The following is a 72,089-nucleotide window of genomic DNA, read 5'->3' as shown; positions in this document are numbered from 1 at the left end:
CCTATATATAATTATTCACCTCCGGACCATTCCGGAACCTCTCGTGACGTCCGGGATCTCATCCGGGACTCCGAACAACTTTTGGGTTTCCGCATACACATATCTCTACAACCCTAGCGTCACCGAACCTTAAGTGTGTAGACCCTACGAGTTCGGGAGACATGCAGACATGACCGAGACGCCTCTCCGGTCAATAACCAACAGCGGGATCTGGATACCCATGTTGGCTCCCACATGTTCCACGATGATCTCATCGGATGTACCACGGTGTCGAGGATTCAATCAATCCCGTATGCAATTCCCTTTGTCAATCGGTATGTTACTTGCCCGAGATTCGATCGTCGGTATCCCAATACCTTGTTCAATCTCGTTACCGGCAAGTCTCTTTACTCGTACCGCAATGCATGATCCCGTGACTAACGCCTTAGTCACATTGAGCTCATTATGATGATGCATAGTGGGCCCAGAGATACCTCTCCGTCACACGGAGTGACAAATCCCAGTCTCGATCCGTGCCAACTCAACAGACACTTTCGGAGATACCCGTAGTGCACCTTTATAGTCACCCAGTTACGTTGTGACGTTTGGCACACCCAAAGCACTCCTACGGTATCCGGGAGTTGCACGATCTCATGGTCTAAGTAAAAGATACTTGACATTGGAAAAGCTCTAGCAAACGAAACTACACGATCTTTTATGCTATGCTTAGGATTGGGTCTTGTCCATCACATCACTCTCCTAATGATGTGATCCCGTTTATGACATCCAATGTCCATAGTCAGGAAACCATGACTATCTGTTGATCAACGAGCTAGTCAACTAGAGGCTTACTAGGGACACGTTGTGGTCTATGCATTCACACATGTATTACGATTTCCGGACAATACAATTATAGCATGAACAATAGACGATTATCATGAACAAAGAAATATAATAATAACCATTTATTATTGCCTCTAGGGCATATTTCCAACAGTCTCCCACTTGCACTAGAGTCAATAATCTAGTTACATTGTGATGAATCGAACACCCATTGCGTCCTGGTGTTGATCATGTTTTGCTCTAGGGAGAGGTTTAGTCAATGGATCTGCTACATTCAGGTCCGTATGTACTTTACAAATATCTATGTCTCCATTTTGAACACTTTCACGAATGGAGTTGAGGCGACGCTTGATATGCCTGGTCTTCCTGTGAAACCTGGGCTCCTTCGCAAGGGCAATAGCTCCAGTGTTGTCACAGAAGAGTGTCATCGGGCCTGACGCATTGGGAATCACCCCTAGGTCGGTAATGAACTCCTTCATCCAGACTGCTTCCTGTGCTGCCTCCGAGGCGGCCATGTACTCCGCTTCACATGTAGATCCCGCCACGACGCTTTGCTTGCAACTGCACCAGCTAACTGCTCTTCCATTCAAAATATACACGTATCCGGTTTGTGAGTTCGAGTCATCCAGATCTGTGTCGAAGCTAGCGTCGACGTAACCCTTTACGACGAGCTCTTCGTCACCTCCATAAACGAGAAACATATCCTTCGTCCTTTTCAGGTACTTCAGGATATTCTTGACCGCTGTCCAGTGTTCCAAGCCGGGATTACTTTGGTATCTTCCTACCAAACTTACGGCGAGGTTTACATCAGGTCTGGTACACAGCATGGCATACATAATAGACCCTATGGCCGAGGCATAGGGGATGGCACTCATCTTTTCTATATCTTCTGCCGTGGTCGGGCATTGAGCCATGCTCAATTGCACACCTTGCAATACAGGCAAGAACCCCTTCTTGGACTGATCCATACTGAACTTCTTCAATATCTTGTCAAGGTATGTACTCTGTGAAAGACCAATGAGGCGTCTTGATCTATCTCTATAGATCTTGATGCCTAATATATAAGCAGCTTCTCCAAGGTCCTTCATTGAAAAACACTTATTCAAATAGGCCTTTATACTTTCCAAGAATTCTATATCATTTCCCATCAATAGTATGTCATCCACATATAATATGAGAAATGCTATAGAGCTCCCACTCACTTTCTTGTAAACACAGGCTTCTCCATAAGTCTGTGTAAACCCAAACGCTTTGATCATCTCATCAAAGCGAATGTTCCAACTCCGAGATGCTTGCACCAGCCCATAGATTGAGCGTTGGAGCTTGCATACTTTGTTAGCATTCTTAGGATCGACAAAACCTTCCGGCTGCATCATATACAACTCTTCCTTAAGGAAGCCGTTAAGGAATGCCGTTTTGACGTCCATCTGCCATATCTCATAATCATAGTATGCGGCAATTGCTAACATGATTCGGAACGGACTTCAGCTTCGCTACGGGTGAGAAAGTCTCATCGTAGTCAACCCCTTGAACTTGTCGATAACCCTTAGCGACAAGTCGAGCTTTGTAGATGGTCACATTACCATCTGCGTCCGTCTTCTTCTTAAAGATCCATTTGTTTTCTATGGCTCGCCGCTCATCGGGCAAGTCAGTCAAAGTCCATACTTTGTTTTCATACATGGATTCTATCTCGGATTTCATGGCTTCTAGCCATTTGTCAGAATCCGGGCCCGCCATCGCTTCTTCATAGTTCGAAGGTTCACCGTTGTCTAACAACATGATTTCCAGGACAGGGTTGCCGTACCACTCTGGTGCGGAACGTGTCCTTGTGGACCTACGAAGTTCAGTAACTTGATCCGAAGCTTCATGATCATCATCATTAACTTCCTCCCCAGTCGGTGTAGGCACCACAGGAACATTTTCCCGCGCTGCGCTACTTTCCGGTTCGGAAGGGGTGACTATCACCTCATCAAGTTCCACTTTCCTCCCACTCAATTCTTTCGAGAGAAACTCCTTCTCCAGAAAGGACCCGTTCTTGGCAACGAAGATCTTGCCTTCGGATCTGAGGTAGAAGGTATACCCAATAGTTTCCTTAGGGTATCCTATGAAGACGCATTTTTCCGACTTGGGTTCGAGCTTTTCAGGTTGAAGTTTCTTGACATAAGCATCGCATCCCCAAACTTTTAGAAACGACAGCTTAGGTTTCTTCCCAAACCATAATTCATACGGTGTCGTCTCAACGGATTTTGACGGAGCCCTATTTAAAGTGAATGCGGCAGTCTCTAAAGCATAACCCCAAAATGAGAGCGGTAAATCGGTAAGAGACATCATAGATCGCACCATATCCAATAGAGTGCGATTACGATGTTCGGACACACCATTTCTCTGAGGTGTTCCAGGCGGCGTGAGTTGTGAAACTATTCCACATTTCCTTAAGTGTGCACCAAACTCGTGACTTAAATATTCTCCACCACGATCTGATCGTAAGAATTTTATTCTCCTGTCACGTTGATTCTCAACCTCACTCTGAAATTCCTTGAACTTTTCAAAGGTTTCAGACTTGTGTTTCATTAGGTAGACATATCCATATCTACTTAAATCATCAGTGAGAGTGAGAACATAACGATATCCTCCGCGAGCCTCAACACTCATTGGACCGCACACATCGGTATGTATGATTTCCAATAAGTTGGTTGCTCGCTCCATTGTTCCGGAGAACGGAGTCTTGGTCATCTTACCCATGAGGCATGGTTCGCACGTGTCAAATGATTCGTAATCAAGAGACTCCAAAAGTCCATCTGCATGGAGCTTCTTCATGCGCTTGACACCAATGTGACCAAGGCGGCAGTGCCACAAGTATGTGGGACTATCGTTATCAACTTTACATCTTTTGGTGTTCACACTATGAACATGTGTAACATCACGTTCGAGATTCATCAAAAATAAACCATTGACCAGCGGGGCATGACCATAAAACATATCTCTCAAATAAATAGAACAACCATTATTCTCGGATTTAAATGAGTAGCCATCTCGAATTAAACGAGATCCAGATACAATGTTCATGCTCAAAGCTGGCACTAAATAACAATTATTGAGGTTTAAAACTAATCCCGTGGGTAGATGCAGAGGTAGCGTGCCGACGGCGATCACATCGACCTTGGAACCATTCCCGACGCGCATCATCACCTCGTCCTTCGCCAGTCTCCGTTTATTCCGTAGTTCCCGCTTTGAGTTACAAATAAGAGCAACCGCACTGGTATCAAATACCCAGGAGCTACTACGAGTACTGGTAAGGTACACATCAATTACATGTATATCACATATACCTTTGGTGTTGCCGGCCTTCTTCTTGTCCGCTAAGTATTTGGGGCAGTTCCGCTTCCAGTGACCACTTCCCTTGCAATAAAAGCACTCAGTCTCGGGCTTGGGTCCATTCTTTGACTTCTTCCCAGTAACTGGCTTACCGGGCGCGGCAACTCCCTTGCCGTCCTTCTTGAAGTTCTTCTTACCCTTGCCCTTCTTGAACTTAGTGGTTTTATTCACCATCAACACTTGATGTTCTTTTCTGATCTCCCCTTCCGCTGATTTCAGCATTGAATATACCTCGGGAATGGTCTTTTCCATCCCCTGCATATTGTAGTTCATCACAAAGCTCTTGTAGCTTGGTGGAAGCGACTGGAGGATTCTGTCAATGACCGCGTCATCCGGGAGATTAACTCCCAGCTGAGACAAGCGGTTGTGCAACCCAGACATTCTGAGTATGTGCTCACTAACAGAACTGTTCTCCTCCATTTTACAGCTGAAGAACTTGTCGGAGACATCATATCTCTCGACCCGGGCATGAGCTTGAAAAACCAGTTTCAGCTCCTCGAACATCTCATATGCTCCATGTTTCTCAAAACGCTTTTGGAGACCTGGTTCTAAGCTGTAAAGCATGCCGCACTGAACGAGGGAGTAATCATCAGCACGTGATCGCCAAGCGTTCATAACGTCTTGGTTCTGTGGGATTGGTGCATCACCTAGCGGTGCTTCTAAGACATAATCTTTCTTGGCTACTATGAGGATGAGCCTCAGGTTCCGGACCCAGTCCGTATAGTTGCTGCCATCATCTTTCAGCTTGGTTTTCTCTAGGAACGCGTTGAAATTGAGGACAACGTTGGCCATTTGATCTACAATACATAGTGTAAAGATTTTAGACTAAGTTCATATAATAAAATTATTTAAGGAACTCCCACTCAGATAGACATCCCTCTAGTCATCTAAGTGAAACATGATCCGACTTTAACTAGGCCGTGTCCGATCATCACGTGAGACGGACTAGTCAAGATCGGTGAACATCTCCATGTTGATCGTATCTTCTATACGACTCATGCTCGACCTTTCGGTCCTCCGTGTTCCGAGGCCATGTCTGTACATGCTAGGCTCGTCAAGTCAACCTAAGTGTATTGCGTGTGTTCCGAGGCCATGTCTGTACATGCTAGGCTCGTCAACACCCGTTGTATTCGAACGTTAGAATCTATCACACCCGATCATCACGTGGTGCTTCGAAACAACGAACCTTCACAACGGTGCACAGTTAGGGGGAACACTTTTCTTGAAATTATTATAAGGGATCATCTTACTTACTACCGTCGTTCTAAGCAAATAAGATGCAAAACATGATAAACATCACATGAAATCAAATAGTGACATGATATGGCCAATATCATTATGCTCCTTTGATCTCCATCTTCGGGGCACCATGATCATCTTCGTCACCGGCATGACACCATGATCTCCATCATCATCATGATCTCCATCATTGTGTCTTCATGAAGTCGTCACGCCAACGATTACTTCTACTTCTATGGCTAACGCGTTTAGCAACAAAGTAAAGTAAATTACATGGCGTTATTCAATGACACGCAGGTCATACAAAATAATAAAGACAACTCCTATGGCTCCTGCCGGTTGTCATACTCATCGACATGCAAGTCGTGATTCCTATTACAAGAATATGATCAATCTCATACATCACATATATCATTCATCACATCTTCTGGCCATATCACATCACATAGCACTTGCTGCAAAAACAAGTTAGACGTCCTCTAATTGTTGTTGCAAGTTTTTACGTGGTTTGTAGGTTTCTAGCAAGAACGTTTTCTTACCTACGTATGACCACAACGTGATTTGCCAATTTCTATTTACCCTTCATAAGGACCCTTTTCATCGAATCCGTTCCGACTAAAGTAGGAGAGACAGACACCCGCTAGCCACCTTATGCAACTAGTGCATGTCAGTCGGTGGAACCTGTCTCACGTAAGCGTACGTGTAAGGTCGGTCCGGGCCGCTTCATCCTACAATGCCGCCGAAACAAGAAACGACTAGTAGCGGCAAGAAGAATTGGCAAACTCAACGCCCACAACTGCTTTGTGTTCTACTCGTGCATAGTAACTACGCATAGGCCTGGCTCATGATGCCACTGTTGGGAATCGTAGCATAATTTTAAAATTTTCCTACGCTCACCAAGATGCATCTATGGAGTCTACTAGCAACGAGGGGAAAGGAGTGCATCTACATACCCTTGTAGATCGCGAGCGGAAGCGTTCCAATGAACGTGGATGACGGAGTCGTACTCGCCGTGATCCAAATCACCGATGACTGAGTGCCGAGCGGACGGCACCTCCGCGTTCAACACACGTACGGTGCAGCGACGTCTCCTCCTTCTTGATCCAGCAAGGGGGAAGGAGAGGTTGATGGAGATCCAGCAGCACGACGGCATGGTGGTGGATGTAGCGGGATGCCGGCAGGGCTTCGCCGAGCATATACGAGAGAGAGAGGTGTTGCAGGGGGAGAGGGAGGCGCCCAAGGCTGTGTGTTGCTGCCCTCCCTCCACCCCTTTATATAGGCCCCCTTGGGAGGGGGGCCGGCCAAAAACCCATCTAGGGTTGGGGGGGCGGCGGCCAAGGGGTGCCTTGCCCCCCAAGGCAAGTGGGAAGCCCCCCACCCTAGGGTTTGCAACCCTAGGCGCATGGGGGGAGGCCCATGGGGGGGCGCCCAGCCCACTAGGGGCTGGTTCCCTTCCCACTTCAGCCCACGGGGCCCTCCGGGATAGGTGGCCCCACCCGGTGGACCCCCGGGACCCTTCCGGTGGTCTCGGTACTATACCGGTAACCCCCGAAACTTTCCCGGTGGCTGAAACTTGACTTCCTATATATAATTCTTCACCTCTGGACCATTCCGGAACCTCTCGTGACGTCCGGGATCTCATCCGGGACTCCGAACAACTTTCGGGTTTCCGCATACACATATCTCTACAACCCTAGCGTCACCGAACCTTAAGTGTGTAGACCCTACGGGTTCGGGAGACATGCAGACATGACCGAGACGCCTCTCCGGTCAATAACCAACAGCGGGATCTGGATACCCATGTTGGCTCCCACATGTTCCACGATGATCTCATCGGATGAACCATGGTGTCGAGGATTCAATCAATCCCGTATGCAATTCCCTTTGTCAATCGGTATGTTACTTGCCCGAGATTCGATCGTCGGTATCCCAATACCTTGTTCAATCTCGTTACCGGCAAGTCTCTTTACTCGTACCGCAATGCATGATCCCGTGACTAACGCCTTAGTCACATTGAGCTCATTATGATGATGCATTACCGAGTGGGCCCAGAGATACCTCTCCGTCACACGGAGTGACAAATCCCAGTCTCGATCCGTGCCAACCCAACAGACACTTTCGGAGATACCCGTAGTGCACCTTTATAGTCACCCAGTTACGTTGTGACGTTTGGCACACCCAAAGCACTCCTACGGTATCCGGGAGTTGCACGATCTCATGGTCTAAGGAAAAGATACTTGACATTGGAAAAGCTCTAGCAAACGAAACTACACGATCTTTTATGCTATGCTTAGGATTGGGTCTTGTCCATCACATCATTCTCCTAATGATGTGATCCCGTTATCAATGACATCCAATGTCCATAGTCAGGAAACCATGACTATCTGTTGATCAACGAGCTAGTCAACTAGAGGCTTACTAGGGACACGTTGTGGTCTATGTATTCACACATGTATTACGATTTCCGGACAATACAATTATAGCATGAATAATAGACAATTACCATGAACAAAGAAATATAATAATAACCATTTATTATTGCCTCTAGGGCATATTTCCAACAGTCTCCCACTTGCACTAGAGTCAATAATCTAGTTACATTGTGATGAATCGAACACCCATTGCGTCCTGGTGTTGATCATGTTTTGCCCTAGGGAGAGGTTTAGTCAACGGATCTGCTACATTCAGGTCCGTATGTACTTTACAAATATCTATGTCTCCATTTTGAACACTTTCACGAATGGAGTTGAAGCGACGCTTGATATGCCTGGTCTTCCTGTGAAACCTGGGCTCCTTCGCAAGGGCAATAGCTCCAGTGTTGTCACAGAAGAGAGTCATCGGGCCCGACGCATTGGGAATCACCCCTAGGTCGGTAATGAACTCCTTCATCCAGACTGCTTCCTGTGCTGCCTCCGAGGCTGCCATGTACTCCGCTTCACATGTAGATCCCGCCACGACGCTTTGCTTGCAACTGCACCAGCTTACTGCTCCTCCATTCAAAATATACACGTATCCGGTTTGTGACTTCGAGTCATCCAGATCTGTGTCGAAGCTAGCGTCGACGTAACCCTTTACGACGAGCTCTTCGTCACCTCCATAAACGAGAAACATATCCTTAGTCCTCTTCAGGTACTTCAGGATATTCTTGACCGCTGTCCAGTGTTCCATGCCGGGATTACTTTGGTACCTTCCTACCAAACTTACGGCAAGGTTTACATCAGGTCTGGTACACAGCATGGCATACATAATAGACCCTATGGCCGAGGCATAGGGGATGACACTCATCTTTTCTATATCTTCTGCCGTGGTCGGGCATTGAGCCGTGCTCAATTGCACACCTTGCAATACAGGCAAGAACCCCTTCTTGGACTGATCCATACTGAACTTCTTCAATATCTTGTCAAGGTATGTACTCTGTGAAAGACCAATGAGGCGTCTTGATCTATCTCTATAGATCTTGATGCCTAATATATAAGCAGCTTCTCCAAGGTCCTTCATTGAAAAACACTTATTCAAATAGGCCTTTATACTTTCCAAGAATTCTATATCATTTCCCATCAATAGTATGTCATCCACATATAATATGAGAAATGCTACAGAGCTCCCACTCACTTTCTTGTAAACACAGGCTTCTCCATAAGTCTGTGTAAACCCAAACGCTTTGATCATCTCATCAAAGCGAATGTTCCAACTCCGAGATGCTTGCACCAGCCCATAGATTGAGCGCTGGAGCTTGCATACTTTGTTAGCATTCTTAGGATCGACAAAACCTTCCGGCTGCATCATATACAACTCTTCCTTAAGGAAGCCGTTAAGGAATGCCGTTTTGACGTCCATCTGCCATATCTCATAATCATAGTATGCGGCAATTGCTAACATGATTCGGACGGACTTCAGCTTCGCTACGGGTGAGAAAGTCTCATCGTAGTCAACCCCTTGAACTTGTCGATAACCCTTAGCGACAAGTCGAGCTTTGTAGATGGTCACATTACCATCCGCGTCCGTCTTCTTCTTAAAGATCCATTTGTTTTCTATGGCTCGCCGCTCATCGGGCAAGTCAGTCAAAGTCCATACTTTGTTTTCATACATGGATTCTATCTCGGATTTCATGGCTTCTAGCCATTTGTCGGAATCCGGGCCCGCCATCGCTTCTTCATAGTTCGAAGGTTCACCGTTGTCTAACAACATGATTTCCAGGACAGGGTTGCCGTACCACTCTGGTGCGGAACGTGTCCTTGTGGACCTACGAAGTTCAGTAACTTGATCCGAAGCTTCATGATCATCATCATTAACTTCCTCCCCAGTCGGTGTAGGCACCACAGGAACATTTTCCCGCGCTGCGCTACTTTCCGGTTCGGAAGGGGTGACTATCACCTCATCAAGTTCCACTTTCCTCCCACTCAATTCTTTCGAGAGAAACTCCTTCTCCAGAAAGGACCCGTTCTTGGCAACGAAGATCTTGCCTTCGGATCTGAGGTAGAAGGTATACCCAATAGTTTCCTTAGGGTATCCTATGAAGACGCATTTTTCCGACTTGGGTTCGAGCTTTTCAGGTTGAAGTTTCTTGACATAAGCATCGCATCCCCAAACTTTTAGAAACGACAGCTTAGGTTTCTTCCCAAACCATAATTCATACGGTGTCGTCTCAACGGATTTCGACGGAGCCCTATTTAAAGTGAATGCGGCAGTCTCTAAAGCATAGCCCCAAAATGAGAGCGGTAAATCGGTAAGAGACATCATAGATCGCACCATATCCAATAGAGTGCGATTACGACGTTCGGACACACCATTTCTCTGAGGTGTTCCAGGCGGCGTGAGTTGTGAAACTATTCCACATTTCCTTAAGTGTGTACCAAATTCGTGACTTAAATATTCTCCACCACGATCTGATCGTAAGAATTTTATTTTCCTGTCACGTTGATTCTCAACTTCACTCTGAAATTCCTTGAACTTTTCAAAGGTTTCAGACTTGTGTTTCATTAGGTAGACATACCCATATCTACTTAAATCATCAGTGAGAGTGAGAACATAACGATATCCTCCGCGAGCCTCAACACTCATTGGACCGCACACATCGGTATGTATGATTTCCAATAAGTTGGTTGCTCGCTCCATTGTTCCGGAGAACGGAGTCTTGGTCATCTTACCCATGAGGCATGGTTCGCACGTGTCAAATGATTCGTAATCAAGAGACTCCAAAAGTCCATCTGCATGGAGCTTCTTCATGCGCTTGACACCAATGTGACCAAGGCGGCAGTGCCACAAGTATGTGGGACTATCGTTATCAACTTTACATCTTTTGGTATTCACACTATGAATATGTGTAACATCACGTTCGAGATTCATCAAAAATAAACCATTGACCAGCGGGGCATGACCATAAAACATATCTCTCAAATAAATAGAACAACCATTATTCTCGGATTTAAATGAGTAGCCATCTCGAATTAAACGAGATCCAGATACAATGTTCATGCTCAAAGCTGGCACTAAATAACAATTATTGAGGTTTAAAACTAATCCCGTGGGTAGATGCAGAGGTAGCGTGCCGACGGCGATCACATCGACCTTGGAACCATTCCCGACGCGCATCGTCACCTCGTCCTTCGCCAGTCTCCGTTTATTCCGTAGTTCCTGTTTTGAGTTACAAATATGAGCAACCGCACCGGTATCAAATACCCAGGAGCTACTACGAGTACTGGTAAGGTACACATCAATTACATGTATATCACATATACCTTTGGTGTTGCCGGCCTTCTTCTTGTCCGCTAAGTATTTGGGGCAGTTCCGCTTCCAGTGACCACTTCCCTTGCAATAAAAGCACTCAGTCTCGGGCTTGGGTCCATTCTTTGACTTCTTCCCGGTAACTGGTTTACCGGGCGCGGCAACTCCCTTGCCGTCCTTCTTGAAGTTCTTCTTACCCTTGCCCTTCTTGAACTTAGTGGTTTTATTCACCATCAACACTTGATGTTCTTTTCTGATCTCTACCTCCGCTGATTTCAGCATTGAATATACCTCAGGAATGGTCTTTTCCATCCCCTGCATATTGAAGTTCATCACAAAGCTCTTGTAGCTTGGTGGAAGCGACTGGAGGATTCTGTCAATGACCGCGTCATCCGGGAGATTAACTCCCAGCTGAGACAAGCGGTTGTGCAACCCAGACATTCTGAGTATGTGCTCACTAACAGAACTGTTCTCCTCCATTTTACAGCTGAAGAACTTGTCGGAGACATCATATCTCTCGACCCGGGCATGAGCTTGAAAAACCAGTTTCAGCTCCTCGAACATCTCATATGCTCCATGTTTCTCAAAACGCTTTTGGAGACCCGGTTCTAAGCTGTAAAGCATGCCGCACTGAACGAGGGAGTAATCATCAGCACGTGATTGCCAAGCGTTCATAACGTCTTGGTTCTCTGGGATTGGTGCTTCACCTAGCGGTGCTTCTAAGACATAATCTTTCTTGGCTACTATGAGGATGAGCCTCAGGTTCCGGACCCAGTCCGTATAGTTGCTGCCATCATCTTTCAGCTTGGTTTTCTCTAGGAACGCGTTGAAATTGAGGACAACGTTGGCCATTTGATCTACAAGACATAGTGTAAAGATTTTAGACTAAGTTCATGATAATTGAGTTCATCTAATCAAATTATTTAATGAACTCCCACTCAGATAGACATCCCTCTAGTCATCTAAGTGAAACATGATCCGAGTTTAACTAGGCCGTGTCCGATCATCACGTGAGACGGACTAGTCAAGATCGGTGAACATCTCCATGTTGATCGTATCTTCTATACGACTCATGCTCGACCTTTCGGTCCTCCGTGTTCCGAGGCCATGTCTGTACATGCTAGGCTCGTCAAGTCAACCTAAGTGTATTGCGTGTGTTCCGAGGCCATGTCTGTACATGCTAGGCTCGTCAACACCCGTTGTATTCGAACGTTAGAATCTATCACACCCGATCATCACGTGGTGCTTCGAAACAACGAACCTTCGCAACGGTGCACAGTTAGGGTGAACACTTTCTTGAAATTATTATAAGGGATCATCTTACTTACTACCGTCGTTCTAAGCAAATAAGATGCAAAAACATGATAAACATCACATGCAATCAAATAGTGACATGATATGGCCAATATCATTATGCTCCTTTGATCTCCATCTTCGGGGCACCATGATCATCTTCGTCACCGGCATGACACCATGATCTCCATCATTGTGTCTTCATGAAGTCGTCACGCCAACGATTACTTCTACTTCTATGGCTAACGCGTTTAGCAACAAAGTAAAGTAATTTACATGGCGTTATTCAATGACACGCAGGTCATGCAAAATAATAAAGACAACTCCTATGGCTCCTGCCGGTTGTCATACTCATCGACATGCAAGTCGTGATTCCTATTACAAGAATATGATCAATCTCATACATCACATATATCATTCATCACATCTTCTGGCCATATCACATCACATAGCACTTGCTGCAAAAACAAGTTAGACGTCCTCTAATTGTTGTTGCAAGTTTTTACGTGGTTTGTAGGTTTCTAGCAAGAACGTTTTCTTACCTACGTATGACCACAACGTGATTTGCCAATTTCTATTTACCCTTCATAAGGACCCTTTTCATCGAATCCGTTCCGACTAAAGTAGGAGAGACAGACACCCGCTAGCCACCTTATGCAACTAGTGCATGTCAGTCGGTGGAACCTGTCTCACGTAAGCGTACGTGTAAGGTCGGTCCGGGCCGCTTCATCCTACAATGCCGCCGAAACAAGAAACGACTAGTAGCGGCAAGAAGAATTGGCAAACTCAACGCCCACAACTGCTTTGTGTTCTACTCGTGCATAGTAACTACGCATAGGCCTGGCTCATGATGCCACTGTTGGGAATCGTAGCATAATTTAAAATTTTCCTACGCTCACCAAGATGCATCTATGGAGTCTACTAGCAACGAGGGGAAAGGAGTGCATCTACATACCCTTGTAGATCGCGAGCGGAAGCGTTCCAATGAACGTGGATGACGGAGTCGTACTCGCCGTGATCCAAATCACCGATGACCGAGTGCCGAACGGACGGCACCTCCGCGTTCAACACACGTACGGTGCAGCGACGTCTCCTCCTTCTTGATCCAGCAAGGGGGAAGGAGAGGTTGATGGAGATCCAGCAGCACGACGGCGTGGTGGTGGATGTAGCGGGTCTCGGCAGGGCTTCGCCAAGCTTCTGCGAGAGAGAGAGGTGTTGCAGGGGAGGAGGGAGGCGCCCAAGGCTGTGTGTTGCTGCCCTCCCTCCCCCCTTTATATAGGCCCCCTGGGGGGGCGCCGGCCCAGGGAGATGGGATCTCCAAGGGGGGGCGGCGGCCAAAGGGGGAAGGGTTGCCTTGCCCCCCAAGGCAAGGGGGAACCCCCCACCCTAGGGTTCCCAACCCTAGGCGCATGGGGGGAGGCCCATGGGGGGGCGCCCAGCCCACTAGGGGCTGGTTCCCTTCCACTTTCAGCCCACGGGGCCCTCCGGGATAGGTGGCCCCACCCGGTGGACCCCCGGGACCCTTCCGGTGGTCCCGGTACAATACCGGTAACCCCCGAAACTTTCCCGGTGGCCGAAACTGACTTCCTATATATAATTCTTCACCTCCGGACCATTCCGGAACTCTCGTGACGTCCGGGATCTCATCCGGGACTCCGAACAACTTTCGGGTTTCCGCATACATATATCTCTACAACCCTAGCGTCACCGAACCTTAAGTGTGTAGACCCTACGGGTTCGGGAGACATGCAGACATGACCGAGACGCCTCTCCGGTCAATAACCAACAGCGGGATCTGGATACCCATGTTGGCTCCCACATGTTCCACGATGATCTCATCGGATGAACCACGGTGTCGAGGATTCAATCAATCCGTATGCAATTCCCTTTGTCAATCGGTATGTTACTTGCCCGAGATTCGATCGTCGGTATCCCAATACCTTGTTCAATCTCGTTACCGGCAAGTCTCTTTACTCGTACCGCAATGCATGATCCCGTGACTAACGCCTTAGTCACATTGAGCTCATTATGATGATGCATTACCGAGTGGGCCCAGAGATACCTCTCCGTCACACGGAGTGACAAATCCCAGTCTCGATCCGTGCCAACCCAACAGACACTTTCGGAGATACCCGTAGTGCACCTTTATAGTCACCCAGTTACGTTGTGACATTTGGCACACCCAAAGCACTCCTACGGTATCCGGGAGTTGCACGATCTCATGGTCTAAGGAAAAGATACTTGACATTGGAAAAGCTCTAGCAAACGAAACTACACGATCTTTTATGCTATGCTTAGGATTGGGTCTTGTCCATCACATCATTCTCCTAATTATGTGATCCCGTTATCAATGACATCCAATGTCCATAGTCAGGAAACCATGACTATCTGTTGATCAACGAGCTAGTCAACTAGAGGCTTACTAGGGACACGTTGTGGTCTATGTATTCACACATGTATTACGATTTCCGGACAATACAATTATAGCATGAATAATAGACAATTACCATGAACAAAGAAATATAATAATAACCATTTATTATTGCCTCTAGGGCATATTTCCAACACGAACCTCGTAGGTCAACCAGAGTAAAATCCGCACCAAAGTGGTACGGTAATCCTGTTCTGGAAGTCATGTTACTAGACCATGACGAACCTGCGAACTATGAGGAAGCGATGATGAGCCCAGATTCCGCGAAATGGTTTGAGGCCATGAAATCTGAGATATGATCCATGTATGAGAACAAAGTGTGGACTTTGGTTGACTTGCCCGATGATCGACAAGCCATAGAAAATAAATGGATCTTCAAGAGGAAGACGGACGCTGATAGTAGTGTTACTATCTACAAAGCTAGACTTGTCGAAAATGGTTTCGACAAAGTTCAAGGTGTTGACTACGATGAGATTTTCTCACTCGTAGCGATGCTTAAGTCTGTCCGAATCATGTTAGCAAATTACCACATTTTATGAAATCTGGCAAATGGATGTCAAAAATACATTCCTTAATGGATTTCTTAAAGAAGAGTTGTATATGATGCAACCAGAAGGTTTTGTCGATCCTAAAGGTGCTAACAAAATGTGCAAGCTCCAGCGATCCATCTATGGACTGGTGCAAGCATCTCGGAGTTGGAATATACACTTTGATGAGTTGATCAAAGCATATAGTTTTATTCAGACTTGCGGTAAAGCCTGTATTTACAATAAAGTGAGTGGGAGCACTACAGCATTTCTGATAAATATATGTGAATGACATATTGTTGATCGGAAATAATGTAGAATTTTCTGGAAAGCATAAAGGAGTATTTGAAAGGAGTTTTTCAAAGAAAGACCTCAGTGAAGCTGCTTACATATTGAGCATCAAGATCTATAGAGATAGATCAAGACGCTTGATAAGTTTTTTCAATGAGTACATACCTTGACAAGATTTTGAAGTAGTTCAAAATGGAACAGTCAAAGAAAGAGTTCTTGCCTGTGTTACAAGGTGTAAAATTGAGTAAGACTCAAAGCCCGACCACGGCAGAAGATAGAAAGAGAATGAAATTCATTCCCTATGCCTCAGCCATAGGTTCTATGAAGTATGCCATGTTGTGTACCAGATCTATTGTATACCCTACACTGAGTTTGACAAGGGAGTACAATAGTGATCTAGGAGTAGATCACTGAACAGTGGTCAAAATTATCCTTAGTGGAATAAGGATATGTTTCTCGATTATGGAGGTGACAAAAGGTTCATTGTAAAGGGTTACGTCGATGCAAGTTTTGACACTAATCCAGATGACTCTAAGTCTCAATCTGGATACATATTGAAAGTGGGAGCAATTAGCTAAAGTAGCTCCGTGCAGAGCATTGTAGACATAGAAATTTGCAAAATACATACGGATCTGAATGTGACAGACCCGTTGACTAAGCTTCTCTCACAAGCCAAACATGATCACACCTTAGTACTCTTTGGGTGTTAATCTCATAGCGATGTGAACTAGATTATTGACTCTAGTAAAACCCTTTGGATATTAGTCACATGGCGATGTGAACTAATCACATGGTGATGAGAACTATTGGTGATAAATCACATGGCGATGTGAACTAGATTACTGACTCTAGTGCAAGTGGGAGACTGAAGGAAATATGCCCTAGAGGCAATAATAAAGTTATTATTTATTTCCTTATTTCATGATAAATGTTTATTATTCATGCTAGAATTGTATTAACCGGAAACATAATACATGTGTGAATACATAGACAAAACGGAGTGTCACTAGTATGCCTCTACTTGACTAGCTCGTTGATCAAAGATGGTTAAGTTTCCTAGCCATAGACATGAGTTGTCATTTGATAAACGGGATCACATCATTAGGAGAATGATGTGATTGACTTGACCCATTCCGTTAGCTTAGCACTTGATCGTTTTAGTTTACTGCTATTGCTTTCTTCATGACTTATACAAGTTCCTATAACTATGAGATTATGCAACTCCCGATTACCGGAGGAACACTTTGTGTGCTACCAATCGTCACAATGTAACTGGGTGATTATAAAGGTGCTCTAAAGGTGTCTCCGATGGTACTTGTTGAGTTGGCATAGATTGAGATTAGGATTTGTCACTCCGATTGTCGGAGAGGTATCTCTGGGCCCTCTCGGTAATGCACATCACTATAAGCCTTGCAAGCAATGTGACTAATGAGTTAGTTGTGGGATGATGCATTATGGAACGAGTAAAGAGACTTGCCGGTAACGAGATTGAGCTAGGTATTGAGATACTGACGATCGAATCTCGGGCAAGTAACATACCGATGACAAAGGGAACAACCTATGTTGTTATGCGGTGTGACCGATAAAGATCTTCGTAGAATATGTAGGATCCAATATGAGCATCCAGGTTCCGCTATTGGTTATTTACCGGAGACGTGTCTCGGTCATGTCTACATAGTTCTCGAACCCGTAGGGTCAGCACGCTTAAAGTTCTGTGACGATCGGTATTATGAGTTTTTGTGTTTTGATGTATCGAAGGTAGTTCGGAGTCCCGGATATGATCACGGACATGACGAGGAGTCTCGAAATGGTCGAGACGTAAAGATCGATATATTGGACGACTATGGTCGGACACCGGAAGTGTTTCAGGAGGTTTCAGACATATACCGGAGTACCGGGGGGTTACCGGAACCCCCCGGGGAGTATATTGGGCCTAAAAGGCCTTAGTGGGAGAAGAGGAGGGGCGGCCAGGGCAGTCGCGCCCCCCTCCCCCTCTAGTCCGAATTGGACAAGGAGGGGGCGGCGCCCCCCATTTTCCTTCTCTTCCTCTCTCCCTTCCTTCCCTTCTCCTACTCCTACTAGGAAAGGAGGAGTCCTACTCCCGGTGGGAGTAGGACTCCCCCCCTTGGGGCGCCCTCCTCCTTGGCCGGCCGCCTCCCCCTAGCTCCTTTATATACGGGGGCAGCGGGGCACCCCATAGACACAACAAATCTTTTAGCCGTGTGCGGTGCCCCCCCTCCACCATAATCCACCTCGGTCATATCGTAGCGGTGCTTAGGCGAAGCCCTGCGACGGTAGCTTCATCAACATCGTCACCACGCCGTTGTGCTGACGAAATTCTCCCTCGAGCTCTACTAGATCGTGAGTTCGCGGGACGTCACCGAGCTGAACGTGTGCTGAACGCGGAGGTGACTTACGTTCGGTACTGAGGATCGGTCGATCGTGAAGACGTACGACTACATCAACCGCGTTGTCATAACGCTTTCGCTTAACGGTCTACGAGGGTACGTGGACGACACTCTCCCCTCTCGTGCTATGCATCACCATGATCTTGCGTGTGCGTAGGAAATTTTTGAAATTACTACGTTCCCCAACAGAAGTTACTCCCACTGTTGCTAGTCTGATACTAGCTAGTCATCTATGATATACTAGCTACCTCACTAAGAGCATGGTTAATAATACAGCCAAGGGCCGGCTATAAGAAGTTGCCATGTCATATACAACCAACCTCTTAGCGGGCATGTACAATAATAAGTTTTGTATACATACTAGTTTATCAATAGGTAGCCCACCTTACATCCTCACAAAGTGTCTTGGGTCTCGTGTTGCAGCTGGCTCTACTAACCAAGAGCCCGCTTCTCTTCTCTTTCCTCCAACTAATAAGCACATATATATTGTTCTATTCCTTATAGCCTGCTTAGACTACCCACAGTGGGAGTAACATAGATAGTATCACACGTATCTAGATAAAATAGATGATGTGGCAAGCAATAAATGAAGAAAGAGAGGAAAGTGGTAACATATCTAGTTAGACTAGCCACAATGGGTAGTAACATAGACTAGTAACATGCACATGTTACTAGTCTATGTTACTACCTCTATAATGGGGAGTAACATATGTGTGGTAACATGCAACACTTCATTTATTAGGCTATAGACTCATTTTGCCTTGATATGTGTGATGTTACTCATACTACTAGTAACTAGCTATGTTACCACTTTCCTCCATCTCTTCATTTATTGCTTGCCACATCATCTATTTTATCTAGATATGTGTGATGTTACTACCTATGTTACTCCCACCGTGGGTAGTCTTACTAGTAGTATGAGTAACATCACACATCTCAAGGCAAGATGAGTCTATAGCCTAATACATGAAGTGTTGCATGTTACTACACATATGTTACTCCCCACTATAAAGGTAGTAACATTCTATGTTACTACCCATTGTGGCTAGTCTTATGTCACTCTATTGTGTACTTGCTCTAATGCATAGTATCGTAGAATAGCTGGTTTCATATGTAGTACTTTATTTATATTGTCATGCATGACATATAGTAGCATAGCATTTATTATGATACTGTTTCATGATATGATACTTAACCCTCTCTTTCTTCATTTAATTAATTCTATGACAGCTCATCAAAATTGCCTAGTTGGCATGCATGATACTAGCCATGATACCCCCTTACTATCAGCCTAGCAAAGGTGTACAGATCATTTGTGCGTCGCTTTGTGAGTTTTCATCCGTTTGTTCGAGAAGCGGGCAGAAGTTTCAAACATTTCGGCCGCGAGGTGCGGCCACTGGCATAGCCCTTGTTGGTATTTTAATTACAGGAAATTCAGATGGAGTTGGACATCATCAAAATTGATGTGTGCCTGTGGCGTGCTCTCATGACCCCGTGGAAAAATTTTTGGTAAAGTTTGGCACAAGTTTTGATGACCGCTCCTTCCAAACCGGAGCATCTCACATGAGGGATCATGGTTTTCCAAAAGGAGACGTGCCAATTCAAACTCCTGTGGCCGATGACTTCATCGTTTGGCCTCATAAAAATTTCCATGGCACGCAATCACCATTATACCACGGGTTTGATTTTCTGGCGCATTTCAGGTATCGTTAGCTATATTTAAGACATTTTTTGAGATTAACGTGCATTTTGTGCATAAAAATAAAATTACAACCGGAACTGCATGTGCTGTCGAAAGGGATGAGGATCGTCGTTCGATCTGGGAGCAATCAACGGTGCAGACGTACAATCCGTGGGGTTTGGGTTCTGGCCAATCAGAAAGCACGACTCGGATCGTGGGCGGGGTGGCGGGGTTTGGTCGGCACACGGCTTTCATCAACGAACTGTGTGCTATTCGCAAACCAGATTGCATATTTTTGTTCACACATACTGTAGTGAGATCAATTGAGTGTGCTACCTCTATGATATAATAATAATAATAATAACAAAAAAAGTTCATATTCATTACCTGAGCTGACAGCATATCAAGGTCAACATATTAACGGTTCTTACATCAACAGAAAACCGGGCATAACTCACAAATTCAGTACACACGACAGTTCTAAATTGAAAGAATTAAGTTGCAGGGTAGGCATAAAGACTAGTCTTACGGCTTAATTCCCATGTACATGGGGGAACTGGGATCATTAAGTTGACCCCGAATGAACTTGGGATTTTTGATGATTTTACGCTGCTCTGTTACATGGGTGCGTGATCCCTTGGCTGGCAACTCATCTAATTCATCGTACTCGTCCTCATCGGCAACATCGTCGACATCCAGTACCCTTCTCTTTCCATGCATCGCTAAATGGTCGTTCTTATGCAAGGGGTCTTCCACAAAGAAAATCTGGATAGCATCACTGGCAAGAATGAATGGGTCCGCGTGATATGCCATCGTCGTCCTGTTAACACAAGTCTTCCTGTACTCATCAATCCTTACCTGACCAAGAGGGATCCATGCGCACCTGAATAATGCCACCTTAACTTTCACATAGTCAAGCTCCCAAATCTCTTTGATGGTTCCATAGTATACCCTTTTATCAGCTTCATTTACAGTCATGCATTCTATTTGAACAGAGATGTTCTGATACGAGGTCTTCTAATCACGTTCCTCAATGTAGAATGTGTATCCATTTATGTCATATGCTTGGTACGTCAACACCGTAGGTGATGGCTTTTGTGCCAACCACGTAGCAATGTCATCGATGGATCCTTGTGCCAAACGGTTCTTCAGCCATTCGGCGTAGTTCTTAGTGTGCTTCTTCATCTCCACATCTGATGAAGGCACCATTGGTAAGAAGCTGATGCGTATCTCCGCCAAGTGTTCTTTGGAATAAGCGATGAGAACTGGGCTGTTAAGCAGTACCGTCAAATGGGCTTTCTATGCCAATTCTCCGGGCAGCCATTTGCGTGCCAGCAAGGACCGGCTCACCTTTCAGCCTTCCCTCGTGGCGAGAGAGGGGCAAACCTATAGGTCTTTGTTTCATGTATTTGGTGCAAAACTCAACCACCTCTTACGTGGTATAACCTTGTAGGATGCTTGCCTCTGGATGGTTTCGGTTCCGACAAAAGCGCTTCAGTATTCTCATGAACCGCTCGAAGGGATACATGTTGCAAAGAAACACAGGACCACAATACTTTATCTCGTCGACAAGGTGCACAGTGAGATGGACCATGACATCAAAGAATGACAGTGGGAAAAACATCTCTAGGTTGGACAATATTCTTGCAATATCATCTTGCATATGATCCAACTCTTCAGGATTTACAACTTTCTGCTATAGTTGGTAGAAGAAATCACAGAGGTCAGTGAGTGTGTTTCTTATATGTTTGTCCATTAGATTCCTGATGGCCACCGGGAGGATTTGTGTCAACATTATGTGGAATCATGTGACTTCATGTGTCCCAACTTCATTTTACCTGAGCTCACATCCACGAGACTTCTGATGTTTGCGCAGTAGGAAGAGGGTGTCTTAACTGACAACAAATAGGTGAAGAACTGTGTTGCTTCTTTTGTACTGAAATTGTAACTCTGGCGAGCTTTGATGAATTTGTCATCATCTTCTGCTTCACTCTTGCGTTTTGATTGATCAGCAAGCATATCGAGCCGTGAACCGTCACCGTCACCATCCTTTCTTTTACCTTTAATCTTGAGCAGAGTACCAAGGATGCTTTCACATACGTTCTTCTCTACGTGCATGACATCGATGCAGTGACGTACACGTAGAATCTCCCAGTAAGGTAATTTCCAGAACACCGATTTCTTCTTAAACACTTGACCCTTGGGTGTTTGTTTCACCGTCAAAGGGTGGTTCTTGCCAAGCACAACATTAATTTTTTAGCCATGTTGTGGACCACCTCCCCGTCATAGGGTCTTGGGCCCGCACCTGCCTCTGCCGTACCATCAAATTCAGCTTTCATCTTTCGGTATGGGTGATTTTTCCGCAAGAACCTACGATGACGCAAATACACTGTTTTGCGCGAGTTGGGAAGTCTTCTGCTAGCTGTCCTATCCATGCATGTGACACACCCTACATCTCCCTTTGTTTTCTGCCCCGATGTGTTGCCTAATGCCGGCATATCTTGAATGGTGTGCACCAGCATCGCATGTAGATCGAAAATCTCCTTTCTGTAAGCATCATAACATTTTACAGCAGGCGCATCTATCCACACTGTCAGCAGTTCTTCTACCAGTAGCTGAAAGTAAATGTCGATGTCATTTCCAGGTTGCTTCGGGCCTTGGATAATCATTGACATCATAATGTATTTTTTCTTCATACACAACCAAGGAGCTAGGTTATATATGCACAGAAGCACCGGCCATGTGCTGTGATTGGTGCTCATATCGCCAAAAGGATTCATCCCGTCAGTACACTCCCCGAGCCTTATACTTCTAGGATCCTTGGCAAAATTTTCAAACTTGTTGTCGATTAATTCCCACTGAGCCCCATCTTTCGGGTGCCTCATAAACCTATCCGCAATTCGCTCATCATGATGCCACCGCAACCTCTTTGCCTCTCTAGGGTTTGCAAACAAACGCCTCAACCTTGGAATTAAAGGCAAGTACCAAACAACCTTGAACGGGATTCCTGTCTTGATCTCGTCGTCCAATTTGTACTTGTCCTTTGCTCTCCTGCGCTTGTATCGTGCATGCTTGCATGTGGGACATGCACGCAAATCTTTGTACTCACCACGGTACAATATACAATCATTCACACAAGCGTGTATCTTCTGTACTTCAAGTTCCAATGGGCAAACAATTTTCTTCGCTTCATTCGTGCTTCTGGGGAGCACATTATCTTCCGGAAGAATTTCTTTGAAAAGACCTAACATCTCTGTGAAGCCCTTGTTTGATAGACCGTTTGCTGCTTTAAATCTGAGAAGCGCCAGGGTGGCACTCAACCTGGAATATTTCTTTTTGCAACCTGGATACAATTCTTTCTTGGAGTCCGCATCAATGGTTGGCAGATCCTTGTACCCAATCATATCCTTTTTTGGGCCCTCGAAATCTGCAATCATAGCAGAAAATCTGGCATATCAAGATCGTCGTCATCTGCGTCGACGTCTTGGTTTTCCAGTGGGCGTTTCGGCTTTTTGGTGTTCCATTGGTAGCTTGACGCCTCTGCCCTGATGTTAGATTCAACATCCATGTGACACTGATCGGGGTTTGGCATCTCGCTGCCCTCGGTATCTTCATCCATGACCTCCTCTTCACAGTTTTTGGTCCAACGTGTATATCCATCCATGAATCCCCTAGAGACTAAGTGCATCTGGACATCTGCAACTTCATGTGACTCTGTATTGGCACAATCAGTACATGAACACAGGATGTAATCCGCATCACCAATTCTTCTCTTTGTACTTTCAGCCAAATTCATGAACTCTGTCACGCCACTGATAAAATCTGCGGTTTTCTGATTCTTCATTCATCGAGATCGTCCCATCTGCAGCACACGAATGGTAATTAAAAACAAAACAACAATATTAATACACGGATTAACTGCTGCCCAAAGATGCGTGCATAAATCACAAGGGTTTATTTTAATAATTACTGAGGGCGCTCCATGTTGTTATCCAGACGTGCAATGACAAAAATTAATGGCCAGTCAATTTACACGCAGAGTACTAGTACAACACTACCCTTAGGAATTGAATACCTTAATTAAGCCACTCACGAAAAGAATACCTTAATTAATTAGCCACGCGGCGACCTCCACCCAGCAGACAGACAAGCGCGATGCGGTGGCACGCCGAGACAGCAGGGTCGAGGAGTAAAGCTTAGTGCGGCTGCCGCCTGAAGTTCGACCTCCACTATCCCACCATCGACCGCGATGGATGTGCTCGAATCACGCCGCCGCCGACCTCGATGGTTGAGCTCCTCCTATCTCCCGCTGCAGACCGAGGATTGACCTCCTATGACGCCGCCATCGCCCACCAACCGAGTATTGACCTCTTCTCCGGTAGCTGCTGCCTAGGCCGCCGCCGCCATCTCTATACACAGAGCGGGTTTTTTACGGATATCCGCATAGCGGCTGTTTACACGGTATGTCACTGTAACTCAATTATATGGACAGGGTAGTACATCACATACGGTTATGTAACGGCAACCGTGTCTAACCTACGTTGTCTTCTCACACGGTTTGGTGCGGAAATCGTGTGTGACATTGTAATACCTAACACACAAACGACATGTATAAACAGTGTGCCGTATACAACGTATAGTGCCATAAGTAGTTCCCGACCGTTAGCTTATCTCCACAGTTTCCCCATTTCCCCCAAATCCCTACAGAGCCTCCAAATTCCCTCGCGTGGCGCTGACATTGGGGGAATGCGGATGAGTGGTGCTGATGGTTTCAGTGCGGCTGCTCCTGCTCGTATCGCCGACACGACGGTGGTCGCCGCCGAGCACTTGCCTAAGGTTATCAGAAGGCAAGTGTACTACGGATCCGAATTGTCCTGTCAGGTTCCAATCTATCCCGATCTATTTTAGCATGTCCAAAGTATAGCTCCTTGCTGAATCCGTCCTGAATGACCCCCCCTCCCCCAGGAAAGTGATCTGCCGCCGGATCCGGAGCATGACTCCAGACTCCTGCAACACGAGTTCGACTCCGAGTTTTGCGCCACCGAGAAGTACCAAAAGCTGAGTTGTGTGCACGGGCACACTCCCGCTCGACGTGTATGCACAGAGGGATTTGACATTGGCAGGCGGTTTCTTAGTTGCCCCTTAGAGGTTAGTGCTAATTAAGTTCATTAATTTACTTCAGTTAATGCCACCACTCATCCAGAATACTATTTAACATTGGCAGGGATATGAGGCTTGTGCCTTTGTTAACTGGCTGGATGAAGAATGGCATGGCAGGGCTCGGAGTGTTATCACCAAGCTCGCAGAAGATAACGTAAAGCTGAAGAAGAAACTGGCTGATCTGGAATGTACAATCAGTACGATGAAGCAAGAAAGAATCAATCACAGGCAACAGATGAAAGCAAGAGACAAGAAGGAACTAGCATGTGTAGTTGTGGTTGTCGCATTAGCCATGTTCTATGCGCTGTTTGCAATGATGATTAGGGGTTTTGTTTGACAGTATTGCTAAAGCACATCTAGATGTGCTCTAAGTAATGCACATCTAGGTCCTATGCCATTAATGTTACGCGAAGATTCGTGCAGATATTTTTCTTTGTCTTTTTTCTTTTCCTTTCTAGTTTGATTATTACTGGCTTTATCAATAAGAAGAGCTCAATGTATTGCTTGCCAACTGTCCTACCCCGTTCGTACCGGTACCGGTGCATAATCCCAAAACCCCTTCCTTGTTTTTGTCCTGAAAAAGGAGACCAGCCAAATAGCCAATAGGAGTCCCGCGCAACCCCGGGAATTTGGAGCGACTGGGTACAAATAATTGCAGTTGATTATATCAGCGGTTAGATAATACGTCAACCCCCGCTTCAATTGGCAGTTCCTCTTCTCTGCATACCCCGCTTAAGTGTCCACCATCTTCATCATCCCCAGCAGGCCGCGCTAGACACTGGCACACACTCTGCAGCCATGTCGAGCGACAGTGAGGACGACAGTTCGGCCAGCAGTCTGGCGCCCGATGATAGGTCAACATCGGAATCATCCCGCTCGTCTTCCATGAGTCCGGCGTCGAGTCCAGACCTCGATTATATCCGGTTCATGGAAGGGACGCCGCCTACGGAGTTATCAGACGACAACCAGACGGACGAGGAGCTGTTGGAGGACGAAGAAGAGGACGACGATGATGATGAGGAGGAATGGTCGAACAAGGAGGAGGAGGAGGACGACAGCAACGACGATGACGACGGCGGCGGCGATGAAAAGCCAACGGTCAGCGGCAAGAAGCGTCCTCGCCAAGACGATGTCGCGGGGCCATCCAACATCAACAACAAGAAGAAGAAGGACTAAATTAAGCAGACTGTATATATCTGTATTTATCCTGTCAATCTCATTGCAGACGGTTAGTAATATGTATTCGACAGAGATCTTCTACATTATTGCCCACAGGTTGGTTTGTTGAACTGTGTGCCCTGACGAGCACACAATTCATAAAAAAAGACCGCATGGGCTATCTATAATGATCGCACACAATTCTGATTACCGACCTGTTTGCCGGGTATCACACACATATTGTTACGCCGAATCGTTTGTGTTCACCTCAATCATCGCAAACGGTTCATCGGAGTGAACTGTATGCCATATATCGCAGACACCTTGATCTGACTGCCCATTTCTGTTGTTTTGTCTCATTGCAAACAGTTCGTACAGATCAACCGTATGCCCCTCGTCGCACATGCAACTAAAATCTGAACCGTGTTTGATGTATCATCCATCGCAAACGTTTTGCACCTTTTTTGACGGTTTTTTACATCACCGTTTGCGATTAATGCATCACACACAGTTTTGTCAAAGGGTCTCTGATCGTAGTGTCGCGTTAGCAGCATCCTGCAATAGTGTTTGGACTCCGTTTGGTATTCCTTTTCTACGAAACTCAAAAACAGGGAAAAACACAGGAACTGACACTGGGCTCTAGGTTAATAGGTTAGTCTCAAAAATAATATAAAATAGCATACTAATGCATATGAAACATTCAAAATAGATAATATAATAGCATGAAACAATAAAAAATTATAGATACGTTGGAGACGTATCAACGGACGAGGCATTGGACGGGGGTGGAAGATATTTGTCCTGTCCAGTCACGCGTCTCTCGCACTGAACAAGCGCGGACACCGAAGAGGCGTCGCGGGCGGTGCCCTGGGCCAACGAGCTGCTTCAATGCCGACGCTAGTGAGAGGTCGCATCCGCTCAATATGGAGCGACGCGCTCTACAGCGGCATGAATGCGGGCAGTTGGCACCGGGCGGGAACGCGCGCAGAAGGAGGTGTTTGGTGGGCCAGGACGGTCAGAAGCGGGCTTAGGATCAGTTCGGACTCATATAAACCTCCCACGTTTGTCTCCAGTTTGCTGGAGAAAATGCATCTGGAGCGCTTCGTGGACCGATACAGACCCGCGTTGGATGACTTCCCCGGTCCGGACAGCGTTGTTCGAACGGTTGCGGGAGATTTACAGGTCCGCCTTGAAGATGGCCTACGTAATAACTAGATGAATGAGAAAATAATTTTCTAGTGTGTTGTCGTGCAACACATGTGTAAGCTTACTAGTCAATGAAAATCAGCTAAGTTTTCTCGTAAAAATAACAAGTTTAAACCATGTAAGTTTTCTCATACAAATAACAAGTTCAAACCATATTTTTTTTTAGCTTAGCAATGGCTAAATTTTGGGTATATATTTAGAATAAAACGCAGCAAACTGCAGAAGTTCATAAAAAGAAAAAAAATTCTCCTTTGTAACAAGTTTAAACCATCTAAGTTTTCTCGTACAAGTAGCAAGTTCAAACCATATTTTTTTAGCTTAGCAAGGGCTAATTTTTTGGTATATATTCAGAATAAAACGCAGCACACCGCAGAAGTTTATAAAAAGAAAAGAAAAAAGGCTCCATTGCCGGGATTGGGTATAAAACACAGCACACTGCAGAAGATTATAGTAAGAAAAAGAAATGCTCCATTGCCGGGATTTGGTATATATTCAAAATAAAACGCAGCACACCGCAGAAGTTAAGAAAAAATACTCCATTGCCGGGATTTGAACCCGGGTCGCCTGGGTGAAAGCCAGGTATCCTAACCGGGCTGGACGACAATGGATTCGTGACTACTTGAAAGATTCTTTCTATATATACAGATATCCAAACCACGTGAGATGTTTTGCTACTCGGTCCGTGGAGTCTAGGAGATATATTTAGTCATGGTTGTCAATTTTTTTTAAAATAGTCATTTTGGGGGTATACAAATACAATATACTCCATATTATACCTATTTTTTTAACAACATAGCAGATTTTGCCTGGATGTTAGGCTTTTGGGCCCAGGCCTTTGGGCCAGTCTGTCCATGAACATGTTCACTCCTTCTGTTCGTGTTTATAAGGCCCAATACATTTTTGCCTAAAAAAAGGCTCAATACATAATTCGAGATTTAATTTTCAATCTATTGTCAAGTTCTTGGGAGCAATGCAATACACTCAACGACCAGGCGCATATACATCGGTTCCCCAATCAGTAAAAAGAACAAAGTGAAGTAATTACAGATCACTGCAAATAATCTTATACAGTAGTACATGCAAATGTCACCTGCAGCACTCGTCTTATTCATGCCAAGATTTTGATCATGTAGCAGAGAAAATCAAAGAATGGACAACCTAGAAACGGAAAAAGAGGAAGATTTCATACTCAACAACAACAACACAATAATAATTCATATGTACCATAGCTAGTAAAATTTCGGTTCTTTTTCTCCCTCTCCCTTGCAAAGCTTTTGCAGCTTCTGATGATCAGGATAAGTACATGAAAAATCGCCCATGGATGGAAGCCCCGCGGCCATGAACCTCAGTGATGCAACGGGTTCGGGCCTGTTGGAACGAGCCTCTTCTCCACGCCGTACCGCGGGTCGATCTCCTGGCCGTCCCCGGGAGCGGCGGACGGCGGGACTCTCTGCCAGTTCCATTTGCTGGGGAGGCGGTGGTGCCGTTGACGATGGTGGTGACCACCACGATGATGGTGGTGATGGTGGTGGTGGTGTTGATCCTGTGGAGCACCGGCGGCCGACGAGGGGTCGAGGCTCTGGCTCTCCACGGCGAGAAGCATCTTCCTGGGAAGAGAGGCCGGACGACGATCCCGCTCGACGGCCACCGAGCTTCCGCGCCTGACAAGGAGGCCGCCGCCGCAGCCGTGGAAGGCGAAGGTGAGCGCGGCGAGCCAGAGGAGGAGGACGACGACGGGAGCGGCGCCGCCGGGTCGTCTCATGGCCTCCGCGCGCAGGCCTGGGGAGTCATGGGGCGCGCGAGGAGCCGATGACAAGGCGGTAGCTAGCTACCTAGCCAGACCAGCCGGGTGGCAGGAGATGGACGTCGCACTGGCTCTGCACGAGCGTACGAAGCTGGCCGGTCGAGGAAGCTTGCGGGGTTGGCTATGGCCTATGGTGGAGGAGGGGACGGACGCTGGCGTTGATTGGGATTCAATGTGGCGTTAAGAGGGCGGGGCGGTTGCTTCCATGGGACTCCTGAGCCAGCTGCTAGCGAGCGATGAAATGGGCCGGTGCCGGTGATCCCGCCTTCACGGAAGCGTGGCACCGGTTTTACTACTCCTCCTTCTTACTCCTACGCGCTAGCTAGCTGGATATACGTACACTGACTAGCTAGCTATCTATCAGCTCGAGTAGAAGCCGGGAAACGCTCGTGATACTCCATTGTTTAGCGATAAAAAATTCGAGGTTTGCGTATGAGCTACGTACTCCACGGTGCTAGCTTCCAGGTTGTTGGAGGCCGGGTCAAATTCTCAAGTCTAGCGGCAGGTACGAGACGCCTGCCTGCCCGCTCCCAATGCATCCATGCAAGGAAATTCAAGGTGGTAGCTAGCTAGTAGTAGCAGCACAAAAAGGCGAGATTCAGAAAACGCTGGCTCGCTCTTGAAGGAACGTGCGTGTTGTTGTTGGCTTCACGCAACGTACGCCCCGGCTTTGACTTCCAGCCAGGGGCCCGTCGCCACTTGTTGCGGAATTTGGGATTTGGGAGGTGCCATGTTCAAGCCGGCCAGAGCGATTCCTTCACACGCACCGAACGAACGAATTTCGCGGCTTTCTTTCTTAATTAATCTGCGGTTTCTTTTGCGAGACGACATCGAAATGAAATGGTCAGAGCAGAGCTGGTGACAAGTCAGAACTCGTGTGGATTGCTTTGCGCTTGTGATTGATCTTTGATTTGATTTGATTAATGGGGGTCAATGAGTTTAGGCTGGCAACATGCATGTGGTATACGCTACATGTTACATGGGTCGATGCGGCGGCACCGATGGCTCGAGATCACAACGGGTGCGCAGCGCACCACCGTTGACAGCAAGCAACGCACGGGGCTGTCATCGCCATCGGTTCTTAATTTCTTATATATAGACTTGTCATGTATTTTTTTTTCAATTTTCATTTGAGAAAATACTCCTGCTTGTCATGTTTAATCTTCAGCCCAGGGTGGACTGCAATGCAGCAACAGGCTGGACAAGATTCTTGCCTGATTGCACAAGCACAGCTCAGGGCCGGCTACTTCCGCCTTCCCGTGATCGGCACAGCGATCGCACGGACGCTGCACTAGCTTTTATATTCCGCATCTTCGTCGAAAGGTCTATGTTAAGAGCCCAAATATCACACACACGAACCACTCCTAATCTCGCCAAGTTTTGGGGGGGAATCTTACACGTAGAGAACTGAGCCTGGGGAATTCAGTCTGGGTACAAGGAGGAACATGGATGAGCAAAGCATAGAGCAGAGTAGGTGAGATTCAGAAATACAGGGAGATGGGAGGATGAAGCAACAGCAGTAATTTGAGGCGATCAGGTTCAGTTAAGTGAACTCCTGCTTCAGGTTCAGTTTCAGAAGCAACGGCAGTAATTAGGAGTCGTAACAGTCTACACGTTTGCCTTCTCAAGCTGAGCTTTTGATGATGACTCCGGGAAAATGGAGGAAGCCTTGATTTCTGCTCTTCTCAGAATTTGAGGCGAACTTCACTCACATGAGCCGCCGTGGCAGCATCCTCCGCGGAGCATAAAATAAAAAAGAAATAAATCTGTACGTAGTATGGGTGTCAGAACCTTCATCCGCGAGAAGCAGGAGCGTCTCTGCATCTTCAGCGTCAAACAAAATCTTCAGTCTTCTGCTGAGCTACACTGATTGTAACATATATTCAGTGTTCTTTGGTTCCATATGTATGTACGACTATCTCATGCTGGCAACATGGTGATTTCATACTGAAGCTCCATATCCCACATAAAAAATAGTTGTGTTGTGAAACAATATCAGGATAGCATACAGGGTAAGGGATTAAGCAGAATGTGTTGCAACTGTGGAGTAGAAAATAACAGTACACTGCAGTTTCTGAGGGAATGAACACACAAAATATACAAGGCCCTGGGTCATTAAAACTTATTGGAGACTATTTTTTGCACAGACATAACCGAGTTCTTTTCTAATAATATTAGCATGGCCAAGGAAGCAGCATATATAATAGTAGAAGCTAGGATTTGGAAATATGTAGTAAGTAGGAACCTTTAAGACCATACTAGATAATAGGAAATCCTGTCTCAATTCAAGCTACTCTAACTTTCTGCAATCAACACAAACATTTATTTAAAAATACCATTGACCGGTCAAACATTTTATGATTTTCTGTAATCCTCTTTTGCAAAGGTACACAACAAAATGAAACACGAGGTAGAAGGCAGGAGGCTTCCTGATCTCAAAGGAGAACATAGTAGGGTTCTTTAGCTTTTGAAACCAAAGGACAACACAATGGACTTCTTCTGAATATCACCAATGCTCCCCAGGTTACTTGAAAATCCAAAGAGCAGAAACATTTTGGCAAAGGGGCAACCTAAAGAATACGTTACATGAGATGACAATTCATTACAAACGCTACTTGGTGATGACAAAATACTTCTTTATTTTTATTTTTGGATGTAGTTAGGTTCCACAGGGCAGCAACCGCAAACTAGCCCTTATGGTGATAACCAACCGCAAACTTTTTTTTCTTTCAAAATAACAGCTGTGTACAAATACAACACATACAAATCCTAAGGCAACATCAGGTTGAGAAGTTGTTTGGTTTTTAACACAAACACGGTATACATGGCTAACATCGTTTCAATTCACATTGGCTTCAATGCCGATGCCAATTTAGAACATGAAATTTTATCATAATTAACCAAATCACTTTTTAATCATTTTCTCCGATTAGCCTCTTCAGTAATTTTTTAAGATGGTCTGTTGAAGGTTGTGATGATGCAAATGTTGCATTCATGCTGCAAAGTTATTTTTACGTTGTTGCAAACATTGCTTCCTATGCTGCATAACTTGTGATGATTTCCCTCGGTGGCTTTTCTGTGACCTATGGGGATATTTTGCATACATAAAAAGTTATGTTGTATGAATGTTCCTAAAAATACCGCAATATATTTACATGTCTTTTTGACATACCATGAGAGAAAATTGTGAGGATGTTGCATATGTAGGAAAAATCTATTGCACATGCGGATTTCTGGTTGCGACAATTGGACAGACCAGAATCTAAGATCAAGCGTGATCGGATGGAATGGGAGGCTCCTATCGGCCGCTCCCTTGCCCAACCGATGCCTGGCGTCTCCCTTTGAGAACACTGTAGAGAAATTGATATTTGTAAATTATCGAATTTGGTGCAAATTATTATTTACTTTGAACCCTGATCATATTCAAAAATTTAAACCTTGCGGATCGGCTTTGCAGTCATGGGACAGAAGGCGTGATCCACACCGGTGGCGCCGAGAATATGCGGTACTGCTGCTGTAGCGCCTCCATCTTCTTCACCATGCCATCCTTGAGGCTGTACACCCCAAGGGCACGAATGTCGGAGTTGACGGGCTCATCATCGCAACTTTTGTAGGACCGCGACGATAGGTCCTTGGTCCTGCGCAGCTTCGCAACCCCTAGTTCATCGTTGGTGAAGTAGATGCAGCCGGCCATGATCCCCGGGCACCCCATCGTCGGCACGCACAACGAGGTGTTCACCCCGACGAACAAAGCGACGTCGCCGATGTCCATCGTCTCCTTCCACTGCCCGTCATCGCCGAGGACATGGACCTTGAAGGTGCACGTCCACCCGTCCCTGCTGTGCAGGTCCTTTGTCACTTGGGCGTACTTGAGCACCACCATCAGCCGCCCACCCGGCCCCGCCGCCAGGTACTTGCGGTGGCACGGCCAGCCGCCTTGTTTAACAATCAGCTTTGGGGTGACAGCCGTGCTCGTGAACGTGCCGGACTCCGTGTCACGTTGCCACGCCTCCACGACACCAGTATAGGAGACAGAGTAGAACTGCCCATCATGATAAATGGCGTCCTCGACGCCGTCGCGCGACGGCGCCAGCTTCCATGCGGCGTCCTCAGCCGTGGCGAAGGCCGGGGCGCCGAAATCGCGGTGCAGGATCAGCATGGCGGTGCCATAGCTGCCGTGGCGGCTCGGGGAGACCGAGAGGACGACCTTCCGGTAGAACCAGATGCCCATGTGGTCGGCGGTGACGGTGCGCGCGCCGTGCCCCTCAGCCCCCCAAAGATTATGCTTGAACGGCGGCCCGCCGCCGAACCGGACGGTCATGAAGCGCTTCAAGCACACGGTGAACCACTGGCAGGGCGTGCGGAGGAAGACGCGCATGGTGGTGACGTGCGGGAGCGCGTGCTGCTCGCCGGAGGCGGGGTTGACGAGGTAGATCTGGCCCCGGCCGTCGGCGGTGGCGAGCCACCCGCGGGAGGAGCCGATGACGAGGTGGTCGCGCAGCGCGGGGTACGGGGCATGCACCGTGGCCGCGCGCCGGTCGGCGACGGAGAGTAGCCTGGCGGTCTTTGCGTTCTCGTCGTTCTTGCCGGGGAGGAGGAGCCACGGCGCCGATGGGCTGAATACGTCGGAGGAGGAGGCGAAGACCGCGGCGAAGGCGATGCGGTCGAGGAACCCCAGGCGGTCGTGGATGTTGGCCAGCAGCTCCGGCGGGAGGCTGGGGCATAGTCTCGGGCCGGCGATCGCTTCCCTGGCCACGGCGGCCTTCCTTCGCCTGGCGGCGGCGCCCTTGCTTCTGCCCATTGACACGTTCTCGTACAGATCGATCGATCTATAGAGAGAGGTGCGTGCTGATCGGCTGACGCGGTCATGTCGTCAGTTGTCACGTCCGACTGTAGCTATTATCTTCTCTACCTCCAAAAAAAAACTCTTATCTTTTTTCGGGGTGAAAAAAAAACTCTTATCTTCTCTTCCCGTCCGTTCATCATGCTTCCCCAACCGCATCAACTGCTTCATTTTTTTGTCCTCTTTCCATTTTGATTTTTTTTTTCATTTCATCTCTGGTTTTTCCATCGGTGTTCCCTAAAAACCTCAGCAACTGAAGCCCGAGCTCATCTACTCCTGGATTCACAATTAATTCTATTTTTTTACATCAAAGATGATCAAGTTTTCTAGTTGTACACAATTTTTCGTGCCAATATGACTTATGTGGTGCTCTATAAAAGCAAAATCAGTGATTCAAAACGTCTTTTTTTTCCTTTGTCTAGAGCTCCCTTGATGTCATATCTCTACAAAAAAAATTGGAAGCACTTACAAAAATTGAGCATCTTTGGTGCTAATGTTTTTAGCATTATTTCTTCCTTTTTTTTATTCAAATCTAGTGTTCACATCGGGTGTACATGAGCTCGAACTCCAAAATGCGATCCTCATTTTTCTTTCTCATATATCTTTTATTCATTTCACCTATAAAAAAAGTGTTCCAAATCACGTCTTTTTCTACCATGTGCAGCTGACACATGTTGAATTTAACGTTGCTCAATCAGACTAATGAAGACTACATATTCCAAAAATTTCCAATCGAATGACTCGTAGAGGCCCTTGTATCTCGTGGCAACAAGAACATATTATTTTGAGGTATAATATAGTTTAAAATCTCGGGTTTTAGAAATATTTCGGCCATAGCCGAACTCATTGAATTTCAATGATTTCAGTTATCAGTTTGGTCACTAAAATCTTCAATGGATTTCGATAACAAAAAGACTAAAATTTTGAAAAGTAAATAGAAAAGTATTTGGATTTGAGTTCACTACCGTAATTGCTAAAACATTTTGATCGAAGGGCGATTATTTTAGTACCATATAAATGACCGGAATTTTTTGGAATTTGTGTGAAATTTCATTGAAATGGAAAAGCCGTTGAAGACTCAGTCTACGGTTCATATTTATATGGTGCCGAAGCCGGATTCTCGGCGGTGGAAGGGAGAAGAGACAGTGCCGAGAAGTTTTATATCTAACCAAAGGTCGTCGTTGTTTAGTTAATCTTCTTCTCCTTAAGTTTATCGTGTGTCTTGCTCTGTACCGTGCCTTTGTACTTCTTCTGCTCTGAATTGATCCAAGCTGTGGTTTGCTCAAAGGAAAGTGAAAACGTTGGAGCGCAAGTGCTGGTTCCGATCAATAAAGGTTGTACGAAACAAATATCAATCAAGTCGTTGTAGTATAGTGGTAAGTATTCCCGCCTGTCACGCGGGTGACCCGGGTTCGATCCCCGGCAACGGCGCATTTTTTTGGGTCCTTTTTTTTTTAAATCTTGCATCCCCAAGGGCTTCTGGCTAGAACTGAGGCACACACGACGAACAGCGCGACGTCGCATCGTTTATAAGAGTGCAAACAACATTCATATATTAAGATTTAGGTACCGAATTTGGTACATTAAAATTCAGACTTAGCAGTCCTTTGACACATCGAAGAATAGCAGTAGCATATGTCGTGCCAAATCATCAATATTTACACTCAGACAACACATTCATCACAAGAAACTCATAAGCACTTGGTTGAGATTCGGTACCACTTGTCATTGAAATTCAGAAGCACTAAACGTTCATATTCTGTGCCAACTAAGTGCTGCTACCCATCTGGTTAATAATAAACAAAACAAGTAGACAGGCTCACAGGCACGGATGCGGAAAAAAAATGAAAACATTGGAGCCTCTCTAAATTGAAATGCATGATTAATTGGGCTTCATGTGGAAACATGAGCAGAGAAGATACTTCAGCTATTTGAAACCGATGCGAGCCAAGGATGCTGTTTTAAGTAGGATATGCCAAATAAATGAAAGGGTGCTAGCTGCAGATATGCACTTTTATTAAGACCAAGACAAGCAGTCAGGCAGTACATTTGGAGCGTTTGTACAGCTGATCTAGTGTACGAGTAAGACCATCTTCAGCCAAGCTAAAAATTCAGAAAATGTTACAGCCTGAATATGAAAATGTTAGCATCCTCTTTGGCCTTTTTGGGGAAGCCCTTTGTGCACCGTCTAACAAAAACCAGCATGGTCAAAAAAGTTATGATGAGATGTTTTATATTCTTTCATCTCTTTTTGGTCATAACCAAGTATGGTGAGATGTCTAACATTGCGTGCTCTCTATTTTCTCTTAATGATGGGGGTTCAGAAGTTAGCTTTGAAGATGTTTTCCGGAGTGGACATCCCCGCCGTCGGCACCGCTGGAGTAATCCATGGACCAAGAGGGCCTGTCACGAACGTCCAATACAAGGCGGAATCCGACGGGCGCATATCATTCCATGAGTCCAGCTAGCGGGAGTTCATCAAGGGAAAGAGAGAACTAAGGATGGACACCCTTGTGATAATCACTATAAGGAAGAGCAACCGCAACGACTATCAGATGATGGTTGTCGTTGTCCATGTTTAGAACTAAGTCATGAATATATCAGCCGAAGAACTGTTAGTTAATTAATTAGTATGTTAAGATGAATGTGATACATTGATGTTTGTTTCCTAAGTCGAACAACTTTCAAGTGTTACTGAATTATTTGATGGTTTGTTTTCAAAATGAATTCATTCTGCTTCAGTTATATCGAAAATCGACTGTGCTCATCCCTTTTGCTGTAGCGACGGGCAGAACGTCTGAACAACAACAGCTAAGGTGGCAGTTGTGGCGGGCAGGTGAGAAAGCCCGCCAATGGAAGCTACGTACCAATGGCGGGCGAGCGCCCGTCACTGATGGGTTTATAGCAGTGGCGGGCGTCCCAGAGAGCCTGGCCCACCACTACTAGGCTTTTTGCACCCGCCATTGCTGGGCATTCCCACAGTAGTGAGCTGGCTGACCACCTCTGGCGAAGGAGGTGGCCACCACCTCCACGCCCAGGGACGGAGCCCCCAACGTCCTTCTGTTGCGGGTCGTGCCCAGGAGCAGTTCATTGACGGAGTATGGAAGATACAAGATAGCAGTGTGAATATCCCCACTTCTCTTCCACCTATGTGACCGGGTGATCTTCGGCTCCTTTCTTTCTAGATTAATTTCCCACATGGCCAACTAGGCCTCCTTCAGACGCTCATCGTCGCCCAAAGCTAGGCCATTCGATAGCCAATCAAACCATCAATCCCAGATGTTCCCGTGTGTGCGTCGTACATGGATTGGGGGTCCAGCTAGTTTCAGGGCCAGCCATATGTCATTTTCCTACGTGGAGGAGTGATATGTGAAGAGAGAGACTTGAGCGGGCGCTTGACGTACATCTGGGCTATATCACGGTAAACGAGAGTATAACGCCCGCATGCAACCGATGATTGAGCTTTTAGTTGGCGTTTTACTCCCTACACCAATGGTGTGTGTTTTCCTACCTCCCCCATGGTGAATCATTTAATATTGTAGCCAAGCTAATAGCCACTCTATTATATAAACCAACTTTTTATAAAGACTTTAGATGGCATGGCATAACTATATAGCCAACAACAGGCTCTTCTATTAGCGATGCTCTAAATAAAACCATTTGACAAGATAATAGAAAGGTTCATTATACCAATCACATGACCACGAGGATATACCATACTAGGTATCTGAATAGCTAGGTGTATCAATCATAAAAACTTACATAAACTCCCTAAAAGCGCTAGTGCTAGACGAACAGTCTTTTCTTGACGCTTTTCTAATCTTACCATTCATGTTCGGTGTGCCATAAATATGAGGGGTGCCTCTTTGAGATTGTTCCACTAATGCTGATTGGCTAAGGTGTATGTAGTTGCCAATGTCTCTAGATCAAGACAACCTACCAAGAATAGCCTCACACGTGAGTTCCAACCTTTCTATTCTAGAGCGATCAACAACCTTGATTAAGTGGCGAACAATCACTTTTATGCCATCATCATCAACATCATTGTTGTTTGCTTCCTTTCAATGATTTTGTTGACAATGACAAAAAGTAGATTGTTCGCCACTTACTCGGGGTTGTCAATTGTTAAACAATAGAAAGACTGAAGCTCATATGTGAGGCTACTCTTTGCAAATCTCTTGTTGTAGAGATAGTGGCAAGTACATATGCTATAATTGATCATCATTAGTGTAACAATATCAATGGGGCGCGTCTCAAATTCAAGGCATATAAAACAAGAATTGGTAAGTTGGTGAGAATGCAAGATTACGATAACCTCATGAGAAAGACCTAGTCTAGCACCAGAGATATTCAAGACTATTTCTAATTTCTCTAAAATTTAGAATGGTAGCTCATCGCAGTCACGTGACTGATATACAACACGCCTTTTGATTTTCTTATATATACAATGATTTTATTTAGTACATAAGTCATTTGATCCAGTATGTCATGGCGTGTAGGGAGGATCAAATATCACTAATGCATGTTGCGATGAATGTGCTACACGTTTTGAATAACACAACGTACATATGACAAAAATGATGATATGCGAAAATTATTACATGTCCTCATCCACACAAACAAGTTTTGCCAAACAGAGAGTCTAGTTGTAGCCCTACGACCCTATAAGCGCCAGACTGCTAAGTCATCAAGCTAGCAATATTACACCACATGCTTCATGTATTGAACAACTAAAACTAAATTAGGGATCAATGCCAATCAAATTAAGAATTGTGGTATCATGAACTTATTGCTCTCTTATCGTTACTGGATTTTATAGTACATATGCTATAGTTGATCATCATTAGTGTAACAATATCAATGGGGCGCGTCTCAAATTCAAGGCATATAAAACGAGAATTGGTAAGTTGGTGAGAATGCAAGATTACAATAACCTCATGAGAAAGAACTAGTCTAGCACCAGAGATATTCAAGACTATTTCTATTTTCTCTAAAATTTAGAATGGTAGCTCATCGCAGTCACGTGACTGATATACAACACGCCTTTTGATTTTCTTATATATACAATGATTTTATTTAGTCATATGTTATCTTAATAATTTCTCATGTTTGACTTACTGTATTTCAAGAAACTATGTACATAAGTCATTCGATCCAGTATGTCATGGCGTGTAGGGAGGATCAAATATCACTAATGCATGTTGCTGATGAATGTGCTACACGTTTTGAATAACACAACGTACATATGACAAAAATGATGATATGCGAAAATTATTACATGTCCTCATCCACACAAACATGTTTTGCCAAACAGAGAGTCTAGTTGTAGCCCTACGACCCTATAAGCACCAGACTGCTAAGTCATCAAGCTAGCAATATTACACCACATGCTTCATGTATTGAACAACTAAAACTAAATTAGGGATCAATGCCAATCAAATTAAGAATTGTGGTATCATGAGCTTATTGCTCTCTTAACGTTACTGGATTTGATCCCACTAATGTATAAAATGGTGTGGTGATTACATGAGCCATCTGACTAATTTTTTTATGCTATCTTTGATGGATATTTAATGTGTTTCTCTAATGCATAGAATTAATAATCACCTTAGGCAAACCAATTCTAAAAAGACGAAATGTGCAATGAATCTAGAGGACACACCATAAAATAGGAAGGAAAAGGGTAAGGAAAATTAGTTAACTACCATGGTATTAGAAAAGTGGAGGATGGCCAGAAATCTCACAAAGATATGAATTGACAAAATAAATGCATACAGATCGAATCAGTGAAGGGAGTTGATTCTTGACATATGAGTTATGAAATAATAAATGATAAGCTCACCTTGATCCTCCAATGTGACATAGAGATGACGACGAAAGTAGAGGGGGCATCGATATCCATGCGAGTCCTTATAACTTGTACTCCCAGGGCACCCCGCCTCCACCAATGACCTTCGAGGTTACCTCCGTGCTAACACGTGAATTCGATGAGAGGAGAGGAAGCAAAGATCTAAACCTTTTTGCCGCCACAATGGCTTGGATCACATGCCGCATGGTCTCGACCTTCCATGCATCTTGTTCCTAATATCCAGGGAGGTAGGGTGAGGGGAAGGGGAGAAATATATTAAGGAGGCAAGGACCATGCTAGTGCCTAGGGAGAGACAACAAACCGCTTGAAGCCTTGGGTGTAGTCGATCTACTATTGAGGGGATCCTTCTTCGTCCCCTTTCCCCTGTCAATTTCCCTCTATGAATACATGCTCACACCACCACACTCTCTTTTGCATAGGGATGAACAAAGAGCCTCCTTATTGCTGCTTCTCCTCTCGCCATCTCGCCACACTCATTAGCACTCTAAAGAGGCAAGGAGCCAAGGATGGAAAGAAGCGAGGATAGAGGTGGAGGCAGCAAGAGACGTTGGCCTGGAAGGGCACAAGAGTGGGCGAGAGGAGGAACACTCGTGGCGGCACGCGAGGATGAGGTGAAGTGGAGAGATGCAGGGGCTAGGGTAATTATTGAATAACTCTAGATGAGGACGAAGTTATTTAGGACAGTAAAACCGAGCCTAATCTGAGCCCTCCCATGACTTGAGTGTTTTTGGGCGTCAGTTCACGTGATCTGGTTGATCTAAGCCGTTAAATCTGCTGCCAATTTCGAGCTCCACCACAATTCTTTGTTCTTGGGCTCACTGTCCTAAAGGGCCGCTACCCCAAAAGAAAAGACTAATATCTGTGATGCACTAGGCGTTTGTGCTGGCCCATTTAGCTAACCCTCACGCGAGACATACACATGTCGCTAACCCGAGAGTTCTAAAGAAAAGGTCGCTAACCTGAGCGCTATGTAGTGAACCCCCCGAAACAAAGGCGCTCAACTCATTCGAGGTGGCAGCGATGGCGGCGAGGACGAGCATCGGAGATGGGACGGATAGGCAGCAGCACTGTTGGGAGAAGGAAAGGTTAAGGTATTTTCTTATGGAGGAGGAAAGAGAGGGTCCTTGTTCTTTCTTTGATGCAAGCTTTGAAGAGTGGACTACCAGACCTCATTGACAAGTTCTCCAAGAGGCAAAATGTTCTCCTGACTTGCAATTCGTGGGGGATGTATGAAATAGAGGGCCTCACAAAGCATTGAGATTGCTTGGTTCGATGCTAATTTTTGGCATGCAAGATGTGTTGATAAGTTTTAAAATTTGGCTAACAAATTTTCAGAAAAAAAATCTTATGAAAATTGGTTATTTTCAAGTCTAGTTAAACCGTATTTCATGTAAATCTTCAACTGTTACTCACTTCTCCCCAAAGCCTCCCCATAAGTTATGTACGACCAAGTAACAATAGCATACAGAAAACCAAAGAGAAAAAAATCAAGACAACACCATGCCCAATTGGTAGCAAGAACTGCCAACAGTTGTTGCACTAGTAGCTTCTCCTCCACCACCCATGCGGCCCTGGCCGGCCGCAGATGAAACCAGGGACGAACACACAGATACTAGGTAGGAGACGAGGCAGTAGCATTGGTGGACAATTGATTTTAAGGGAAGCGGATCGTTAGCCATTTTTGTTGGATGGCAGAAAATTAATTCGTGTAATACATATGTTGCACAAGGTGGAGATCATGCAGAGCATGTCAACCGACCTTACCAGCTATCAAGGTGTATAAACACGGTCGGGCAGCCTGTGAGGGCTCCGACATCATGCACCACCATGGATCTGTGATGTGCCTAACACGCCGTCCTCATTTTTTATATGGAACAATCTTCATATACTTCTATGAACGAGCTCGTCATTGACGAAAAAGGGTTTCCTCCCGCTTTATAGATAGAGCATCATCACCATCACATTCGAGTAAGAAGATACAAACGCACTACACCACCGCACTCAACGCACACACCCAAGCGAGATACAAAGGTGCCGAGCACCGAAGACACCACCCCAACAACGACTAAGCACCGAAGACACCACCCCAACGAGCTCGTCATTGCTATGTCGGCTGGTCCTTAGCCGACATTTTTCAGAAAACCCGTGACACAAACAAAGTAGGAGAAGAAACACTTCAAGATTCATGCTCAGGGCACGCGTTATGCTTTCAAAAAATGGATGAGGAACTAGACCATGTTTTATATGATCTTTTTCCAAAAAAATAAATAAATCTTACCAACCTATACAAATATTCTCAGCTTTTGATTTTGCCAAATGTTGGCATCAAATCAAATGTCTACTCTATCCGCAGATCCACTCCATGTACACTCTCGGTCTCGTCTACATAAATGAAAATGAGCTATTTTTCATTTAGAGAGAGAGAGAGAGCGCGCGCCAAGTTCAAACTTAGCAGCAATTTTTGGTGATATGAATGGTTTTTGTATACTATACTCCCGCCCTCCTGTAATGTAAGAGTCTTCTTACATTATGGGACGGAGGGAGTAGCTAGCAAGTTCTACAATTTGGGTATAATCAAAAAGTTCAAACGCTCCACATGAGAAAGAATTGGAAGGTCAAGGACGTGCTCCACAATGAAGCTTGGATTTTGAAGATTAAACTCTCCATAAACTTCATCATCGAGCACATAAGGCAATTCATAAACCTGTGGACTCTACTCCCTGGGTTCAACCTTGAAGAGCATGCCGAAAATGATATTGTTTGGAAGCACGCGGAGAACGGGCAATACTCAGCGGCCACGGCGTACTTGGCGCAATTCATGGGGACTGCCTACCCGCCGCTGCCGCACGCAGTATGGAATGCTTGAGCAGCACCTAAAGTCAAGTTCTCTGCATGGCTAGCAATCCAAGAAAGGATTTGGACGGCCGATAGATTGGCTAAGCGGGGTTGGCCAAATTGCAATCTTTGCCCCCTTTGCAAGAGACAGCAAGAATCGGGAGCTCACCTTTTCTACAAATGTAGATTCACTTCCCCGTCTTTGGAATTTGGTCAATGAGTGGCTACATCTTGAGCACATCGACACTACCTCATGGCATCTTGAGCCCTCGGTCAAAGATTGGTGGATCAACCGATCCGGCAAAAGCACCCCAAATCGTAAAGCTCGTGCATCCCTTACCATACTCATTTCTTGGTCTATTTGAAATGAAAGAAACACAAGAGTATTTCGCAACAAGTCCTCGTCGCCAACAATCTTGCTCAACAACATCAAGGTTGAAGCTTCACTTTGGGTGGCCGCGGGCGCCAAAAACTAAGGACCATTATTCTGGGAGAGTAATAAATTTGTATTTTCGGGCTTGTTACACAAACACTCTATTTTCTCCTTAATTAATACATGTGGCAAATCTTTTGCCTAGTTAAAAAAATCAAACGAAAAAGAAATACAAAAAAGGCTCCATTGCCGGGATTTGAACCCGGGTCGCCTGGGTGAAAGCCAGGTATCCTAACCGGGCTGGACGACAATGGATTTGTGATTCGTTTCGATCCATCATTTACTTAACAGTGATTCCGTCCGTAAACGTGGACCGACACGTCCCTGAACCGACGCATCCACAAACCTCCTTCGTCGTGCAGAAATAAGAAGAGTCAAAACAAAACACAAATCTCCTTTTCCTCTGCCCGCCGCTCACCCGGAACCTCCCCGTCGCCGCCGCCGCTCGCCCGAGACCTCCCCGTCGCCGCCGATCTACCGGAGCCTCCGCTCGTCTCCCCGCTGATATCCTCCTCCTCCTCCTCCTCGCCGGAGACAACATGGTACGATCAGCCCTATTCGCCCCTCTCGATTCGACCCCTCCTCACCCCCCAAATCCTAGGGTTTCCCGAATCCGGGAGCTTCTGGGGCAGCCCGGCTGACGATCCTTCATGTCCGCCTAGACGATTCGACTGATTTGTTGTATGTTGCTTCCTGCAGTCGACGCTTGCCGCGGCGAGGGCCGACAACTTCTACTACCCGCCCGAATGGAGCCCGAAGAAGGTACTACGGATCTCCCTCGGCGAACTCGTGCAGCTCTTTGTTTTGTTATGCTTGCTTGTGGGTGCTGATGCCGCTGCGTGCTCGTGTGTTTTGTTCCTGTTTGGTGATTGATCAGGGTGGGCTGAACAAGTTCCACGGCCAACATGCCCTCAGGGAGCGGGCCAGGAAGCTGGATCAGGGCATCCTGATTATAAGGTTTGTTTCCCTTGATATGTAGCCTGTTTTCTTATATGATCGTCCGTTCGTACATAACATGATGATGTGAAGCTAGAAATGCATCGGACCTGGGGCGTTTTATTTATCTAAATAAGATTATAGTGTGGATGGTTGGGCAATGGAGTTGGAGTTATGTGGGTTGATTGAGGTTTAAAGAATGGTGGGATGCGAAAGTAAGAGGGTGTGGATTAGGCGGAATAGGAGAGGAGTCTGCGCCACCAAAAAATATGGTCCATTCTTTGTATTTTACAGATGTTACGAGTCTTACGACAACTGTTGACATTGTTCCGTTACCAAACCATGCTGAGAAGATAGATTCACCTCAAAATATCTATCTTGCAAATCAATTTTTTTTAGTTTTTCATGGTCATATACCAATTAGTTAACCAATTTTGTTGAGAATTGTGAAATACTGTTTGGTTGATTTGGCAGTTCGCTTGATTGCCTTAAGTGCTAGAATCATGTATGAGCTCATTCTTCTGCCCAGTTTGGCACATATCTATCTCCATATGTTTTATCTGGCATAATACATCCGATTGTTGCTTCGGTGCATGTTAAAGTTGATTTTACCTTTATGCTTATTTTTTTTCTGTAGAAACATCTTGTCGAAGAGTTTATTATCTAGCTTTATTAACTCAATTTTATATGTTCTGTTCTGCAGATTCGAGATGCCTTTCAATGTCTGGTGTGGTGGATGCAGTTCCATGATAGGGAAGGGAGTAAGGTTTAATGCTGAAAAGAAACAAGTTGGAAATTACTACTCTACCAAGGTTTGTGTCGGATTTTAACATGTACCTGCATCATCACTGCTGTTCATTTGACTTTCTCTTCCGTGCACGTCGGAACCTGTTTGTGCATGAACTAGTGCAGTATGTGCTCTCCCTATGTTTTTTCTTTCTTTCTGAAAGCCTCTCCCTATGTTATCACTTATCAGAGCATTTGAATCTTGGTTTTATGGTTTACCATCTTCAAATAATTTAGTTGCATCATATTATGTGTCTTCTAGCTATGTTAGTGCAAAAGGCTTAATGCCGTGTCTAATTGCCAAAATTTGTAAATTGGTTCAGCCTCAGCCTAAGCTAATCATCTTTAATACTTAGTTGATCTGTTCTGTGCTATCCTCAAATCATATCCTAAACTACCATTTGCGCGTACAAGTCACAAGGGTAATCGGATAAAATGATCAAAAGGTGATCTGGTAAATTCTGAAAAAAATCATGTTGTAAATTGGTGTCAGCATCGAAGCTAGTCTGAATTGAAGCCATGTACTCAACCTGATGTTGCCTTAGGATTTGTTAGGGATGCAAATGGGTACCCAACAGCAACCAAGTCATCGTTTTGGCATGTGGATAGCTTACTTCCACGCACCCCTGTCCATGGCTAAATCTTTGGTGATATTCCAGTCCCTTCAGATCTCTCTTTACGGACTCCTCCCATGTCATGTTTGGTCTACACCGACCTCTCTTGACATTATCAGCATGCCTTTACCGTCTGCTATGTGCTGGCGCTTCCGGAGGCTTGCACTGTATATGCCCAAACCATCTCAGACGATGTTGGACAAGCTTCTCTTCAATCAGTGCCACCCCAACTTTATAATGTATATCATCATTCTGGACCTGCTCCTTTCTTGTGTGGCCACATATCCATCTCAGCATGCGCATCTCTGCTACACCTAGCTGTTGGACATGTCGCCTTTTAGTTGGCCAATATTCAACGCCATACAACATCGCAGGTTGAATCGCCGTCCAATAGAACCTTTTAGCTTTTGTGGCAGTCTCTTATCACAGAGAATGCCAAAGCTTGGCACCACTTCATCCATCCAGTTTTGATTTGATGGCTCACATCATCATCGATATCACACCATCCTTCTGCAGCATTGACCCCAAATATCGAAAGGTGACCTTCTGAGGTACCACCTGTCCATCAAGGCTAACTTTCCTCCTCGTGCCTAGCAGTACTGAAACTGCACCACATGTGCTCAGTTTTAGTTCTACTAAGCCTAAAACCTTTTTGATTCTAAGGTCTCCACAACTCTAACTTCTATTAACCCCCGTCCGTTATCGTCGACTAGCACCACATCATCCGCGAAGGGCATACACCATGGGATATCTCCTTGTATATCCCTTGTGACCTCATCCATCACCAAAGCAAAAAGATAAGGGCTCAAAGCTGACCCGTGGTGCAGTGCTATTTTAATCGGAAAGTCATGAGTCTCACCATAAACTTGTTCAAACACTTGTCACAACATTATCATACATGGCCCACCAGACGACATTCTGCGTTATCTTATCATAGGCCTTCTCCAAGTCAATGGACACCATATGTAGGTCCTTTTGCTCCATTTATCTCTCCATAAGTTGTCGTACCAAGAAAATGGCTTCCATGGTCGACCTCGCAGGCATGAAACCAAATTGATTTTTTGTCACACCTGTCATTCTTCTTAAGCGGTGCTTAATTACTCTCTCCCATTGTATAGCTCATCAGCTTAATTCCACGGTAATTAGTACTCCCTCCGTCCCAAAATAAGTGACTCGACTTTGTACTAACTTTGTACTAGAGCTAGTACAAAGTTAAGTCACTTATTTTGGGACGGAGGGAGTACAACTCTGAACATCCCCCTTGTTCTTGAAGATTGTTACTAATATACTCTGCCTCCATTCTTCGGTCATCTTGTTTGACCGAAAATTGAGGTTGAAAAGCTTAATTAGCCATACTATCGCTGTGTCCAAGGCCTCTCCGCATCTCAATGGGGATACAATCAAGGCCCATCTTCTTGCCTCCTTTCGCCCTTTCTAAAGCCTCTTGACCTCGGGCTCCTGGATTCGTTGCACAAAACGTCTGTTCGTATCATCAAAGGAGTTGTCCAGCTCGATGGTAGAGCTCTCATTCTCTGCATTGAAAATTCTGAAAATATAGTTTATTTGGTTGAACTAAGGTGGGTCCGAGGGTACCCTGAGGGCCACAGGTTTACATCCCTAGGATATATATGTGTTGTACTTGTACAAGCTGTTCTTTTGACAAAATGGGAAGATCTGTGAGATTTTTGTCATCGCCGTAAGGGCTAGTTTGTGGTTGCTGCGCTGTGGAACCTAGATAGTTAGAATATGTACTAATTCCGAGATGTCGCTGTTACACCTAAAAAGGTGCTCTCAATTAACTGCATCCAAAATAAAAATAAAGATTAATATTGTCATCCCAAGTAGTGTTTCTAATGCATTCTCATCTTAATGCATCCCATAATAAGTTATGTTCTTTATGTTGCCCCTTGGCAAAATATTTCTGCTCTTTGGATTTTCTAGTAACTTGGGAGCATTGTTAATATTCAGAAAAAGTCCATTGTGCTTTCCTTTGTTTTCAAGAACTAAAGAACCCTATGTTTTCCTTTGAGAACAGAAAGCTCGTGCCTTATACATCCTGTTGCATTTTGTTGTGTACATTCGCAAGAGGATTGCGGGAAATCATAAAATGTTTAAGGGCCCGTGAGTATATATAAATAAATAATAGTTTTGATTGTAGAAAGTTAGAATAGCTTGAATTGAAACAGGATTTTCTATTTTCTAGTATGGTCTTAAAGTTCGTACTTACATATTTCCGAAAAGCTTCTATGCCATGTTAATATTATTAGAAAAGAACTCAGCTGTACTTGCTTCTGCTAGCTGTGTAATGTATGTGTTAAAAAATCTCCAATAAGTTCTAATGACTTGGGGCCTTGTATATTTTCTGTGTTTATTCTCTGAGAAACTGCAGTACTATAATTTTCTACTCCACAGTTGTGACAGATTTCTGCTTAAAATCATTTACTTGTATGCTGTTCTGATATTGTTTCACAACTTGTTCCTATGTCAGATATGGAGCTTCAGTATGAAATCACCATGTTGCCAGCATGAGATAGTCATACATACAGACCCGAAGAATACTGAGTATGTTATAATCAGTGGGGCTCAGCGGAAGACTGAAGATTTCGATGTTGAAGATGCAGAGACGCTCCTGCTCCCTGCTGATGAAGGTTCTGACACGTAATACAGATTTATTTGTTTTTATGGTTTTCCTTGTGTTTCAAATGCCTGATGCTTTATTGTACTTGCTTCATCAGAAAGAGACAAGCTTGCGGATCCCATGTATAAGCTTGAACACCAGGGAGAGGATATTCGGAAGAAGAAAGAAGAGGAGCCTGTTTTAGTTCGGCTTCAACGCCTCTCTGATAGCCGTCATTCTGATGATTATTCCCTGAACAGAACCCTCCGCGACCGCCTTAGGGTCATCTAGTGAATTCCTTTGTATAATTTTTCATCAGTAAGTTGTCTAACAGTCAGGATTCTTATCCACTTGTTGTCCTATTATTTATGTAGAGCCAAAAGAAGAGAGTTGCTGAAGAGAAGAAATCAGCGAGGAAGATGGGGCTCGGAGTACGCCTTCTGCCACCCTCCGCAGAGGATGCCGCCGCTGCAGCTCGTGTGAGGTTCGCCTCAAATTTCGAGAAGAACAGAAAGGACAAGAGAGCAGCGATCAAGGCCGCCTCCATCTTCCCGGAGCCATCAGGCTCAGCTTCGAAAGACAAGCTAGACCTGGCGCTGAAGAGGCGGAATATAAAAGCTAGTGCAGCATCAGCGCTGATGGCGGGCAGGGCAAAGCCGTCGTCATGGTCGACGCAGAGCGCCGGTTCTGGAAGTGCAAGGACTGCTGTGCCGATATTGGCAAGGCGCAAGTAGAGCCACCCTGAGTTGTGCTTGCGCAATCAAGCAAGAGAATCTTTGTGACCTTGTCCAGTCTGTTGCTCTGTAAAACTCATGTATACGTGTATCTTGTGTAGTATTGTTCTAGCCTTCTACTGTAACATATCATGAGAAACTGATTTTGCCTAAGATAGCCATTGAATTCAGTTCGAGGGGCAAACGATGATCTTGGTCGGCTAAAGTGTCTACATCAATGGAAAACAGCCTAGTTTTTTCTCGTATAAAAAGCAAGTTTGAACTTATGTTTTTGTGTGGCTAGCAAGGGCTAAATTTTGGGTATATTAAGACAAAAAAAGCAGCACGCCACAGAAGTTAAAAAGAAAGAACAGAAAAAAGGCTCCATTGCCGGGATTTGAACCCGGGTCGCCTGGGTGAAAGCCAGGTATCCTAACCGGGCTGGACGACAATGGATTAGTGACTTATTGTAAGATTCCCAAGATATATACGGAGAATACAGCACGTGGATGTGCTGTTCAGAGCCTCGATGCCAAAAGTCATATTCTGCTCGCGAAATGAGCTGAACGGTAAAATCGCCAAAAAAATGAAAGTAAATTTTAAAAATTCTGAGTTTTTTTTGGTGAACTTCGACAAATGTTTTCAGTGCTTGCAAAGTTTCATGGTGAAATGACATTCGTAGAAGTTGTGGCAAAAAAGCCAAAATCAGCACTCCAAAATGCTTTTGAAAATTACACTTTTGAAGCATCGTTTTTTTTGCCATGACTCCCACGAATGTCATTTCGCAATGAAATTTTGTGAGCATTGAAAACATTTGTCAATGTTTGCACAAAAAAGAATTTGATTTTTTTCAGTAGTTTTGGATTTTACTGTTCACCGAGCTCATTTGAGCACGGGCACAGAAACACCACGTCCGATGCGTTTTTCTCAAGCAACTTGGGGTAAAAGAATGCAGGTGCAATCTGCTTCAGTTCCTCATTGATTCTGCAATGCAGGCGGCGATGGAGGAGGGATTCGCCGGCGCCGCAGCCTCCCTCTGATCCCTACCCGCTGTGTTGATGGAGGAATGCTTCGCCGGTGCGGCACAGCCGGAACCAGCGGTTGGTGGTGACGACAACGACATCTGCAAAGAACCCTCAAGATCCAGGACCAGCCTCAAGTGTCAGTATGAAGTACTCCCTCCGTACCAAAATATAAGTCGTCTTTGCAGTTCAAATTGAACTGCAAAAAACGTCTTATATTTTGGTAGAGAGGTAGTAAGAAACAAGCTAGCATAATGTGTTGCTGTAGGTGGTACCTGAAATAGAAGTCTTGTAGTAGTAGCTAGCATAGTTCCTCAACAATCTTGTTTATATCGAATCTGATTCTTCGATAGGAACGAAACTACATGATTTTTTATGTAAAATAACGTAACAAGTTGAGTGACCAGTTTTACCGACGTGTTACTTAGTGAAGGATAAATATATCTGATAATGTGCTATCATATGGAACCTCCTTCTCTTTACATGCTCATTGTTTATCCACAATTTGAATTGCACTACCTGTCCATTTGGACTCCCCTGGTTGGTATAGGAAAGATAGCTTCTCACCCTGAACCGGAACCTCGTTCATCTGTTTAGTAGTTGTGTTACTAAAGGCTTCAGGATGCTAGTTAGTAATGACAGTTATCTCCATTTTGAGATTGATATGTAGTTGCTGGTATGAATTCTGAACGTGTAAGTGTCTTGTTCTGCTAACTGTCCATGATATGTCACGGAAAGTATCGAGCCATGCTTTCCAAATGAAAATTAGTTGAGAATATTATAGGGCTTGAGCCATATTTTCCAAGTGAAAATTTAGTTGCGCCGACGGCGATGCCTGAGGGCGCCGTTCCCCTCCTTGGAGGCGTCGGTATGGACTGATCTCCTCACTTCACCTTCCCCTAGGTCTCCCGGGCGAAAGTCCTAACTTTGTTGGGCGGCGGCGGCGCTCACGGCGCCGTTCCCTTCTTGAAGGCGCCGCTTTGGGAACCTTGGGGTTGGGTGGCGCTTGTGGGTGGTGGGCGACGGCGGTGGTGCGGCCCTATCCTAGCATGGATTTACGCCCGTTGCTTGGAGATGGACTCGCGTAGGTGGAGGTCGTCGGCTGGCGTCGTGGTGGCGTCAATGGCGGAGGACCTGCCAAGGCTCGCGTAGGTGGAGGTCGTCGTTTGGCGTCGTGGTGGCGTCGATGGCGGAGGACCTGCCAAGGTTGTCACCTCAATCTGCTCTGAAGATGGACCAGTGGAAGATGGCGGCGACAACACATGTGAGTGCCTCAGACCGGTTTGAGGCCCGGACCAGGAAGATGGCTTGGTCGGGGACTCCGGCTTTAGATGTTAGGCTTAGGTGAGAGGTCTGGGTATGTGGCCCAGCTTGCACCCCTTCATCATTTGGATAGGAGTAGCGGCACATGTTGCCAAGATGGCTGATTCAGGCATATTGTTGTTCTACTTTGTAAGGTCCTCGAGAATAATCAATAAAATGGTCGCATGCATCTTCCAGATGCAGAGGCCGGGGCTCATCCTTCTTTTCCCAAAAAAAAGTATATGCTTGGTACATCATATGCTTGAAACTGCATAATTCCTGAGTCTATGCTGATCACCAAATAGCAGCAGCCAGCATGTTAGCTCCAACCTACCAACTGCAACCTTGACATTATATTCTCTTTTTTGGCACCAAGTTCTGAAAAAGGGTATCCTTAAAATAGCAAGGAAAAATCTCGATTTTCTGTGGAAGTGTGGCTGACAACTTGAAGTAGCAGTACATGCAGTCCACTGTTTGTCTGCTTGTTGGCGAGTAAAGTTGTGCACTTCCACTGATTATGTTACGGGCTATGTTACGAAACAAATGACATCCTTAATATGTCAACCTGTTTTTTTAAGAACATCGACTTTATTGATCACTTAATAAAGTTACAAAGAGTCTCCCTGATACAATCCGGAACAGAATAAAAAACAACAACACTAGACAAATTCTTACAAGATATAGCTAACAAGTGAGCTGCTACATTAACTTGCCGATGAACATGTTTGAACACAATTGAAGAGGTAGGTTTAGGGTTTTGCGTGGGTGGCTAACATCCGGCCTCACGTCTCTTTATATAGATGATCATAATACAATTACATACGTATACAAATACGTGTACATGTACAATATGCTAGACCCTATTTTACATGCCCCCTCAATCTGAACTACATACAAGATTCAGATTGGTTCTAAAACGGTCTAGCATCTGTCGAGTAGCGGGTTTAGTAAATACATCCGCTAGCTGATCATCAGTTGAGATAAACCTGACTTCCAGTTTACCAACAGCTACTCGTTCCCTCACAAAATGGAAATCAATCTCAATGTGTTTGGTCCGAGCATGAAACACTGGATTCGCCGTCAGGTAAGTTGCCCCTAAGTTATCACACCACAATATGGGTGTGCGCTGCCGTGTGACTCCAAGTTCTGTGAGAACTGTGTCTATCCAAATGGCTTCAGCCGCGCCATTGGCCAATGCCTTATACTCTGCCTCGGTGCTAGACCTCGAGACTGTAGGCTGCTTCTTGGAACTCCAAGATATAAGATTGGGTCCAACAAATATAGCAAAGCCACCAGTAGAACGCCTGTCATCAACACAGCCTGCCCAGTCTGCATCGGTGAATATACTGACTCCAGTAAATCTGGACTTACGAATCCGTAGTCCCGTGTCTAGCGTACCTTTGACATACCTCAGAATACGCTTAACTGCTTCCCAATGAACCTCCGTAGGCTGGGACAGGAACTGGTACACTTTGTTCACGACAAAGGAGATATCTGGACGAGTGAGCGTCAGATACTGAAGTGCTCCAACTACACTGCGATACCTGAAAGAGTCGTCAGTACTCAGCAATGCACCACTGTGACGCGAAAGGCTCTCGGATGTAGCAAGTGGCGTGGAAGTGGACTTGCAGTTCTCCATGTTGACGCGATGAAGGAGATCAAGTGCATACTTCTTCTGCGTCAATGTCATGCCCCCTGAATGAAAGGACGCTTCCAAACCAAGGAAGTACTCCAACCGGCCCAAGTCTTTGATGGGAAAACTCGCAGACAAGGACTGCACAAGGCGATCCACCACAGTAGGTGTAGAACCAGCAATCACAATATCATCAACATACACCAGCATGTATATCTGAATAGCACCATGTGAAAAGATGAATAGGGACGCATCTGCCTTAGAGGGAACAAAACCAAGCTGTGAGAGCCGCTGACTCAACCGAGCATACCAGGCACGCGGCGACTATTTGAGCCCGTAGATGGACCTCTGGAGTTTGCAGACATGAGAGGGATAACGAGCATCCTCAAAACCAGGGGGCTGCTGCATGTAGACATCTTCGGCCAGAAAACCGTGGAGAAAAGCATTGCTCACATCAATCTGTCGAAGACTCCACCCGCGGGAGACAGCAAGAGAGAGGACCAGACGAACCGTGGCAGGCTTCACCACGGGGCTGAAAGTATCTCCATAGTCGATCCCTTGCTGTTGAGTAAAACCACGAGCAACAAGGCGAGCTTTGTGCTTGTCAACAGAACCATCCGGACGATGCTTGGTCTTAAAGATTCACAACATTAACACCAGGAGGCCAAGGTACCAACACCCATGTGTTCGTGTGACAAAGGGCAGCAAATTCCGCAAACATGGCGGCACGCCAGGCCGGTTCACCAAGAGCATCACGATGAGAAGTGGGTGCGGCAAAGAATGCACACCGACGAATGTCATACCACACCGTGCCATCTGTGTATGTCTTGGCCTTACGCGTATGATCGCGGTGACGAGTGACCATAGTGTGCCCGGGAGCTGCATCGTCGGTAGATGGTGGCGGCAACGACGGAGACCCGACCAGTGGTGTCGCGGCTGAACCATTTCCAGCAACAGGTGACACGGGCCGGGGAGACGCGTCGGGCTAGGCCGAACCAGGCGACGAGGGGGAGCCAGGCGGGGACGGCTGTTGGGGAACGTAGCAATAATTCAAAATTTTCCTACATGTCACCAAGATCAATCTAGGAGATGCTAGCAACGAGAGAGAGGGAGTGCATCTTCATACCCTTGAAGATCGCTAAGCAGAAGCGTTACAAGAACGCGGTTGATGGAGTCGTACTCGCGGCGATTCAAATCGCGGAAGATCCGATCTAGCGCCGAACGGACGGCGCCTCCGCGTTCAACACACGTACAGCCCGGGGACGTCTCCTTCTTCTTGATCCAGCAAGGGGAGAGGAGAAGTTGAGGGAGAACTCCAGCAGCACGACGACATGGTGGCAATGGAGCTCGTGGTTCTCTGGCAGAGCTTCGCTAAGCACTACGGAGGAGGAGGAGATGTATGAGGAGGAAGGGGATGCGCCAAGGGAAGGTTATGGCTGCCCTCCCACCCCCTCACTATATATAGGGGGAAGGGGAGAGGGGGCCGGCCCCTCTAGATGGATCTAGAGGAGGAGGCGGCGGCCAGGGGAAACCCTAGATGGGTTTGGGCGCCCCCACCCCCTAGGAAACTTGCCCCCCAAGCCGGGAGGGGCGGCTGCCCTAGGGGTGGCGCCCCCACCTCTCCTGGTTACGTGAGAGGGTTGGGAGGGGCGCACAACCCCTTAGTGGGCTGGTTTGCCCCTTCCCCTTGGCCCATAAGGCCCCCCAACGCTTGCCGGGGCCTCCGAAACCCCTTTCGGACATGCTGGCCATAGCCTGGTACCCCCGGAACAATTCCGGACTCCAATACCCTTCGTCCAATATACCGATCTTCACCTCTGGACCATTTCGGAGCTCCTCGTCATGTCCGGGATCTCATCTGGGACTCCAAACAACCATCGGTAACCACATACTATTTCCCATAACAACTCTAGCGTCACCGAACCTTAAGTGTGTAGACCCTACGGGTTCGGGAACCATGCAGACATGACCGAGACATTCTCCGGCCAATAACCAACAGCGGGATCTGGATACCCATGTTGGCTCCCACATGTTCCACGATGATCTCATCGGATGAACCACGATGTCGGGGATTCAATCAATCTCGTATACAATTCCCTTTGTCTATCGGTATGTTACTTGCCCGAGATTCGATCGTCGGTATCGCTATACCTTGTTCAATCTCGTTACCGGCAAGTCTCTTTACTCGTTCCGTAACGCATGATCCCGTGTGGCTAACTCATTAGTCACATTGAGCTCATTATGATGATGCATTACCGAGTGGGCCCAGAGATACCTCTCCGTCATACGGAGTGACAAATCCCAGTCTCGATTCGTGCCAACCCAACAGACACTTTCGGAGATACCTGTAGTGCACCTTTATAGCCACCCAGTTACGTTGTGACGTTTGGAACACCCAAAGCATTCCTACAGTATCCAGGAGTTGCACAATCTCATGGTCTAAGGAAACGATACTTGACATTAGAAAAGCTCTTAGCAAACGAACTACACGATCTTGTGCTATGCTTAGGATTGGGTCTTGTCCATCACATCATTCTCCTAATGATGTGATCCCGTTATCAATGACATCCAATGTCCATGGTCAGGAAACCATAACCATCTATTGATCAATGAGCTAGTCAACTAGAGGCTTACTAGGGAAATGTTGTGGTCTATGTATTCACACATGTATTACGGTTTCCAGTTAATACAATTATAGCATGAACAATAGACAATTATCATGAACAAGGAAATATAATAATAATAACCATTTTATTATTGCCTCTAGGGCATATTTCCAACAACGGCAGCCCGGGGGACGCGGCTGGCGACTTGGCGATGCCCGACGCAGGCGAGGCGGGCTGGGCCGACCCAGGCGAGACGGGGGACGGAGCGGGCGACCCAGTCGGGCCCGCGGTCGTGCCAGCGGGCAAGGCCGATGGGGCCGTAGGGGTTGTAGACGCGCCAGCGGGCGAGGCCGACGAGGCAGCCTCGGGAGACGGGGCATGCACGTCAGGGCCATGCACGTGCGGCGACGGTTTCCTGGGAAGAAATTAGAGCAGCATCTGCAGAAAACAAGTCAGGTGACAAATATGACAGGTCGTATTTCCGCACATGGACATCTGAAACCGGTTCATTGGATGGAAAAGTGAGGGCGTGCTCAATAGAAGCAATATCAACCGAGACACCCGGGCTGGAGTAAGGGAAAACTGACTCGTCAAAAACAACATCACGAGAAATGTAGATCCTACCCGAGGTGCGATCAAGACACTTATAGCCCTTATGCAGAGGACTATAACCAAGGAAAACACACATCTTGGAGCGGAACTCCAGCTTGTGAGCATTATACTTGCGGAGACTAGGCCAGCAAGCACACCCAAAAATCCTAAGAGAGGAATAATTGGGCTGAACATGAAATAGACGGAACAGGGGCGCGTCCTTGTTGAGAACCGGAGTGGGCATACGGTTGATGAGATAACATGCCGTAAGAAAGGCCTCATCCCAAAACCGGAGTGGGAGAGACGAATGCGCCAGTAAGGCGAGGCCGGTCTCGACCAAATGACGGTGTTTGCGCTCGGCAATACCGTTTTGCTGAGACGTATGTGGACACGACACACGATGGGAGATGCCCGTGCGTTGAAAGTAGCGATGAAGCTTGTGGTATTCACCACCCCAGTCGGACTGAACGGCCTTGATTTTGCAATCCAAAAGGCGTTCGACATGAGCCTGAAAGTTATAAAAGACTTGCTCAACATCAGACTTATGTTTAAGCAAATAAATCCAAGTGAAGCGCGTGTAGTCATCAACAAAACTAACATAATACTTGTACCCCCCCCCCCCCCGAAGACGCAATAGCGGGACCCCAAACATCTGAATGAATTAATTCAAGAGGTACAGTAGTGACATGATAAGACGTAGAATACGGTAGTTGATGACTCTTAGCACGCTAACATGCATCACACACTAATGGTGAATTATTTGAACTAGAACAAGGAAGGTCATGGCTCCGAACAATGGAGGTGACCACATTATTGGTAGGGTGACCTAGACGTTGATGCCACTGCGAGCACAAAACGCGGACACTGGATGAAGCATGGCGAGATGACGAGGACGATGCACGAGCAAAGGGAATCGGGTAGACCCCCCGCGACTGCTACCTTGAAGAATGACGCGCCTGGTTGCTTTGTCCTTAACAAAGAAAAGACGATGGTGAAACTCAATAAACACGTCATTATCACAAACAAGACGGTAGACAGAAAGGAGATGCTCTCTGATGTGTGGAACATGAAGGATGTTGCGCAGTTTAAGAGATGAACCGGGTAAACGGGAATGACCAATGTGTGAAATAGACAAACCTGCACCATTGGCCACCTGAACCCGGTCCTTGCCATCATAGCGCTCGTGAACCTGGAGGCGTTCCAGATCACTCGTCAGGTGATCCGTAGCCCCGGTGTCCAGTACCCAAGGATAGTCGACAGTGTTGGTGGAGGCCGAGTTGGCGGAGCGAGTGTTGTGGTCCTGGTCATAGCGCTTGTGACAATCATCGGCCTCATGCCCCCAGTTTTGCAAATTTGACACCGGGGGCGCCAGCGATTGTTGCGACGACCACCACCACCGTTGTTGCCGCTGTTACCCCCGCCACTTTGCCGACCATTGCCGGCGTAGGAGGGGTTGCGGTCGCGGCCACCGTTGGGGCTGCCGTTGCCGCCTTGGCGACCGTGCCCGGGCTGGCCGTTGCCATCGGCCGAGCGACCCCCACCCTGGGAGGGGTAGGGCTTCGAGTAGAGAGCACGTCCACCCTGGCCGTAGGAGCCCGAGCGAGTCACGGCGTTGGCGGAGGGAGTCCACCCCTCCGACGCACTCTGCTGAGCCTGCAATGCTTCGAACGACAAGACGAGCGAGTAGAAGCTGGAGTAGGGCATAGGTGCGTTACTCACACCCAAGGAGGCGGCGATGGAGTTGTAGGCGGAGCCGAGTCCGGTGAGGATGTGATCAATGAGCTCATCATCACGAATCGGAGAGCCGGCGGCAGCCATGGTGTCGGCGAGGGCCTTCATCTTGTGCATGTACTCAGCCGCGGACATCTCCTCCTTCCGCAGCGTCTGGAGTTGACGCCGGATGTGACGGACGTTGGCGCGACTTTGCGCGCCGTACATGGCACCGACGGCCGTCCATACCGCCTGCGCCGTCTCGCAGCTGATGAGCTGACAGGCGATGTTCTCCTCCATGGAGGTAAGGAGAAGGCCCTTGACCTTCTGATCCTGAGTCCACCAATGATGCTACGCCGGATTAGTGGCGGTCGTCGCAGCATCGCCAGTCCCGACGGCGATGGTCTTGTCGGGGGGCGCCGTGGTGCCGTCCAGGTAGCCATGGAGGTTGGCGCAGGCTAAGACGGTGCCGGTGATGCCTCCCCACAGCATGAAGTTGTGGCGGCCAAGGCGAACGGAGATTGCCGGAACGGCGAGGGCGGCGGGAACGGTGGCAGCCCCGGGTGAGGTGATGGTGCCGACGCTGTTGGAGAGCGAAAGGGCGGCGGACGACATTGCGACGGTGCGGAGGAGGACAGCGCGCGGCGGTGGAGAAGAAACTCACGGCGGCGGTGGCGCGGAAAGGCGGCGCGCGGCGGCGGCGGATGGATCAGGCAGCGCGTAGTGTTCACGCGGCGACCCTGTGGCTAGCTAGCAAGCAGCTGGATGGATCCTGCGTATACGCGTAGCTAGCTAGCAAGCAGCGGCGGCGACGCGGAAGATGGGATCGGGCGGCGGCGGCCCGACCTGGCTGATACCAAGTTGAAGAGGTAGGTTTAGGGTTTTGCGTGGGTGGCTAACATCCAGCCTCACGTCTCTTTATATAGATGATCATAATACAATTACATACGTATACAAATACGTGTACATGTACAATATGCTAGACCCTATTTTACAAACACCATAGAAACAAAGCTTCGAGAAGCAAACTTGATGCCTTCAATAACAGTGCCAATGCTAGAGCGATCCCAAGATCTCGAATTCAGTTTTTGCACCAACGAAAGGCAATCCGACGCAAAGATAATATCCGAAAAGCCTTCATCAGTTGCTAACTGTACAACTGTACGCAAAGCTAAAGCTTCAGCTAGTTCAGGATTAGAAGCACCATGTAGTGGTTCAGAGATAGCAGCAACGCATCCACCATCGTGGTTTAAAGCAACAACACCAGCTCCAGACTTGTTTAAGTCAGAAAAAACTGCTGCATCCAAGCAAATCAAGATTATATCTGCCGGCGGCGGAGTCCAGGGAGGATTGGATGAAGCCGACTCACACCTGTTGACAGATTTAGAGATGAAAAGATGTTGCATGATCAAATCTGAGATTATCTCTGATTTCCAGAGTGCGTTTGTGCCTGGTCGGTTGATTATGGATAACACTCTAATTGCTCTCGAATGCTTACACACCATCCGGCGGCAACATGCCAAGCAACCATTCTTTGCTATGAAGATTGATATGATGAAGGCCTATGACCGGGTCGAGTGGAATTATCTTCATGGATGCCTTTCCAAACTTGGTTTTGCCCCTGCATGGATTGCTTCCGTTATGCGGTGTGTCACCAATGTTAGATATGTGGTCAGGATGAATGGAGAGCTCACTGATCCAGTTGTGCCATCTAAAGAAATTCGACAAGGGGATCCAATCAGTCCATACTTGTTCCTTTTATGCACAGAAGGTTTGTCAAGTCTGTTAGTTTAAAAGGAGAATTGTGGCGAGCTACATGGTATAAAAAGCGGCCGTCTTGGCCCCCCCATCTCACATCTCCTCTTTGCCGATGACAGCATCTTCTTTGCTAGAAGCGATACCCGCAGTGTGGAGGCATTGAGATCTACCTTGGATCTCTACTGTCAAGGATCTGGACAGTTAATTAATAAAGACAAATCTGCTTTGTTCTTTGGAAAGGGTTGCTCACAACATGTCAAACAGAGGGTTAAATCACTGCTTGGAATTGATAATGAGGCCTTCAATGATTCCTATCTTAGTATGCCAACAGAAATAGGCAGCTCCCCAACAAATATCTTCAAGTTCCTATTGATGAAACAAGAGAATCCACACTTTTAGTAGCAATAGCAACAGTTTGTGCGTGTTTTCCTGTAAGGCTAGACAATGATTATGTTACTTCTAGTAGTAAAATCAAGATCATATTGGCCATCAGAATTTTTGCTTGGAGTGTTTAGCATCATGTTACACATGCCTCTTTCTCTATGATGTCAATCTCTCCCTCCGGAATTACTTATCTAGATAGAAATGAATATATTAAAGACTAAAATACGTCTAGATATATTCATTTCTCCGAAAAGTAGATGAAGTATTATTATAGGTATTGTATTGCAATCCGAGGCAGATGCACAACAGACAACCTCCTCAAGCATTCAGCTTGTATTTCACCCTCACTTGGATATAGTGAAAAGTGAAAATGTTACGCATGCCTCTTTCTCTATGATGTCAATCTCTCCCTCCGGAATTACTTATTTAGATAGAAATGAATATATTAAAGACTAAAATACGTCTAGATATATTCATTTCTTCGAAAAGTAGATGAAGTATTATTATAGGTATTGTATTGCAATCCGAGGATGCACAACAGACAACCTCCTCAAGCATTCAGCTTGTATTTCACCCTCACTTGGATATAGTGAAAAGTGAAAAGAAAAAAGCTCCATTGCCGGGATTTGAACCCGGGTCGCCTGGGTGAAAGCCAGGTATCCTAACCGGGCTGGACGACAATGGATTTGTGACGATTTTGCTTCTACGATTTACAGGTACTGTACGTGACAGGTCAGGTAACCTATCGAACTGATCTTTTCCTAGCAGATTAACTGCTTATCACAGATATGTGTTGTTGAAAACAAAAAATGGCAGCAGCCGATCTGGAGCAGCGGTGTTGAAAGAAGTGGTATGTTCTGAGCGTCCAGATGGGATTCAGATAACTGTTCCTAACACCTGCAATCGATGCATCATTTGATGTGGACTCAGGAAAGGGTGCTACGGGAGCCCTTCTGTGTGATGTTTTATTCATCACTTTCTAGTTTTTTTTAAGAGAGTACTTGTAATTTTATTCAAACTTGACAACCATTACAGGTAGTACAATGCTTTGGATCATAAATCCAAAAAATTATAGAATAACTCCTATTACTAAGAATTACAAAGATGTTTTCTTGGAGACGTATTCTCCGTGTTGACAATCCTTGCAACATGACCTACTACCAAGGGTTCAACAAAGATAATGCAATCAGACCAGAGTCGTGGAACCACCATCCAGATACCTCCACGAACTTGGCTACCTTCAAATGTTTTCTGAAAGCTGCATGAGTCACCCATACAAAAAGATGATAAGCCATGAGCGTTGAACGTTCTTGGGATGATTCCCTAGGTGCAGGTCACTGAATCACAAAATATTCGCCAAGATGCCCAAGAAAGCACACCAAAGCCACAAGCGACCAGACTAACAAAAGTACTCATCATATCCTTATGAACGCATCTGTGGGGACAAAATCCCAAATTCCGCAAGATTGGACTTGCGAAGACAAGACAACTTTGGCTCTATGATGCTAGCCGGTGAGGCATTGTCACATCAAGAGAAGAACCAGAGTAACATTATTCTCACCGACGTTGCACTTGTTGCAAGAACATAGCCAACGAAGACCATAAAAATCATACTCGAAAACATCTAAACATGCCATGAAGGACACTAAGGCCCGCCTCATGCACGCGGCTGGAAGCGAGGGAATCGACGAGATCACAGTTGCCCGTCAAAACCCTAGTCGTCGACGACAGAGTGTGCCAACTCACTACACCCGACCATGTGTGCAGCCTCTACAATTTGTTTTTCCTTCCGAGCTAGTTGTTGCCTGCCGTAGATATTTCTGAAGATATTTTTTTTGCCTGCCATAGATAATCAACTTTTTCTGAGACGACCGTCGATTTTTTTTTTTGAGTAATGAGACAACCGTAGATCTTTTTTATGCTGGTCGCCTGGTTTACAGCAAGCGTAGCTAACCACTACGATTTTCATTAGACACGTGATAGAGTGGTAAGGATAGATTACTTTAAGTCCAAACGGTCGAGGTTTCCATTGTTTCTTCTTCTTTTTTCTAGTTTTCTTTTTCTTTTTTCGTTTTCTTTTATTTATTTTCTTTTTTCTTCTCCATTTTTCATTCTTTTTTGCATTTGGTTTCTTCTTTTTTTCATTTCCTTTTTTCTTTCGTATATTTTGTTTCTTTTTCTGTTTGTTTATTCTTTTTGTTATTATTCTACATTCTTTGTATATGTCAACAATATTTGCCTAATACACGTCTAACATTTTTCCAATACATACTTAACATTTTTCTATACACATTTTTAACATTTTCTAAATGCTTGTTCATTTTTTTAAATGCTTGATTAATATTTTTATATACATGATCAATATTTTTCATCATTTTTTTAATACATGCTCAACATTTTTTTATACACATTTCACATTTATCAAATGATTGATTAACATTTTTCAAATACTTGTTCAAGAATATTTTTCAAAATTCTTGATTAAATACTTTATATACATGATCAAGAAAATTCATCATTTTTTAAATAAATTCTCAATAATTGTTCTATACACATTCAACATTTTTCTGAATGCTTGTTTAATATTTTTCAAATACTTGTTAAACATTCTTGAAATACTTGTTCAACACTTTTGATATACTTTTTCAATATTTTTTAAATACTTGTTCAAAAATTTTCGTATACATGGTCAACATTTTTTTCTATACGCATTTAACATTTTCGAATGCATGATTTACATTTTTCAGACCATTATGTAAAGTATATATAAATATAAATATATTTATAATTTTTGGAAGTATAAACAAAAGTGAAAAATAAAAAAATAAAAAGAACAAAACGTGAAAATATACCAGAAAAAAATACAAGGATGTGCGCTTCAGGCTTTAAGCGAGATCTATCATTGACGCCAGGGTTTCCCTAGGTCTCGCTTAAAGCGAGACATAGGGGCACCTACTTATTTTTAGGGCAATCTCCACTCTTTTAAAAAACAGAGTTGGTGATGATGGTGTGCTTGCCATCCTACAATATAGGCCGTCCGATTTATATCCGACGGATAGGAAGGAAACTATGACAATTTTGCAGAAAGATACCCACACCCCTCTCTAGATTTGCAAATAAGGCCTTCCCTCGTTCATCCATTTCTCCCGCAAGATATACTACTCATACTGCATCTTGATGCGTGCAACGCATGGGCATCTTGCTAGTAAAAAACACAAAATTTAAGGACAGCGCAATGTCTCTCGCCTCCCAAAATGGGCCAACCCAGGCGCCCGAGATACCACGGCCTCGTTTTTTTCCTGTTTTTTCACGTTATTTGTTTTTGTTTTATTTCTTTTTTCTTTAGTTGGTTTATATTTCATAATATTCTGAATAAATATACTATAACAAGAGTTTACATTAAAACATTTCATAATATTCTGAATAAATATACTATAACAAGAGGCATGTGAGTGTCAACGAGATGTAGTTGTTATTGGTAATCCTCCTAAAGTTTGCACGAATGGTGCACCTAAGCAAACTCGAAAATGCCGTGCAAAAGGGGCCCAAGAAGTGATGAAAAATGGTAGACCAAAAGCATTTGACGAGAAAAGTGATCGTTTGTGCGGCATATGCCACAAACCAGGTCATAACAGGCAAACATGCAGCGAAAATCCAAAGTAAGTTTTATATGTTTATGTTACGTTTGTTGTCTAGTTTTATCGTCGGTATTTTCTCAGAAGTTGTTTTCATCTTGTTATGCAGCAATACGGCATAGAGATGCACCTTCATTTGTCGAAGGGAGACAGCTAGTTACTCGCGACATGCCTAAGCAACATATGTTCTAGTTTTAAATTTATATTACTGGTATCCAATTTCTATGTGTGTGTGATGTGAGATATAAGATATTTGTGTGAGTGTGTTCTAATGTGTGAAACATGTAGTTATCATTTCCGTATTTCATCAGCTTGGATTGGGATATTTATTTTCTCAAATACGAAGTTTCGAGATTTTTTCAAATTAATTCTCAAAAGTGCATGGTATCGTTATATCCAATCGGTGTTTTTCGACATCCTTCATGGCCCCATTTTTTTCATGGCCTTGTATCACCAATTCAAGGCACCATGCCGGGTTGTTTTGGTTTCGACAAATTTTGCATTTTTTTGGAGTTTTCTCAGTGAAAAAGACCGATAAATGGCGGGATGTGATGCAACTTACATAAGGTGTCGAAAGTCGTTCAAACTGGGCATTGATGCCTACCATGGGCATGCCCACTTGGTGCCAAAAGTTGGGGTCATTCGTAGGTTATCCAAAAATAGACCATGTTCAAGAAAAGGAAGGGTCCGTTTGAGAGCACGAAGTTTTTCAGCATCTCTTAAATGGCCCCAATATATTTTCATGACCTTGTATGACCAATCCAAAACACCATGCCAAGTTGTTTGGGTTTGCGACAACTTTTGCATTTTCTGGGTTTTCTTTGTGAAAAAGGCAGATAAATGGCCAGACGTGTCGTAACTTGCATATAGTGCCTGAGGTCTTTCAAACCGGGCATGGATGACTACCATGGGCAAAAGTTGAGGTCATTTCATTGATGTCCAAAAAAAGACCATGTTCAACGGAGGGTGTTCGGATAGGGCAGAAGGGTGCGTTTGTGAACACGTTATTTCTCGACATCTGGCGCCAATTTTTTTCCATGGCCTCGTATGACCAATTGAAGTCATCATGCCAAGTTGTTTGGGTTTTCGATAGGTTTTGCATTTTCTGAAATTTTCTATAAGGCCGATAAATGGGAGGACATGTCGCCGGACTAGCCAAGATGGATGCATCCGTGACCACGTGGGTTTTTCAATTTTGAATGATTTTGTTATTGAAACGAATTACATTTCCATCATTATGAATCAACATGAAAATTTGTGAACAATTATCCAATTCAAATTTGTTTATGAAAATTGTGAAAAAATACATTACGTTTTTTTAAAAATTACTAACAAATTCCTAACGGTTGTTGAAAACTATGAACAAAAATTTGCAACCAGAAACATTAAAAAAACCATGAATATTTTTAACCACAAACATTTCTTAAAGATGTGAACAAAAAATGAAAAGAAGAACATTTTTCAAAATTCCTGAACAATTTTTGAAATTGTGCATAAAAATAGAAAAAATTGATGTCACTAAGAACTGTGTGTTTTCGAAGAAAAGGTTTTCTTGTGAAAACAGTGAGCGGGAAAAAAGTGCAGCTCAACGAGAATAAATAATATTCATCATCAGGTTAAAGTAAAGAAACACCAAAAGTACTTCTGAAGTTTCCCTACTTCAACTAATACGGAAGCCCTTACATGTGATATATATAGACTTCGGTCGAACTCGAGTTTTGGTTATTTTGGTGTTTTTTTGGTTACAATCTACCTCGTCGCAACATCTCAAATACCACATAAGGTAATTTATGTTGCTTCTCCTCATATCCGTCGCTTCGCACTTTTGCCTTTGTTGCATGTAAGTGGACCATCTCAAATGTTTTAAGCTTCAGACAATTGGATTTCAGATTATTATATCCTCCATCATGATTAGTAGAGAAAGATAAAAATCAAGAGACCTTTAGTACATTGGCAAATATTGGTACCATTTTGTCATTTTTATGCTATGCAACCTGTGAAAGTGGGAAGAGGTGTCTGTTAACTTACACTATCAATAATTCACTCATAAAGTTAGTAAAGCACCAAGGAATTCCGGTCCAGTGGGAATAATATATTACGACCAAGCCATAAAATGTTGTGTGATAATTTCTCTGTGCATGCTAAAGAAAGACAAGAATATAAGATGGCGTCTTAACGGTTGTTTTCACATACCATTCAATATATAACATACTATTTAACATTTATTTGGATTTGTAAGTGCATAATCTCTTTCACCCACCTACAGTTGGGAATTGGAGATCAGGTATCATCAGAAGCTTCATCGCAACTAGAACTGGAGAGAGGTTGTTGTTCATTGTCACTTTCTTCATAATATATTCTATTCACTTCTGTTATCTTCTCTAATACTAGCTAGTCGCATGTCTAAGTGCCTAGGGAAGATGAAAGTTTATAATAGAGTGACTTGTGTTTCATTATGTGATGTCTTGATAAAGATTGTCATGTGGTAGTGTGTCTTTCATTATATAATTGAACCAATGTTTTAGCTGCTACTTGCAGATCTTCTTATGTTGATGCTCTATTTGTATGTTGATTATTTTGTTATCTACAAATCATTTGGCAATAGCACAGTGGTCCACTAAGGTTTAGAAGTACTGATTTATCAACAGTAGGCATTATTTCCTTCTGTATGTTTATAATACATCAGTTATATCAAGAGTGGGCCTGTCAGCGAGCTATGGGTAGAATATGGGCCGATCCATGTCTCGGTTCTACTGTGATATCATATCTACTTCAGAGTTCCCAACGCATATCAAACCTACATACATCTACATGTTCCCAGGAACAGCAAAGCGTGCTTAATCATCTATTTCAACTATTGATAGGCTATTGTGGTTGCATCCAGGTACTAAACAAGAAAGCTAACAAAACATATAACTTGCTAATAAAAGATGGTCTGTCCTAAACCACTGTCTCACCCTGATACATTGACTAAGACAATCCGCCCAACACCAAAAGAAATCTACCCCTAGCCAAATAAATAAACATAACCAACGGGAAAAGCTGAGCTACAAGATCAAACATTGGAGGGTAAGAAATTTGTGTACCAACTGCATCTCCAGTCTTGATGATCGTTGACGATGATGCCCCTGCGTCGTCCCGGGATATCTGAAAGAACGAATGGGTGGCATGGTTTGGACGAGAGATGAACAAGGATCGTCGGGGCGAAGCCGTAGAAGAAACCGGGTTCCATTCAACCGGTTTTGGGGAGAAAAAAGTCAAGAGAAAAACCACGACATGGCACGTGGCCTACCATATGATAGATAGCATTCGGATCAAAGTATTAATAGTGAGCAATGACAAATAGTGGCAAGCTCAAGCACACTAAATAGACGCTATGCCAAATGCCTTTGAAGCCGATAATGAAATTATACACGATGCTAAACGCTAGTCCCATCTAAATGGGAATTAACAAAGTCTCATCTAACTTCCACACTATCTATTAATCAAGCAAGAAAGTAAACTTCGGATTTGCTAATCCTCATCTAAACGAGAGTTAACAAATTAAGTCTCATCTAACTCCCACACTATTTAATTAATCAGGCAAGGAAAAGGAAAAAAATCACACGAATCTCCCGTAAAATCAAATGGCGTACGAGTTAGATGTGTCTCTGGATGAGAACATGACACACCCTTAAAACTTCAATTCTGATCCACATTAGTGAATTATCTCTTGAGGAAATGAAGCTGTACTCAAGAGTGACGACGAGATCAAATTGCAGTTTCTCCTTGATCCATGAGTAATTAAGCGCACTGGCAAACAATGAAAGCTAACTAATAATTAAACAGTACGTATATAGGAACACCTAAAACAAAACAAGGAGATGACAACACTGATATGTGAAGCTGGAAAGAAAGAAGAAAGGAGGGGATCGAGAGTCTGAGACACCTCGCTCGCTACTGCTAGCTAGAGCTAGAAGGCCGGCGGTGGCGGCCGGAAGGAGCCAAACACATCGTGCGCCATCTGACCGCCGCCATTAGGCATCTGCAGGTTGGGCGGCAGGTTGTAGAATGGCATCGACGACGGGTCTGGCAGTCCGGGCACGCCCACAGCCGCACCCATCCCGCCATTATTTCCTCCCGGAGCCGGCCCGTCCGGCAGCTGCATCCCATCGGATCCGGTGGCCGCCGCGGCCGCCTCGCCAGGCTCTTCATCGGCGAGCGGGAGGCGCTCGTAGGTGGCGTTGGAGAAGGTGGCCGCGACGACCATGACGGGCCCGGACGCGACGAGCTCCCCGATGACGGTGCCCCCCACGACCTGGCCCTGCCCGCCGGCGAGGTAGACGGCGAGGCCGGTGGCCCCCGGCGGGCACGGCGACGGGAGGAAGGCGCCGGAGAGGGAGAGGATCTCGAAGCGGCCGTGGAGCGTGACGACGGAGCCGGGCGGCGCGGCGGGCTGGCGCAGGGTGACGTTGCCGACGACGCCGCTGCCGGAGAGCACGGAGACCCCGCGCTGGCGGCGGCGCGCGAAGGTGGCCACCGCCTCCATGATGTCGGCGCCGCTGGCGATCTCCAGCACGTGGGAGCGCAGCGTGTTGGGGCTCTCCCGCGTGATGATGATGGGCGGCTTGGGCTTGTTCTTGGACCCCGCGGGCCTCCCTCGCGGCCGCCGCCCCGACGACGACCCCCCGCCGCCGCTGCCTCCTCCCGACGGGCCTGAGCCTGAGATGGCGGCGTTGGGGTTAGGGGAGTTGTCCCCCGCGCCGGCGGTGGGGGAGTCCTGCGCTGCGCCGGAGGAGTCGTCGTGGTTGTTGCTCCCGCTGCTGTTTGGTGTGGTCGGGGCCTGCTCGGCGCCGCCCATGGCAGCGCCGCCGGCAGCTGGGCCGCCGAACTGCGCCAGGTGGTTGCGGAGATCCAGGCCGCCCATGCTCCCTGCCCACCATGCCATCGATCCTCTCGCTCACCGTTAGAGGGGGGAGAGCACTGCTCTGAGTGGAGTTGATGTTTTCTTCCTTTCTCTACCTCGCGGCTGCTTTTCCTGCCTCCTTTTTCTCTGTGGGCGTTGATTGGGAGAATATAGAAGGGGAGGGAGCTGCCCTACCACTGCCTGAGCCTGACTATACTAGTACTTCTACTTCAGTGGAGTGGTACTGGTGCAAGTACTAGTACTACTTTGGCTGGCTGGCTGGCATCTTCTTCCCTGCTTGCCTTTTCCTTTTCCCTTCCAGGGCAGGCCTTCTGTTAGGGATCTAACTAGAGTACTAGTAGTACTTCAGTGCCTCCTCTCCTCCATTTTTCCATGAAATGTAGGAGTAGCTGTGTAGAGAAGCCCTCCGAAGGGAAATATCAGGTGATACCAACCTTCACATGCTACTGAAGAAAATATGCCCTAGAGGCAATAATAAAGTTATTATTTATTTCCTTATATCATGATAAATGCTTATTATTCATGCCAGAATTGTATTAACCGGAAACATGATACATGTGTGAATACATAGACAAATAGAGTGTCACTAGTATGCCTCTACTTGACTAGCTCGTTGATCAAATATGGTTATGTTTCCTAGCCATAGACATGAGTTGTCATTTGATTAACGGGATCACATCATTAGGAGAATGATGTGATTGACTTGACCCATTCCGTTAGCTTAGCACTCGATCGTTTAGTATGTTGCTATTGCTTTCTTCATGACTTATACATGTTCCTATGACTATGAGATTAAGCAACTCCCGTTTACCGGAGGAACACTTTGTGTGCTACCAAACGTCACAACGTAACTGGGTGATTATAAAGGTGCTCTACAGGTGTCTCCAAAGGTACTTGTTGGGTTGGCATATTTCGAGATTAGGATTTGTCACTCCGATTGTCGGAGAGGTATCTCTGGGCCCACTCAGTAATACACATCACTATAAGCCTTGCAAGCATTGTGACTAATGAGTTAGTTACGGGATGATGTATTGCGGAACGAGTAAAGAGACTTGCCGGTAACGAGATTGAACTAGGTATCGAGATACCGACGATCGAATCTCGGGCAAGTAACATACCGATGACAAAGGAAATAACGTATGTTGTTATGCGGTCTGACCGATAAAGATCTTCGTAGAATATGTGGGAACCAATATGAGCATCCAGGTTCCGCTATTGGTTATTGACCGGAGAGGTGTGTCGGTCATGTCTACATAGTTCTCGAACCCGTAGGTTCCGCACGCTTAACGTTACGATGACGGTTATATTATGAGTTTATGTGTTTTGATGTACCGAAGGAGTTCGGAGTCCCGGATGAGATCAGGGACATGACGAGGAGTCTCGAAATGGCCGAGACGTAAAGATCGATATATTGGACGACTATATTCGGACTTCGGAAAGGTTCCGAGTGATTCGGGTATTTTTCGAAGTACCGGAGAGTTACGTGAATTCGTATTGGGAGTAGGACTCCCCCCCTTGGCGCGCCCTCCTCCTTGACCGGCGGCCTTCCCCTTGCTCCTTTATATACGGGGGCAAGGGGGCACCCCAGGGACACACAATTGATCATTGATCTCTTAGCCGTGTGCGGTGCCCCCCTCCACCATATTACACCTCGATAATATCGTAGCGATGCTTAGGCGAAGCCCTGCGTCGGTAGAACATCATCATTGTCACCACGCCGTCGTGCCGACGAAACTCTCCCTCGTTGTGTTAACGCTTCCGCTTTCGTTCTACGAGGGTACGTGGACAACACTCTCCCCTCTCGTTGCTATGCATCACCATGATCTTGCATGTGCGTAGGAATTTTTTTGAAATTACTACGTTCCCCAACAGTGGCATCCGAGCCTGGTTTTATGCGTTGATGTTATATGCACGAGTAGAACACAAGTGAGTTGTGGGCGATATAAGTCATACTGCTTACCAGCATGTCATATTTTGGTTCAGCGGTATTGTGAGATGAAGCGGCCCGGACCGACATTACGCGTACGCTTACGCGAGACTGGTTTCACCGTTGCGAGCACTCGTTGGTTAAAGGTGACTGGCGGGTGTCTGTCTCTCTCACTTTAGTTGAACCGAGTGTGGCTACGCCCGCACCTTGCGAAGGTTAAAACAACACCAACTTGACAAACTATCGTTGTGGTTTTGATGCGTAGGTAAGAACGGTTCTTGCTAAGCCCGTAGCAGCCACGTAAAACTTGCAACAACAAAGTAGAGGACGTCTAACTTGTTTTTGCAGGGCATGTTGTGATGTGATATGGTCAAGACATGATGCTATATTTTATTGTATGAGATGATCATGTTTTGTAACCGAGTTATCGGCAACTGGCAGGAGCCATATGGTTGTCGCTTTATTGTATGAAATGCAATCGCCATGTAATTGTTTTACTTTATCACTAAGCGGTAGCGATAGTCGTAAAAGCAATAGCTGGCGAGACGACAACGATGCTACGATGGAGATCAAGGTGTCGCGCCGGTGACGATGGTGATCATGACGGTGCTTCGGAGATGGAGATCACAAGCACAAGATGATGATGGCCATATCATATCACTTATATTGATTGCATGTGATGTTTATCTTTTATGCATCTTATCTTGCTTTGATTGACGGTAGCATTATAAGATGATCTCTCACTAAAATTTCAAGATAAAAGTGTTCTCCCTGATTATGCACCGTTGCGAAAGTTCTTCGTGCTGAGACACCACGTGATGATCGGGTGTGATAGGCTCTACGTTCAAATACAACGGGTGCAAAACAGTTGCACATGCGGAATACTCAGGTTAAACTTGACGAGCCTAGCATATGCAGATATGGCCTCGGAACACTGAGACCGAAAGGTCGAGCGTGAATCATATAGTAGATATGATCAACATAGTGATGTTCACCATTGAAAACTACTCCATTTCACGTGATGATCGGTTATGGTTTAGTTGATTTGGATCACGTAATCACTTAGATGATTAGAGGGATGTCTATCTAAGTGGGAGTTCTTAAGTAATATGATTAATTGAACTTAAATTTATCATGAACTTAGTCCTGATAGTATTTTGCAAATTATGTTGTAGATCAATAGCTCGCGTTGTCGCTTCCCTGTGTTTATTTTTGATATGTTCCTAGAGAAAAATTATGTTGAAAGATGTTAGTAGCAAAGATGCGGATTGGATCCGTGATCTGAGGATTATCCTCATTGCTGCACAGAAAAATTATGTCCTTGATGCACCGCTAGGTGACAGACCTATTGCAGGAGCAGATGCAGACGTTATGAACGTTTGGCTAGCTCAATATGATGACTACTTGATAGTTTAGTGCACCATGCTTAACGGCTTAGAATCGGGACTTCAAAGACGTTTTGAACGTCATGGACCATATGAGATGTTCCAGGAGTTGAAGTTAATATTTCAAGCAAATACCCGAGTTGAGAGATATGAAGTCTCCAACAAGTTCTATAGCTAAAAGATGGAGGAGAATAGCTCAAGCAATGAGCATGTGCTCAGATTGTCTGGGTACTACAATCGCTTGAATCAAGTGGGAGTTAATCTTCCAGATAAAATAGTGATTGACAGAATTCTCTAGTCACCATCACCAAGTTAGTAGAACTTCGTGATGAACTATAGTATGTAAGGGATGACGAAAGTAATTCCCGAGCTCTTCGCGATGCTGAAATCGACGAAGGTAGAAATCAAGAAAGAGCATCAAGTGTTGATGGTTAACAAGACCACTAGTTTCAAGAAAAGGGCAAA

General features: G+C 45.5%; 3 protein-coding genes and 5 non-coding genes across 8 annotated transcripts; 2 read left to right on the top strand and 6 right to left on the bottom strand.

Moving 5' to 3' along the window:
- Positions 1-27,849: 27,849 nt before the first annotated feature.
- On the bottom strand, positions 27,850-27,923 carry TRNAE-UUC (transfer RNA glutamic acid (anticodon UUC)). The gene has a single exon. It is a non-coding gene; the product is annotated as a tRNA-Glu (tRNA).
- A 342-nt stretch (positions 27,924-28,265) lies between these two features.
- Positions 28,266-29,442, bottom strand: LOC123163879 (protein FON2 SPARE1-like). The gene has a single exon (XM_044581284.1). It carries the CDS (start codon positions 29,075-29,077, stop codon positions 28,661-28,663), a length of 417 nt encoding a protein of 138 aa, XP_044437219.1. The 5' UTR covers positions 29,078-29,442; the 3' UTR covers positions 28,266-28,660.
- Positions 29,443-35,321: 5,879 nt separating this feature from the next.
- On the top strand, positions 35,322-35,393 carry TRNAD-GUC (transfer RNA aspartic acid (anticodon GUC)). Its single transcript has one exon. It is a non-coding gene; the product is annotated as a tRNA-Asp (tRNA).
- A 7,887-nt stretch (positions 35,394-43,280) lies between these two features.
- Positions 43,281-43,354, bottom strand: TRNAE-UUC (transfer RNA glutamic acid (anticodon UUC)). Its single transcript has one exon. It is a non-coding gene; the product is annotated as a tRNA-Glu (tRNA).
- A 74-nt stretch (positions 43,355-43,428) lies between these two features.
- On the top strand, positions 43,429-48,973 carry LOC123180047 (coiled-coil domain-containing protein 130). Its single transcript, XM_044592008.1, has 7 exons — positions 43,429-43,641; positions 43,799-43,861; positions 43,977-44,056; positions 44,739-44,847; positions 47,924-48,083; positions 48,171-48,334; positions 48,427-48,973. The coding sequence occupies exons 1-7, from the start codon at positions 43,639-43,641 to the stop codon at positions 48,784-48,786; spliced, it is 939 nt and encodes a 312-aa protein (XP_044447943.1). The 5' UTR covers positions 43,429-43,638; the 3' UTR covers positions 48,787-48,973.
- Positions 48,974-49,147: 174 nt separating this feature from the next.
- On the bottom strand, positions 49,148-49,221 carry TRNAE-UUC (transfer RNA glutamic acid (anticodon UUC)). The gene has a single exon. It is a non-coding gene; the product is annotated as a tRNA-Glu (tRNA).
- An 11,161-nt stretch (positions 49,222-60,382) lies between these two features.
- On the bottom strand, positions 60,383-60,456 carry TRNAE-UUC (transfer RNA glutamic acid (anticodon UUC)). The gene has a single exon. It is a non-coding gene; the product is annotated as a tRNA-Glu (tRNA).
- A 6,593-nt stretch (positions 60,457-67,049) lies between these two features.
- LOC123163873 (AT-hook motif nuclear-localized protein 23-like) lies at positions 67,050-68,593 on the bottom strand. Its single transcript, XM_044581273.1, has one exon. The coding sequence runs from the start codon at positions 68,331-68,333 to the stop codon at positions 67,359-67,361; it is 975 nt and encodes a 324-aa protein (XP_044437208.1). The 5' UTR covers positions 68,334-68,593; the 3' UTR covers positions 67,050-67,358.
- Between the last annotated feature and the right edge of the window lie 3,496 nt (positions 68,594-72,089).

The sequence above is a fragment of the Triticum aestivum genome, chromosome 1D (assembly GCF_018294505.1).
Source record: "Triticum aestivum cultivar Chinese Spring chromosome 1D, IWGSC CS RefSeq v2.1, whole genome shotgun sequence".
In the NCBI taxonomy this organism is placed as follows: Eukaryota; Viridiplantae; Streptophyta; class Magnoliopsida; order Poales; family Poaceae; genus Triticum; species Triticum aestivum.
The sequence above is the reverse complement of the archived record's forward strand: the minus strand, read 5'-3'. Positions and strand labels throughout refer to the sequence as shown.

Excerpts from the sequence above, each read along its gene's own strand:
- LOC123163879 (XM_044581284.1), bottom strand. The coding sequence starts at position 29,077 with ATGAGACGACCCGGCGGCGCCGCTCCCGTCGTCGTCCTCCTCCTCTGG.
- LOC123180047 (XM_044592008.1), top strand. Across the intron at positions 44,057-44,738 it reads CAGGGCATCCTGATTATAAG|ATTCGAGATGCCTTTCAATG; the intron begins GTTTGTTTCCCT and ends TCTGTTCTGCAG. Across the intron at positions 44,848-47,923 it reads GAAATTACTACTCTACCAAG|ATATGGAGCTTCAGTATGAA; the intron begins GTTTGTGTCGGA and ends TTCCTATGTCAG.
- LOC123163873 (XM_044581273.1), bottom strand. The coding sequence starts at position 68,333 with ATGGCATGGTGGGCAGGGAGCATGGGCGGCCTGGATCTCCGCAACCAC.